At 36.5% G+C, this 72,089-nt stretch overlaps 4 protein-coding genes across 4 annotated transcripts; 2 read left to right on the forward strand and 2 right to left on the reverse strand.

The window, feature by feature from the left end:
• Window positions 1-5,330: 5,330 nt before the first annotated feature.
• LOC144450749 (angio-associated migratory cell protein-like) lies at window positions 5,331-16,973 on the reverse strand. Its single transcript, XM_078141452.1, has 12 exons — window positions 16,882-16,973; window positions 15,957-16,101; window positions 12,725-12,856; window positions 12,215-12,334; window positions 11,558-11,697; window positions 10,298-10,442; window positions 9,557-9,640; window positions 8,721-8,836; window positions 8,232-8,311; window positions 7,401-7,491; window positions 6,786-6,940; window positions 5,331-6,375 (listed from the first exon to the last, which is right to left on the reverse strand). The coding sequence occupies exons 2-12, from the start codon at window positions 16,051-16,053 to the stop codon at window positions 6,300-6,302; spliced, it is 1,236 nt and encodes a 411-aa protein (XP_077997578.1). The 5' UTR covers window positions 16,054-16,101; window positions 16,882-16,973; the 3' UTR covers window positions 5,331-6,299.
• Window positions 16,974-17,035: 62 nt separating this feature from the next.
• Window positions 17,036-20,343, forward strand: LOC144450829 (uncharacterized). The gene is made up of 2 exons (XM_078141568.1): window positions 17,036-17,365; window positions 19,793-20,343. Exons 1-2 carry the CDS (start codon window positions 17,325-17,327, stop codon window positions 19,962-19,964), a joined length of 213 nt encoding a protein of 70 aa, XP_077997694.1. The 5' UTR covers window positions 17,036-17,324; the 3' UTR covers window positions 19,965-20,343.
• Window positions 20,344-21,086: 743 nt separating this feature from the next.
• LOC144450441 (rab3 GTPase-activating protein catalytic subunit-like) lies at window positions 21,087-47,314 on the forward strand. The gene is made up of 21 exons (XM_078141042.1): window positions 21,087-21,107; window positions 25,657-25,709; window positions 26,877-27,091; window positions 28,292-28,370; window positions 29,421-29,540; window positions 30,362-30,527; window positions 32,041-32,140; window positions 33,018-33,168; window positions 34,106-34,179; window positions 34,733-34,827; window positions 35,072-35,233; window positions 35,757-35,873; window positions 36,993-37,165; window positions 38,354-38,408; window positions 39,076-39,582; window positions 40,792-40,929; window positions 41,143-41,295; window positions 42,113-42,308; window positions 43,388-43,488; window positions 43,966-44,184; window positions 44,983-47,314. The coding sequence occupies exons 1-21, from the start codon at window positions 21,087-21,089 to the stop codon at window positions 45,223-45,225; spliced, it is 3,138 nt and encodes a 1,045-aa protein (XP_077997168.1). The 3' UTR covers window positions 45,226-47,314.
• Window positions 22,845-25,287, reverse strand: LOC144450930 (pre-miRNA 5'-monophosphate methyltransferase-like). Its single transcript, XM_078141690.1, has 2 exons — window positions 25,099-25,287; window positions 22,845-23,420 (listed from the first exon to the last, which is right to left on the reverse strand). The coding sequence occupies exons 1-2, from the start codon at window positions 25,285-25,287 to the stop codon at window positions 22,845-22,847; spliced, it is 765 nt and encodes a 254-aa protein (XP_077997816.1).
• Window positions 47,315-72,089: the final 24,775 nt, after the last annotated feature.

Genomic DNA, 72,089 nt, shown 5'->3' on the forward strand with positions numbered 1-72,089 from the left:
GATAAACTTAAGTTATAGTGGCCTTAACTTATTCTCCACAAGAAACTTTTATGGCATTAGATTTCAGTATTTAATCAGTTTCATTTCTGACGATGCAAAAGAAGATTAACTTTATGTTTTATTTTATCTGTCAGGCGCAATCCTCATATGTAAGGTTGATGGCACGACGCTTAGATGAATTGTACATCAAGTGAACACGATCAAACTCTTTAACTGGGATTTGGTCAAACCTGTAAGATATATAGTTTTACGACAAATGTTTCTACTTCTTACAGTAACTCTGAAATTGCATTTGTTCTGAAGCATCCATACTGTCATTATGTTCCCACACAAATAAAGCAGAAATGTGTAACTTCTATGACTTCATACGTAATATCAACGATACGCCCACTGGCAGGAATTAACAGATATCTTTAAAGCTTTTGTTTTGAATTGTTTTCTTTGTGTAGACGACATTGATTATCTAGATCTAAGTTTGATTCAGTTTGTGTTTGCTTTGTTTTCATTTAAATTGATTTGCTTTGTCTTGTTTGGCAGGATGGACTAAGCCTTTCAGGTTACTTACGTCTGGCTTAGACCTTTCTCAGCATTGACCGAGAGTGGCTTGTTCTGGTCATGGTTCATTTATTTTGTTAATATGATATTGATTTAAGTAACCATTTATAGGATAACTGTAGATATTTATCATCATCATCATCATCATCATCATCATCATCATCATCATCATCATCATCATCATCATCATCATCTCCTCCACCACCACCACCACCACCACCACCACCACCGCCTTCTTCTCTTCTACGTCGTCGTCGTCGTCGTTGTCATTATTATTCTGATTACCGTGACGTAATACTGTAAAAACATACCTCCAAATCATATGAAATGGTCTATGTTTACTGCCGGAGTTGAAATATGAGTTTTTCAACAGACTCGTGGATTCAAAAACTTCTCCAATAGTCATAGTCTGTTTACTGATATTCGAATGTACACCATTATCACGAATTATATATACAAGTAATTTGTTCATTTATACCTTAGAGAAAAATAGATTTCGGATAGTCAATCAATATCAATCGTACCTATGCAATCATTTGATAATGGCTTCGTACCTTCTTATACCTAGGTCAATGCTTGCATTTATATTTATATTGACTTGACCATGAACCTGGTTGTTTGATGACCTTTTGACCCCTAATGTGTGTCACAGGTTAAATTTAAATACAAAATACACCTCTGTTAAATCGCCTTCAAATACATTGCTTCAAGTTTGTATAGTACACACACACATGTACACACACACACACACACACATATATATATATATATATATAATTGTGTGTGTGTGTGTGTGTGTGTGTGTGTGAAGAAGTAAACATGACTATTTTTTAACTAGGAATATTTGCATGTGTATGTCAAACAATATTCATGTTCACATGGTGTTACAAAAATGATACACCTTGGAGAAGAGTTCTGAAATAATATTAATGAGCATCTATTTGTTCGGACACCATTACTCATCCCACTGTATTTAATCTTACTAGTCGTCTTAGTAAAACCGTGTGACCATGAAAGTAAGTAATTAGGAATGTTATGTCCTCCTTTTGTTCCCGATTTTGATGGTGAAACGTTTGGCGGGAATATCTCATGTGACAAAGAAGAAATGAGATTATCGAAAGACATGCTTCGACATTTTCGTTGTGGTTCATCTTAATTCAACAAATTTGTAATAGTAGAAATAAAATTACGATTTCAGCTGATTCAGTTTCTTATAAACTGTTATAGTCATTGTTCTGTTCCGTCGTGTACATCGTAAAGGGAGTGAGTGAACTTTCTAGGCTTAGTCAGAATCAGAGGCCGAAAGGGCAAACATGTGTTCATGGCAGAAACGATTAACCAGATCCGTAATATGAAACCACAATGACACACGCTTTCATATTTCTAAAACACGAGACCCTTGGGATTCTGTCTCAGAGAAACATTAATATATTCATTGAATGTATCAATTTTTATGACGTAATGCATCTCGAGATCATTTCATGGCGCCATTCTGTTACTAGTGGGCGACCTCCATGGCCGTCTTTGACCCCTTCCGTCTCGCTCATAGTTTGAAATCAGACATTTACTTTGAATGAATGTGATGACATGTTAAATGTTGTTCTTAGTCATTGACAGGTGTAATCCAAAGAAAGAGTCTTCGTCTTATCAAATTAAGCAGGTTGTAAGAAGCCGGCATGTTCGTTATTGATAGTGTGATGTCACAAGTGTCTTTCTGTTCGTTGCTTCCTATCTTGGTGATTGCCTTTTCATTGAAGCGAAATAATTTACTGTGCCGGATTAGTTTGAAATGTCGCCTTTGTTATATCGAGAGAGAGAGAGAGAGAGAGAGAGAGAGAGAGAGAGAGAGAGAGAGAGAGAGAGAGAGAGAGAGAGAGAGAGAGAGAGAGAGAGAGAGAGAGAGAGAGAGAGAGAGAGGGGGGGGGGGCGGAACTTGACTGAAAGAGGGGAGAGACAGGAGAGGAATATCATACACATTACATTATATGTATGTGTGTATGTATGTATGTATGTATGTATGTATGTATGTATGTATGTACATGTATGTATGCATGTATGTATGTATGTATGTATGTATGTATGTATGTATGTGTGTGTATGACCTACACTAGCTTTTTAAAAGTAGTCTCTGTGTATGCATATGTAAATGCACGTATGCTTGTAACTTTAGTTGTTTATATCCCCACATTTATTGCATCAGAGGTATTTGGCTAAAGCAATTACTGTAGTTTTTCTTTAAAAAACAAACAAACAAACAAACAAACAAACAAACAAACACACACATATACATACATACATACATACATACATACATACATACATACATACATACATACATAGTAAATAGTATCAAACTCGTAGAATAGAGTGCTCGATGCTTGGGTAAGCAGGGCGGGAATAATCAAAGTAGGTTGGTTGGAACTTGAGGTGCTTGGTTGTCATACATACATACATACATACATACATACATACATACATACACGGGATAAACAAAAAATTTAAAAAAAACTACTGAAATAACATATTTTCACTTTTAAATTGGATAATTTGATAAGGGACTGTGGACCAAGGTGAATTTCGTACGTTAAACGAATATTTTTGTTTTGTGGCTTGAGAGCTCGGAGAAGGCTTTTTATCGTGCATATTGTATACGTCATCTCGTTCATTTACAAGAGATGTCTGCACCTGCTCGCGTTGAAACGGCAACACGATAATCCCTGCATTTCAATAGAAGTACCATGCCAGAACTTAAATGTTAAATTATTGACTGTCGTGCGATTATATTTAGCGTCAAATACAGACAGAAATCATGGTAAAGTCTCCAGGTAATAGTTTAATCTCTGTAATAGGCAGCTGTGCACCAAGTCAATGGGTTTCTTTGAATACGTACATGACATGACATCTCATCTCTATGACCACGACGATGATCTTGATGATGAAAATGATATGACATTGTGACCTTTGTCTTGCCCTACTTCAAGTGTCACATTGATGGATTGACCTTGTTCTGAAGAAGGCAGTACACAGGATCTTAATACAATGTAAACTCTATTTGATGGGGGGGGGGGGGGTTCTTGACATTTTACGTGCAATCGTTTATTATGTCAGTGTGGGGTGAGTATAGATAGCTACAACGGAATGCAATGTATATAATAATTCAATCCAATGACGACACGTTTACATCAGGTGCATTTACACCCGTGGTCTTGCTTTAACACAAACATGGTATATCAATTTTCATAACTGCTATTTTTTGTGCCTGGAGTTGCCATTCAAAACTGAATAATGAACTCGAGACCACTGAGCTGTTATGTATGCGTGTTTCATTCTTGAGTATGAAGAAAGTTTTATAGCATTATACTATCAGGGAGACGATAACTCCCTTCAAAGACGTTATATTGTCTCTGTACAACTTGAATCACTTTAGGTTCATTTTTATTAGCAGTATAATTACTTTTTTATATTATTTTGAATAAATAAATCCAAATTGGAATGAAAGCTGTCATACTGAAAAGGGTAATTACATTACAAAAAAAGTTATAACTGTTCATTTACATGCTATTTAGTCGATCTAGAGATGTGAATTGTGAAATACTGCACACGCACACACGCACACACACGCACGCGCACACACACACACACACACACGCGCGCGCGCGCGCGTCATACAGACACAGACACAGACACAGACAGACATTTCAGCATGCCTATAGCACTAATGAACCCTAGATCGGTTGTACTAATAAAAAGGCAAATTGACATCTAACAACTTGCTAACATTGATGCCCAAGTTATTCACGTATACCTTTTAATAGTACATAAAAGTTTATAATTATCATATCATTATAGAAAAAGAGAGTTTATAATACAACCATATTCCATTTATCGGAGAGATAAAACATTTCACTGTTTGACGTCGACCACTAGGAGTGCTGTTCACGAGCCTTTTTAGGGTTGGAAGTATTATAAATGGCCAGAATACTTGGGTATCGTAGCCTGGGGACACTAAGCTACCACTCATTTCCGTGTTTCTGTATTTTTGTTATTGACTACAAATAATCAAAACATGCCACCACAACAGTACTTCTAATCATTAATGTCTCATTCTCGCAAGCCAAATCTGACACAGACACAGACATAGACATAGACACAGACATAGACACAGACACAGACATAGACACAGACACAGGCACAGACATAGACACAGGCACAGACACAGACATAGACACAGACATAGACACAGACACAAACCATGTTAGCAGGTGCTGTAATAGAGGCTGCGGTTTACTTGTAACGGTGAGACCTCTCTCCTCAACACCTGTGATATTACGGGTATTCCCTTTAAGAGCCACCTTTTTTAGTATACATAATTTGTTCACGGCTTTGTGCATTGCCATATGATCAGCAGCCATCATGACCACAATTCAGCCTTCACTTTGCCAAATCTGAGGTGCCTTCTTGCGATCCTTACGTTTTGGATTTGCTGAAAGGCCGGAGTGTAAGATACGTCATGTCGCTCTGCCCTCACCGGCCTGCTCTATCCGTGTTTGACCAATGTGTGAGGGCGCCCCATCACAGCATACCTTGCAGACTAATTATAGCAGGGCTACAATATAAATACTTTTTCCATAGTTCAAACTAGGATTTTGAAGTGCCTTTCCATCGTGTGTAATTTCCACAGTATGAAAATCACAATAAATATTCTAAAACAATTTGTATAAGTTGACCCAATGTAGTTAATTTCACACAAATACATTTTTATTATAAATGTTATTACTGAGAACCAATTGCTGTTTATTTCATAAAGGAAAGTAAAAGATGAAACTATGTTTGATACTATATTGTTCATTAATACAGTGCAACAAACTCAATGTGTTAAAAGTCGCTCTCAAGGAACTAGCTGGAAAGTAAAATTTGACAGAATTTTACAAAGAGGTACTTATCAAAGTTTGCTGTACTAAATAATTCGTGCTACATGATTATGTTGACATGAAAAGATTTTCAAAATATTATGTTTGTTCTATAACTATTGTTGGAAAATGTTGGAAAAAGGCAAGCAACGGACATTGATGTAGTGACATTCACAGTAGGGTGGTGTCTCTGATTTCTCCCATGACAGCATATCACCTCATTGGTGTATCTTTATTACAGGGTGGTCACATAATGGCGATCTACTCTAATCTAATCTAATCAAAAATCATTCATAGTGTGCCAGACTCTAGAATCAAAGTACTGTTCAATGGCGCTAACAAAGGACATGGTCAATACACACAAAATGATTTTTTAAACATTTGTGTCATTAAAAGTGTTTAGATTTTATGATTTCTGTACGTCTAATGGCAAAGAATTCCATAGTCTACGCATACAGTTTGAAAATGTGTGACTACCACATGTATTGGTCTTGGAAGTAGGAGATTCTTTTTAGCTGAATGAAGAGACTGCATCTGTGTCAGAATTTGTTAATACTATGATCCACTTGTGTACTTGACCACGTTGAGCACCAATCGTTTTAGCCTGCGTCTATCTTAGTAGCCAATACCTTGCTTTCCACAGCAATAAACAAGAGTTATCAGCAAACAACAATATTCAAGAGTCCATGCTTTCTGAATTTCCTGTGTATCATCAATGCCACATTGACTGTCATGATTCGCGAATACAATCTTCCATGTCATGATTATGTATTGGGTACATCACTGTTCACCTGTGTTGATAGTGTATTGAGTAGTATGTTTATACACCTGTATTCACCTGTCTGGTTGACTGACAGCAAACACCCTTGCAGTTTTGTCACCTGAAGCTGTTACTATTGTATTTCCATCCCTAGGAAGTGAAAAAGATAAAAGTTATCACTTTCCAATATTCAGAAAAAATTGTGCAACATATTACGTTATGTATTTATGTTAAAAAAATTAAAATATTCACAGTATACCTAGAACTTAATTACCAATCTACTTACCCACCCACTCATTCATGGTATTCACTCAGTCAGTCACTATTACTCAGTCAGTCAGTAAGTTACACACTCACTCACTCTCTCAGTACGCCACTTATTCACTCAGTCAGTCACTCAGTTACTCGGTCAGTATTTCAGTTACTCAGTCACTCACTCAGTCAGTCATCCACTTACTAAGTCACTCACTCACCCATCCACCCACACCACAAACCATACTATGAGTCACTCAACTAACTACATATGAAAGTTGTAAGTTATTGTACAATTCTTAACTTACCTTGTGACTGCCATATCTAATATTTCTCCCATGTGGCCGATCCATTTAGACATAACCTGTCCAGATCTGCCATCCCATAGTCTAACCACACCATCTAAACATGCTGTATATATCAATGGATTGTTGTGATCCCATTGTAGTCTCACAATGCCTGCCTGAAAAAATTTCAAAAATATGAGTCACAATGCATATGAAAACTGACATATGTTAACTAATGACTTATTGTTATACCACAGCTTTCAATGTCCCCAGGAATTTCTGATATCATGGTGATATATTTTACACACTGTATTCAATTGTCAATATACATTTTGTTGTTGCATGCATGTATGCATGGGCATGTGTGTACCTGTGTGTGTGTGTGTGTGTGTGTGTGTGTGTGTGTGTGCATGTGTGTGATTGTGTGATTGTGTGTGTATAGAGTGTAATTTCAATCTCTAACAAAAGTAATTTTAATGTTCTTATCATTCTTGACAGAATTGGTTGATAAGTGTATCGGAAGCAGAATCCATATTGTGATGAAGACAAAGAGATTGTAGGCACATTACTTAAATAAAATTCTGTAATTAGTTATTAACATGTTTGTTTACGGCAATGTGGTTTAGGTAAACTTACATCATGTTTGCACTGGTTTCTTTTTATTTGTGTTGGAACATCCCATACTCCCACTACTCCATTCAGTGATCCCACTGCTGCTAGTGGCAAACTGTAAGAATGTACAAATTGTTATAACATGACACAAATTGCAATCCAAAGAAACTGTAAAAAGGGATAAACTGTGTCAATTCTAAACTGTGGTCACTATTGTTGGTACCTTCAGTTACCAATACAGAAACCGATATTTTCAGCTATGGTAGACACAAACTAACACTATTGTTGTTCTATATGGTAGATTACACAAGTGAGTGATAGTGGACCTGGTGCTCTTGCTGTGCAGCTTGTAATCAAGATTGTAAACATTGGAATTTGGAAGTCTCCAAAACTGTACACTGTCAGATACATGTATTGGAAGTCATCACAGAAGCCACCCTATTGTGAATACAATTAAACTAACATCCATTCAGTAGGTTCTCTCAATATGCCACAACAATAGTTTTAGTATGTGAATATCTCTGTTAGCTAAACGCCTGGTTTCTGCTGTCATGTATGCAAGCATAACACTGGTTGTTGATGTTTGGGTAAACAACAGCAATTTTATTTGGGCTGTATGTAAAACCTAAAATCTACCAGACTTCCATTGGTATTATACTAACCAAATTGAGGTTCAAAGTATGTAAATGTACACACTCTTGAGCAGATTACACCCTCTGTTATCCAAGTTCCCAAATCTTAGCAAACACACTGAACAATATATGGATATGGTTATTACCGAGTCTCTGAAGTCCATTTGCAATATATTTGGTTTTTGGGTACCCCCTATTGAAAGAAAATGAAAGGAAACTTTACCTTTTACAAAAACCAACAGCTTCCACTGAGTTAGATTCTTCTTCACTAGCTGGGGGGCCTGCACCAAATGTGGTGATAACCTGCAAGAAGACAGGGGAGGTGGTAGTTGTTAGAAGAGCATGAAATGGTGTATAACCTCCAAGAGGACATGGGGGAGGTGGTGGTTGTTAGAAAGGCAGGAAAGGGTAGAGAAAATATACAACCCCATTCAATAATTGTTTATTTTGCATTTGAAGTCTGAGTGTGTGTAAAAAAATAGTGTCTCATGAGTGAAACACCAAGGCCTCTTCATTTATTTATCAGTTTTTTGTTCTTCAACAAATGGTGTCTAATTAGTATGCTGTATTATTTTTTTGATATTATGGTGTTCTATGTCTGTATTACATCAAGAGTTTGATCCAAAATCTAGCTTCAGTTTTAAGGCATATAGTCCCTACTTTAAAAAACTGTTCAATTTTGAATTAAAGAATCCGGAGACAGGTGCCTTACCTTTCCCGTGTTGCAATTGAGTATTTTGGCAGTGCTGTCTGTAGATCCAGAAATGACCAGAGCACCATCCCCATGGCAATCTAGCGATGTGATGCCACCACCATGCCCTGTATGACCTGAAAAAAACAACAAAATTTTTGTAATCTTACAGGAAGTCTTCTAATAAAACAAAACTCTTTAGTATTCACTACCATAAAACTGACATGCATTGTGCATGTATGGCTTGTAACACAAAGAGAGACACAATTCAATTCTAGACTGAAAATACCAGAGAAATAACACACAACAGGATCTTTTACCCAATCACATTGGATAGTGATACTTTGTATATATTGCTGTTCTTTTACAGTGCAGTAGAAACAGACTTCTGCAGAAAAAATACACATAGACTTGATGATTTGAATGGGTTCAGTTGTTTACTTTCCAACATCTTAACTTGTTTGCTTAGAACTACACCCCCCACTCTATAACTGCATTTGAAGTTGTTTTTAAGTGTGTAAAAAATGATGCGTTTCATGAATGAAACACCAAGACATCTCCATTTCTCCTGTAACACATCAATATACACTGTAATTTGTTTTCTTCAGAGTGAGGTCAAACTCGATTAGTTGTTTTGTCAACTATTTTTGTCCTCATTTCCACGTCTGCTCATTGACAAAATAATATCTATTTTGTTTTTCACTCAATTTTTATAGTTTCAGTTCTATGATTTTTAATCTAGTGGAAATAAAGTATTATTATTATTAACATCCATCGACAGATTAAAGTCACAATGAAAGTTTTAGTTTGTTTTATGTCATTGCTTGTTGAAAGTGATCTCGCTGAGTAATACTTACCAGAAAATGTTTGCACTGCCTTTGTTTCTTTCAGATCCCATATCTTGATAGAACCGTCTTCATAACCCACACAGCACCTTTTACCTGAACAGGATTAGAACCATTACAATAAATATATGAATTGATAAACTGTTACAAATAGTAATGAATAATTTAAGGAGGAAAGTTGGAAGATTTGAGGACCTTCTGTATGTGTGAGGATGTGTGAAAAGTTCTATACTGAACTTTGTACAAATACTGTTAAATGCTACACATTCAAGAGATTTAACTTTCGAAGAGAAATTGGCTGTTTTTCCTGGACCTATTTTTCACTGATTAAGTAAGGTATGCATGATGGTATGTATTAATAGAATAGAATAGAACAGAACAGAATAGAATCTTTATTGTATCTGTTAAGAAAACTACCAGTACATTTCTTTATTGGATTTTCTGCATCGTGTTTGGTGCTAAAACAAACTAGTAAATATATTTATAAACTAGTGTAATAATAGTTAACAAAAATAACAAAATAAGGTTTATACGAAAGTGTAACCTTTCGGTTGGATAAATGTAATGTATACTATCTTTTAGCTCTGTATAATGTCTATGAATAAAATGTATTATAATTTATAAATGGACATTATTCATTTTAGTGGAAAACCACATCAATGAAAATAGTGAAAATAAATTCAAAGTGACAATTTAGTATTCCCAGCACTCCCAAGTTATCTCTATTCAGACACACTGCTGTGACTGACTTACCATCTGGCATCAGTTTTCCGATTGTTGTCTGACATTTTGGACCTTGCATAGTCTTGCATTCTCCACTTGGAATCTTCCACATCCATACATCCCCATCAGATGTACCTGCTAAAATAACATGTGCGCCATGATGCCATGATAACCACTACAAAAGAATTGGGATAAAAAAAATGGTTAGACCAATAAATAGCATGAGTTACAATTATGATGAATCTTAGGAAAATCTTCAAATAAAACCTCTGTAATCACATGTAAATGCCATAAATGCTACAAACCCTTTTGTCACTTGTATTTTAAATCAACCCACTTTAATTTGTGCAGCAAATAAATGTAAGTCTCAATCATATGATGGCCACAAAAGCATGATAGTACATACTATTACATATATTCCTGAGATTACTTGCACTGGTGTGTGTGCATACTAGTGGTATTTTCACTGCAGTGTAATACCAAAAAACACTATTGCACACCTGATATGTAAATGAGGATGTCTTTCGCTACACACAAAATCATGTGATCCGCTGTATGATTTTTATGATTTTTATGGAAATTTGCCTTTTCAGATAAACACATGAAATAATATTAATAGCAGAACTTCTTGCCATGTGAGTTCCAGTGTGGGTACTCAGGGGTATTTCCATTCATGCTTGCAGTGTTTCCTCTGCACTTTCACTCACCACGTTCATGAAAGTATGGGAGCTGAAAACACTGCAAACACTCATACAAATACCCCAAGTATGCCACACTTACACTCACGTGTCATGAGGTTCTGTCGTATTATGACTTGTGATCTCCTAATTCTCGGTTTGTTTTGTTATTCAAAGACAAATAAAATATTCAAATATCACTCTAGACTTATTTATTAAAATAAATTTTGATATGACTTATAAGGAGATGTATGAGTCTTTTATGAAAATAAGATGGTATTTAATAAAGTGGCCATAGGGATGAGGATTGCATATTTATTTTTTATTTATAAAACAATTTTATTTGGCTTCCTAATTGAAAAATCGATGTGAAACAACATATGCAAAGTTTTTGTTTGTAAATTGCATACACGTACAATAACAAACTTTTTATATTTGAGCTTTTTGCAATGTACTGAGTTACAAACACTGACTTGGTCAATTTGGCTTCACATTGATTTTTCAATTGGAAGCAATAATGAAATTGTCCTATAAATAAAAAATAAAAAATAAATACCCAATCCTCGTCCCTATGGCAACCTTAAGGTTGTGTGTAAATTAACTGAGTTTTTACCTCCAAATCAGAACATTCAAATGACCAGATCTCCTGTCTGCTTGCTATATTCCATACTTTGATGACACCACCCATATCACCCGTGGCAACCATACTGGAATCATGGGAGAAACCAACACATGTCACTGAATCTTTGTGACCTGCAAACAGAATAAATTGTCATAAACTCTAACAGACATAAACACACACACTTGCGTGTAAAAACTGACTACAGACATGCACAAACTGACTATAGACATGCACAAACTGACTGCAATTCAGTACATAAAAATTGATTACAGATACATGTATGCACATAAAACCTGACTAGACATGCATATACAATCTGACTACAGCCCTGCCCATACAATCTGACTACAGCCCTGAACATACAGTCTACACACATGCAAATGCATATTGACAACAGACATGCAGATGAAAACTGACTACAGCCCTGCCCATACAATCTAACGGCAGCCCTGCACATGTAAGCTGGCTACAGCCCTGCCCATATAAACTGACTACAGCCATGCACCTATAAATTGACTACAGCCTTGTCCCTACAAACTGACAACAGCCATGCAAATTGATGAATGAATAGCCATTCAAATATTACTGCCTTCAGCTAAGCTCAAAGTAAAGTGACATCTCTACAAAGAAACTATGTAATATACATACCTGTGCATTCAAACAGTTTTTCTCCTGTGGTAAGATCCCATACAAAGGCCCTGTCATCTTCTCCTCCTGTGACCACTAATGAACCAGTCTGAGGGTCAACATCACATGAAAACAAAGATGCTACAAAGTAACAACATCACATGACAACAATTAAGATATTAAGCAAGTATAATTTTGCATCTCAATTTGTTGGTAACATCGTTTTTCTTTACTGTGCTCCATTAGCCTGTTTATGGCGCTGACAGTATATAACATTCAACCTCTCGTAAACAATGTTTAATTGTAAACAGGCTAGTGCCCAGTAAAAGGCTATTACATAATCCTGTGATGTGTGAGTACCAGCATTTCATGTAGGGTCCCCATATGACAAATGTAAGTCATACAATAGTAGCTGAAGGTTGACTGAATTAGCCAAAATATATCAGGTAAATTATTTACGTTATGAGTTCGGAACTATTGCGAAAAAGCTGATGAGTCTCTTTGGATCTAAATACACATAGTTTTGTATACCGGAATGTCCTTTGAAGCAGATTTCAGCATCATCATGTAAGTCCTCGGATTCAGCCATTGCTACATCTTCATCTTGGTCTCCATCATGTTCAAGATCAATGTCACCAAGGTCATCAGCTACATCATCAAGGTCTGTCATGATAGAAAAGTAAAATGCTAATTGTACATACATACATACATACATACATACATACATACATACATACACACATACACACATACACACATACATACATGTACATACATACATACATACATACATACATACATACACACATACATACATACATACATACATACATACATACATACATACACACATACATACATACACACATACACACATACATACATACATACATACATACATACATACATACACTGAACATGTATTTATCAGTGACTTACATTGATACAAGTTCATGCATACTAAGGGTCTCTACAAAGCAATGCACTACCGTAACCATCATTGCATACCTTTATGCAAATGAGTGCATAATAGTTCCTTGTGCATAAAATCACATGACTGCACACTATGCAATAATTTAACAGAGCCATGTGAAACTTGGAGTGCTGAAGTGGATACTCCAGTCAATTTGTTGTGTCTTCATCTAGTTACACTTGTTATGGATAATGCTTGTATGTGAAAGTCAGTGAATACCATAAACATTGGTACAAATACCCTGAGTACACCACACTTGCACTGTGATCATACTTTCATGAGTGAAGCAAGAGGAGCAGAATGTATGAACTTCAGATCAACTCACTGTACCCGAAGACCGATAGGGAGTACTCGTGGGAGCACATGTCGCATGATTTAATGTTGGCAACTGATGTCACAACAAGTCTAGGCCAATTGTTTTCGGCAAATACAGATTGGATTTCATAAGTAGGACAACTTTAAATACAATGTACATCATCAAACCGCTTTAGCCGTTCATATGTTGAAAGAATATGGATAGAAAATCTGTGAAAAATCTATTTTGAACACGAGAAATCGCATGTAAGTACAGTGAGGTCATACCAGAAGTACCATACTTAGACTGACTCTTGTAGTTTTGACTTGTGATTGTGAAGTTAGTTTGCCTTTCAATTTAGGTAAATTCTATTATAACATCATTCAAAGGTCTTTCACATAGAATTTTGTTTGGATTCAATAATTGTTGTTGTGTACACATTGTCAGATCAAGTACCAATTTTTTATATCCCAACTGTGGCTAATGATGTAAAAAATATTTTTGCCAGGGTTGAGTTTGATTCGCCAATGTGAATGTGGCAAATAGGCAATGTGAACACAGTACATGTATTACTGGCCACCTACTCAACATCTTAAAGTGTACATGCAAAGGTACATACTTTTTTTCGTAATTATGTTTATTTTGCCATAAAAATAAAGGAAATCGGGTTTGTAATAGTACAATATAATTCTAACACGAGAAATTGCGCGAAAAATGAGGCACTCTTGGCTCAGCCACAGAGCACCTTCAGGTAAGTACCTCTCATTTGCATATGGATAGGACAGGATTTGGAACTTTATTACGTCACTTCGGGAACACAAACGCATTCGTCAGTGTATCTTTACATGTAAAGCCATTATGGTCGAACCAGAAGGTCAACTTCAAAACCCGTTTTCGCCAGAACCCGACATTGAATATTAATCAGATTCCTCAAGCGTAGAGCAATACACTCCAGCATTAACATCTGATGGTGTGATTTAGCCAAATTCATTCGAACCGACCGCTAGCAGTAACGATAGTTCCTCTGGTAGTGAATGAGTATGTCCTAGTGAAGCCGTGTTGTTTACATACAGTGAATGCTGTTATCAGCTCCTTTGTTGACATAATTATTCAATGGGTGGAAAACAGCTCCTGCAGACAATGTAATCGAAACGAAAATTATGTAATATTTCCATACCCATCAAACATACAGAGAATGATAATGGCTTCAAGAGTTCCCCATAATATTCTCTCAAGTTGTTCAAATGTAGCATGTGTTGTAACAGTACATTCAATCTATGACCATTCAAAATCTTCATGAAAGTAGACCCACAAATTCGTTTGAGCAGAACGTTTTGTTGGATAACCGTCCCTCTTGAAAGCTATGTGTACACGTACGTACTTTATTTCATTTTTTACTGCGTTCATTACCATCCACACAGTGACATGAAGTGGTTTCATCTTCTTTCAAAGCACGGCCCATGTTCACAGAAGCTGGCCGTACTGTGGTGTATTGTCTCCGACCATTTTTGTTTGAGTTTTTTATGGATAGACATGTCTTACGTTGTGGAAGTTATTTGACCTGGGAGCGTGAAGCTTACAGTGCTGACTGTACAATGTACTTTGCTGTGTCCATCCACTTTTGACATGTGATTGGCATGACACAGTAATTGTTCATGTAGACAAAACAATGGAAACAAAAATAGCAACATTATAATGAGCGTTGCGTCTTTTTACTTTGATATGATTCCGACGATGTATGTGATGTATCACAATGAAAACGATCGACTCCCAGCAACATGGAAATCAAAACATACAATCGGACTACGCATTGTTTAAAAACAAATGCTATCGTAATGAAAATATTTTATAAAGCTAACTTGCTTTCTTTAAAACATCATTTCAAATTATTTTATTTGTCTTCCTTTTTTCGCTTTGATCATGGCTACACCGGTGGCGTGGAGAACCCCGGCCCCGGTAACATTTACCGACTTTCACTGTATGGTGTCACTGTCCAGTTTTTACGTGATTTCAACTGCCTTCACCCATTATTACCTACTCAATTATATCACTCGGAAATGTGTGTAGGGTGATGTTTCACTGCGGGTGCTGCCGACAAAACACCAAGGAACCATTGTTGTCGGAAGACTAAACTGGTACACCACAATATGTACAGTTACAGATAATACTATATGGCAAGCGTAATTAGTAATTCATAAGTAAACATTACACAAAGGCTTAGAAGGCTTTTGTAACACGTGGGACCTCGACACCTTTCGTGAGCTGGTTGCGGTGCCGAAGTTAGTCGAAGCACAGGGGATTAAGGGGGCAAGTATTTTTGCGACTTTCTTGCCAATGCGCGCAATATTTAGAGGTATGAATGCAATTTCATTTATTTTTATGGCAAAATAAACATAATTACGAAAAAAAGTATGTACCTTTGCATGTACCTTTAATCACATACATTACTACATTTCACTCTAGTACAACTATTACTACAAAATCTTGACACTCACGTCCTTCAGCATCATTGTCATCCAATTCTATAATTTCTTCTACTTCGTCTTCATGAATACCTTCATCTTCAAAGTCTGAGATGTTGTTCTCATCCATTTTGGAATCTTCCAAAGTTAAATAAACACTTTGTCTACACAAAAAGTTCTACACAAAAGGAAGAAAGTGAATATTTATTTTTCATGAATTTACAGAGATACAATTTGGATGACATTTACTTTGTATCTTAAATGAGGCAAACTGGGGTTGGCTTAGCTGCAATAGAGTCAGTTTTGATTTTGAGGTGCTTTTTTCCCCTGATTTTGAGTTTTTTTCATTCCATTGTTTAAACCACAGACAAGAATATTCTTGTCTGTGTTTAAACGCAAAACAAACGTCAGAATTCCTGCAGGGCAAACTCTAATAGACAAGATCACGCTGCAAAACGTGAGCGAGATGTCAGCATACTACTCGTTTCAAAATGCTTTTGACAATTTTCACAGTATTGGGGTACTTCTGAACATTTCTTGGCTCTTGAAGGCTCCTCCCCGGCCCCCACCACCACCACCACCACCACCACCACCACCACCACCTTCGTCATCATCATCATCATCATCATCATCAACCTCACCATCACCATCATTACATTGTATCATCATCAATATTATCTGCATGTTCCTATCATATCTGACCACATCCCTAATGCTGTACAGTTGGTTTGACATTACAACACGAGTAGAAACAAAACAAACCAAAGAATGATAACGTAAACATGTGTACAACCTGATCGATCGACACGTAGCCGTCGACGACACATAACGTAATTATTAATATGTACATATTGAACTGGGAAAGGTCAATAATTTGCTCCATTAAAAAAATTTCTATCTTATATCAGTGGAAACATTAACTTTGGTATGGAGAAATATATCATTGATGTTTACTGACCTGAGTTCAGTTGCGAAATGCTTTGAAATGCTACAATATGCAAGTCACTTTTGCGGTGAATCACGCTTTGTATTTTCACGTGGGCGCTGCCATATTGAAAGCTACCTGGAATTGTGGGAGTTTTTCCTTCCTGTTTCAACCCTGGTCGTTGTCGAAAACTCTAGAATACAACGGGAAAGGGATAATTTGTGTCTTCAGTGGTCGAGATCGAGGTAAGGTTGAAATACCAAAACTATGTGGAAATGAAACTAAATTCCTGGTGTATGTGTGAAGTCACGTAAAACTCTGAGAAAAGAAACAACAAACATATTTGCTTTTATTGAGGCCACACCAAGGTCAATGAACGCAGACCATCACATGCACACGGAGTATGCAGGCACGATTGTGGTCCTCATGCTAGTCAGAACAGAGTTTTCGAGTTTGATACGTCGAGTCGAAATAAAATGGCAACGCTAAACAAAACTACCAAGATAGCAATCGGCTGGTAAGTGGCGGAGATACTTTACGTTGTGAAATAATTGTAGTGGGCACGCACGGTGTTGTATAAAACCTTCATGATTGATCATGATGATGATTTAGTAATTTACGTAAAATTCAAGCATGGAAGTACACTGTGTTATACTTCTATGATCATACGTCACGGTCTACAAACATTTGTCAGGCCACACTTACAGTAGAATACGCATCTCCAGCCTGGGCTCCATGGTTGAAGAAAGACACACAAAATGTAGCTTCCCTTGAGAAAGTTCAAAGACGTGTAACTGAGATAATAACATAATGTCATGGCAAAACATACACTGAAATAGTGAAAGCTTGATATGCTTGCACTTACAACACTGGAAACTCGGAGCATCAGAGAGGACGTGATTGAGGTCTATAAAATATTGAACAGAACAACAGTGACAGTTACCATGACAATGAGTCTGTAGACAGCATCAAGAGGACACGATGATAAACCTCAAAAAATATCCACAAAACTAGACAGACACAAATATTCATTTCTTGTTCACATTATAAATGAATGGAACACTTAGTCAAACCATGGATGTATTAGTCTCACTAATACATCCATGGTCGAACCATGTAATCATGTCAAAAGACACAAATGACTTTAAGAATAACAATGATCTGCATTTTGCACGACAAACAGGATCTGAGGGACTTCATTATCCATAGATATTTCATCCCTTAATCAACAGAACTGAACTGATTTACAAGTACATGTAGACCTCCAATTTCATACACTGTCCTGAAAGTGAATTGTAGTCTACATGTAGTGCTATTTGTGGCATCAAATCTCAAGGGTAGCATCTAGACTAAAAGTGAAAAGACACTTTTTGTACTTACTCAGTGTTTTATTTAAAGGTAATTCAAAATGCTCACATTCACTATCGCTAATTTGCTAGACGACATGTTTGTGAAATGCATTCTGGTTTTCAAACTTTTCAAAAGCGTCTGCAAACACCTTAAAATGACCCTTTTTCAGTCACTTCCCTTCGGATTTACTTCGAGAGTTTTCGGGTATTTCCGGTCCCACCTAGACCACAGGATTTTATGACGTCATAAAGAGACATGGATAGCACGTAGCCAATGGCGAGCGTAGTCACTAGGTGAACAAAACTCAACAGCATTGTGAAAAAATACATTGCTAGTGGTTGTAACAGACATCAGTAAACAAAAACTACACTCTACATGTCTTATTAACCAACATTTACCGATATTTACTCACACTTTCTGACTAATTGGCAGTGTCTGTGGGTATAAATGCTAAAATATGATCTCCCCATATTATGGCAAAATAAATCAAAAACGGCTAGACTAGATATATATAAACACTTGTAATGTCGCGTGTTTCACATTCATTGACTTTTATTTATCTGATTTTTTTATTATTTGCCGACAAGAAGCATTACGATACCGTGGTGACGTTTGACGGCATCCCCGGGCCAAGGACGGCATTTTAGCCCAATCGTACTCGCGTCGCCTTTTGAACAGTGCATTTAACAACAAAGTAAACATATTTCATCTCGAATAAATATACTAGCTATTAGAATACCAATGGGAAACTTCAAGAAGGCGTATCGGGACATGTGCCACAATATATTTGTTGGTCCCATAATACACTAATTGATTCGATTTGCTCCGAGCATATGGAAGTACGCTCCGAGTCATTTTATACGTTTAACTGTCGCGCAAAGAATTGCCCATACTGGGATAATAAAGATCTATTGTATTGTATTGTATTGTATTGTACTCTAGTCACTTGTGAGCAGTGTGCCCTCTAAGCCAATTTGACGCACCACTGATGCACAAATCTACTACTAGCCTGACATACCAAAATTTGATACTCCCCTATCTCTTTCTATGTGGTGACAGATTTTATATTTTGACTCACAACAATAAAATTTGGCTATCATTAGAGGGTGCACACTGCTTGTGAGCTAAAATACTATTTAAAAATGGTCATAATAGGAATATATATTTAATACAAAATAATGTGGTTATTAGGTATTTACAAATATTCAAAAAAAATACCATCATTGATGAATGCTCCAAAAAAAACGACAGTATTTTTAATTCCTTGAATAGAATATTAGCTCACAAGTGACTGTGTGTTATATTGACTTTGCAAAATATTTAAATTCACTGCATATACATATATCTCATGATGTTTATATAAATTTACTAACCTGGTCAGAAAAATTGCAGAAATACTTAATTTGGTTATTTTTGAGTGAGTGAACAACATCATATCAATTTGAGATGTGCAACAGAAATTGGTGAATTATTGAATGACCGAGAAAACAAATTTGAAAGTGTCTTTGCTCAGCTTGGTGATCCTTCATTGGTCAATGTTGTACAAGTCAGATAGGCTACTTACTTTTGTTTGTTTGCATATTTTAATTTGTAGGGGAATGGCCATCACGGCTGCAGTTGTGTCATTTGCATTCGCCAAGAAACAAGTGGATAAGCAGAGAGTTGAATCAATGAAGAGTCGGAGAAGAATGCGAGATTCTAACATTGGAGATTATCAACCTGAGAGGTTTAGGAAAGACGTGTATGATTACACCAAAAAGACGTAATAATTTCAACTGTGTTTTAATGCAAAATTGTGTGAAACATTTGATGAATGCATCTGTGTTGGGGATCCATGTGAAAGCTGTACACATTGTTGTCTTTACAAGTCTGTTGAAATACAAATGGCTCGAGTATAGCAGATTCACAGGAAACACCTGTGTTTGCAGACAGTTAAAAATTTTGTGTGTATTACACAAGGACATCGAGAGGAAGAATCCAGGTGCCGGGGGATAGAATACCATAAGGATACAGGACATTGATGGCTTAATGCGAATTTACTGACAAGTTTTTAGTCATAAATAAATGAATTCATTGTACTTTCCCCAGCGTTATAATTTATGAAAATGCTGTTGAAGTTCAAATAAATGAGACAACATTTTTGTGTAGATGTAAATGAATATTAATAAAAATTTATCGTTCACAAACATGTTTCCAATCAATTATTATTGGTACAACCTGACTAGACTGTCTTGGTACAGCCATGATAAGACTGGCCTGGTACAACCATGATAAGACTGGCCTGGTACAGCAATGATAAGACTGGCCTGGTACAGCCATGATAAGACTGGCCTGGTACAGCCATGACAAGACTTTCCTGGTACAGCCCTTATACATGTACAGCACTGACAAGACTCTCCTGTACAGCCCTGTATGAAAGACTCTCCTGATCCTATTATAACCCTAATATGGTACGGCCTTCCTGGTGTAGCCCTGACAAGACTTGTCTTCATAGATCTTCAATGAGGCTGTCCTTGTACAGTTCTGACAAGATAGTCCGGATATTTTAATGTCAAAATAAAGATGTATATGTACATGTACAAGTTTTTCTTGATACAGTTCCATTCACATGTTGTATTCAAAATGCACACCAAATTGTTTTCACAATATCGTTATACCCTGCATGTATGACAGTGGCACACTCTACAACACAAATCTCCTTGTCAAGTTGTATCAATACCCAACCCCCCCCCCCCCTCCACATACAATGTACACAAATACGGTACACACACACAGCTAACCACTTAGAAAAAAATGTTTTTTTTATTTCTATTTAAAAACACACACAGCTAAACACTTAGAAAAAAATGTTGTTTTTTTTATTTCTATTTAAAAACAATTTTACATTCATGAGTGCACTCTCAAATCAAGTTTTCTGGTAGATGATCCTCTTTTGCTCATGTTCATGCATACAGTTAGATGTTAATCCCCAATATTTTTCGTCGTTCAGTCATGGAAAATACGGATGACCTAAGCAGTGTGTGAAATTAATGCCGGTCTGTCAGTCCGAGATCAACAGATTACCGTTCAGACCATCAGTTTTTCAGAATTACAACAACTTGTCAGTCCTTACGAGTCTGACCAATTCGAATTTGGAGTAAATAACATTTATTCAAAGATATATCCAATTTCATGTACATGAATCTGATCTTGTGTTTCCTATTTTACTCTCATCCAAGTCAAATTAACCTGTTAAGCGACAGAGCTAGCTTACTTCATGTGTTGCTGTCAATGTCGATATGTCTACATGTACATATGACTTAGCATACATCATTTACTTTATGAAATTATGTTAGCAAACACATGGTTGGTTGAATTTCTCTAATTATTTGTGTCTTGACTAATTAGAACGTCTAAGAAATTCAGACTCATTTTACGCATTCAGCGCATGTGTCTTTTTCCGCCATACAATAATCACTGTTGTAAAGTTTAATGTTCGAAGTGTAGGAAACTTTTAATGTGTTTGAGACAGTTCCATGTTGTATTTATAAGTATGTGGCGATATCTAGAAGGTGGCAATGAGCTTCCAAAGACGAAACAGACACAGTAAGCAAGTCGTTCATTGAAAGAAGACGAAACCACTTCGTGTTACTGTGTGGATAGAAATTGAAATAAAGTGAATACATAGTTTTTAAGGGGGATATTTATCTGACAAACTTTCTGCTATGATGAAGAGTTGGAAAAGTATATCAGCTGTTCACACAGACGATGAATCTGACTTTGGATTATGTGATTCAGAATTTAGTGAATTGTACTATGAGGAAGGAGAGGACTGTGATCTCTTTGAAATTGCAGCTAATGTAGATTTAATGATTTATTCACCCATATTATCTACAATCTATGGATCTGTATTTTTATGGAATGAATACATTCAGTGAATAACCGAACAGATTATGTGAGAATGAATGTTCATAGTCTCTGGGTTCATAGTTACAAATGAAAATCTCTACTCACAGAATCAAAAAATTACTTGGTTGCGAATCCAAAATTTGCTTCCAAGTTATTGTTTGACTCTGAGTGGAAATTTTCAATTGTAAGAACAGATTGATGAAATAAAAGTGGATAGTAAACAATTCGTTGTACTATCTTTTACTTTAGTTTACAAAAGATATGTTGTATCATATTAAAGTTCAAAATCATTTGATCTGTAAGTGGGGGTGGGGGGTGGGGGGTTTGATGTAGATACAGGTCGTGAATGTGAACTGCATTGAGTATGGCCCAGCAGTTTTCCACAAGGATAAGCAGCTTTTGCTACATGTTGGTCCTTATGACCAGTAGTCATTTTACCTTAATTTCACACACTGGACCTAAGGAAGCTTTGTCGCTACGAGACAAAACGCTAAGATCACGAGTATTTTCTGGCTGAATGAAGAAAAATATTGGAGAATAACAATTATATCACTGTCAACATTAAATATCAAAGAACAATTGGGGAAAATAATGACAATTTTGAATGTTTTGACTCATATTTCGAACACAGCAGAGCCAGTGTCGTAGACACTCATTGTCATGGCATGGACGCAAGTTGTCGTGACGTAGAACAACCAGAGTATACATGTCTATACATGTATTCCATATTTATGGCTTATGCATGTTATAATTGCTCATTATTTCTTCTTTTTGTAGAGTAAGAGTTTCCTCTCCCAATCTGTTTCTCCAAAACAGTCAAGGAGCTCCATATCACATTTATCAGAAAGGAATTTATCAATGTATTCAACAACGTTACTACGTACAGTCAGAGATTTGAAATGTGGAAAATACTCATCTCCAAGTTTTAACTTGGCAACTCTCCTAACAGCTGATCTGTAACATTTCCAAGGTTGTGGTTCAATAACAAGATACTCTGTCCACTTGCTCACCCTTGTTAGAAACTCTTCTAAACCGCTATCCCCGTTTTGTAAATGTATCCACATTGTTATTGAAAAGCAGAAAATGATGTTAAATTGTTCCATGTTTTGCTGCGACAAGTAGTCACTGAACAAGCTTTCACACATCTCCTTGTTCATAACATCCAAGGTTTTGAAATTGATGTTGTCAGGGTGAGGGTTTGACTCATTTGCTCTTTGTATCAGTGAGTCATCTATGTCACAGCCAAGAAAGTGGAAATCTTTCCTTTCCTTTCCATCTGTACTATGCTGGTTCTTGCTGTCTTTGAGGTAGTTATACAATCCAACTGTTAAATCCTAAAAAAGTATATAATGTACATTAGTAGATTACCTCCAGATGTATTGCTTTTGGTATTGTTGCTACTCTCCTCAAAAACAAACACTGAAAACAATAAATCCAGAGCTATTGTTCCAAGAAATGTTGCAGTAAAACGCTAGAAAATCCATTTTAACCATTTTGATAGTCTAGTTCCATGTGTTTATACTGTCCGTCATGGAACTAGACTACTAGACTACCATTTTGACATGCAGCAAAAACATTTTTGAAAATGGAATTCATAGATCTGTAAAAATTGATGGCTTTGCTTTATCAACTGGTACACCCTCCCTATACATTATTTTCTGAAGTTATTTGGCGTTGGGGGCGCTGTTCCATAAATTACACAAGTCACTTGTACGCAAGTAGTAATAGTATTACAGAGCCCAAGAATAAAAATACCGCCAATGGCGTTGTAGCACAACTGTACAGTTTCTAAAAATGTTTATCCATATGGTAGTCCATGCTAACAATAAGTGGTCATTTGTTGAATGGCTACCCAGTTGCCTATCCAACCATGTTGCTATCTTTACGATACATGCTATCATTTGGCTGTTGCTATGGGCGTGGTCATGTTGTTAGATATATTTGCATACATTTTAGTATGTTTTCGGTCACTTGTGTATGAATTCCTGATATTATCTTTTCAATATACGTGATTATTTGGCTGTTGCTATGGGCGTGGTCATGGTTGCTAGGGTATTTACATACATTTTTTGAATGTTTACTCATTTGCCTACCAGATGATGTTGTCATTTGACCAAAATATACTGCCATTTGGTCGTTGCTAAGGGCGTAGTCATGGTTGCTAGGGCAAATTTTGTCAAAATGTTTTGATGAAAATCTGCAGAATAACACTTTCAGAAACATCTCACCAAGTTTCAGACTCAGTGACCAAATAGTTTTTGAGATATAAATTTTTGACCAAAAATGAACATTTTTACACCTAATTTGCATATCACTCATGGACTCACTGTATGCTTAATATCTCTTCATCCATACATCCCTAGATACATTCTCATTAAATTTCAGCCCCATCTGCTCAGTACTTTTGGAATTATAGATTTTTAACCAAAAAGACACATTTTTAGCCCTAATTTGCATATCACTGATGGAATCATCATGTCATGAACAAATCTTACTTTACACCCCCTTCAGAATGTTCCCACCAAATTTTGCACCAATCTGCCCAGTAGTTTCTGAGTTTAAGTTTTTTGACCAAAAATCACATTTTTTTACCCAAATCACAGACCTGTGATGCGATCATTTTGATTTGAACAATTTCCCAACTAGACACCCAAGGTAATGGACCCACCAAATATCATGGCAATCGGTTCAGCAGTTTTTGACTTTAAGTTGTTTACACACACACACACACACATCCACACACACACACACACACACACAGACAGACAGAGAGACGCCGGGCGATCCCTATAGCACTACTGAACAAGTTCAGTTGTGCTAAAAAGTGTGGTATTTTTCTAACGATTCGATTTTTGATGATTTTGTTATACATTGTTAAAACTGAGTCTGGTTATGATAAATGATACAGGATGTCGAAATATGTGTTGATTTGGCCTGTAAAAGTCGTTTGTAAATATTATAATGTAAATACACATGATTGAGGTGGCGATCAAACAAAGCAAAGGTGCGTACCCCACAATTACACCCAATGTCGAGTGCTAGCATCGGCAGTGACTCGTTTTGGTTGGTTATCTCTTTAACCAACTTATCCTGCATGAGTTTGATCCTATTTTCCACTGGATTGAATGAATAATAATTGATAAAATTCCCAAATGGTGCTGCTCCGGGATGGAAACTCTTCTTCTCCATGGCCGCGGCCATCTTTAAATGTTTAGTGGTTCGGTTTTACAACCCTCTAGATAAGAAAGTTGTAATTTTAGGTGTTATCCACGTATTAGACGTTCTACTGAAGCACTATTGTGCTACTTTATACAAAGACAAGAAAGTTGACGATCTTTTAAGGACACAACGTGCAAAGATGACAATTTATTTATGAAAAGATAAACAATTAATTATGGAGTAAATATGTACGAGCAAACGAAAGATGACATCATCACAAAATGGCGGACGACGGAGAGGTTTGTTGATAAAATTAGTGATATATGCATTCATTTACTGTGTATATACTAGTACTTACCCCATAAAATAAAATAAAAACAATATCTTCATTGTTTAAATTTAAATTTTCAGGAATCGGAAGTCTTTGAAATAACCGATTTTACAACGGCGTCGGAATGGGAAAGGTATGTACGTGTCAACTTCTGTTTACCTTTTTCCATCCCTGGGCTCAAAATTTAGCACATACATGTATAGTCCTGCTTGCATACGTAGGAATTCGGGACTCGATTCTGAGAATTGTCAAGTCAGTAATACAGACTCGTGCACCGTCATGGAAGCAGGACTAATACATGTACTATTACTACTATGGACATAGCGTTCTCACCATCGTATCTAGAAAATTAAATGTGTACGGTCGAAGTCTATTAGACCAGTGACAATCGATGCAAAATGTTAGGGCAAACAGCTCACTTATCTAAACATTTGAGCCATTTATGCGATTTGTATAAATTATAATTTTGTGAACATCTCACCATGAACTAGTCCTGCTTGCATGCGGAGTAATCCGGGACTCGATTCTGACAGTGTTTAGAGTCAAGTCAGTAATATAGACTCGTGCACCGTCATGTAAGCAGGACTAACCATGAACTTGATGAAATTAGGATAATATAACTTAATTCCTTGTATTAAAGTTAAAAAATATTTCATTTATGCCCAGTCAGTGTGTGATTTTATGCAGCAGGTTTTAAAGTTCTTTGGGGTGTCATCATTTAAATCTATTCTTTCATCATTTTATTACCAGAAGTTTGTGAATTCTTTGGAATCTGTACAGTCCTTTGTACATTGTACATTGTACATGTACATGGTCTTCTGTTTGTATAAATGTTGTGATTGTACAAACTTGTTTGATATAAATGAATTTGTTTTTAATGTCAGTTGTACATTCTTTTGATGATTTATTTTTAATAGAACTGATATATTTTTGATGTTGGATGTTGGTTTGACACTAGTGTTTGGCACATACATACAGGCTGTACATGTATTTAAAAAAAAATTATTGTTAGCATGTCGCTTATGTGTTGGATATATGTATATTCTTTATGTCTTGTTGTAGTCTTTTGTTATTTTATTTTTATTAATGTGCAGTTATGACTTGCCTGTGATGTACATGTAGTGTAATAAATAAATTAAAAAATATATATATTATACATGTACATGTATACTAAGTATACATTAAACAGTATACACAAATTATACTGCCAGGCATGTGCACACAAGCTCAGTTTTGTATTAACTGGAACTACTGTTGTTTCTTTTATTTAAATCTGTGGACAACCTTTTTTTCTTTTCAGGTTCATTGCCAGAATTGAGGAAGTAATACACGACTGGAAATTAACATCAGTCAAGCGACGTCCACCAATCAAAAAAGGAGAATTCACCACTGGAATATGGGATGAAAAATGTGAAAGTGTACGATTTGCCAATTATACATTTACTATCACTGAGTTTAAACTCATACAGGAAGATAATGAAAAAGAAGAGGAAACACAAGAAGAGGATTTGGAAGGTGATTAATTTGAGATGGTAATACTGTTTGTTTTACAAATGTTATCATTGTTTGTATTAGAAATTACTGTGAAAAGAATGTCATTTTCAGTGCTGGACTATTAAAATTAGCTTTGAACTGAAGTGCCAAAAAAATCTTCTCCTTATCACATACATGTAAATTCTCATATACAATGTACAGTAACTTCTGCATGTATATTTAACCACAGCACACAGAAGGATGCAATCCATAAGGAAAATGAAAAATTCCTCAAGTCATCTGTTTACATTGTATATTTTGTAACAGCATTTATTGGGGATATTGTATATTAAGTCACAGGGAGCAGCAAGCATGTTACTGATTGATTGATTGATTGATTGATCAGTCAGTTACATGCTCCCTGCTCCCTGTGTGTATTTGTTGGTGTAAACTGAATCCTACTGCTACAACATGTATGGCTATGTATATCTCTGATCAAATTTATGTTAAAGTGGAGTAGTGTGATAGTGGAAAAGACTTCTTGGTGGTATCTTCAAAACCAGTTTTTATAGTCCATTAGGACCACCACTGATGTAATGATGGTCTGATCACAGCTATCTCTAATCATCAATGGTAATGGTTGTATATATATATAGCATCATTACTGGAAAAATGGTGATATCTTCAAGTTGGTGTTTCATTTGCAAGAGGCAATATTTGTTACACACACAGAGACATCTTCAAATGCAAAAAGAAACCATGATAGATGTGCTGTACACAGTGTGGATGTACATGTAGAAGCAGACAACTTGACATGTTGATTTATATGTAGGAAAGCATGAGGAAAGTAAACAATTGAAGCCATTAAAATCACCACATCTATGTGTAATTTTTAAAGAGAATCCTGGTTCTACTGCACCATAACAGAATAGCAATGCTTATAAATTTTCGATGTGATTTGGTACAAGGATCCTGGTGTGTGTTGCGTCTCTGTTATCGTTTGTCTAGAGTTTAGTTGTATCTAAAATGATAAACTTTAAAGTTCTCTTGTGAGTCACCAAAAAGTAAGGAATAATACTAGAGCATCAAAATTGTGGTGTGTGGCAAGAAATTGCTTTGTGTCAGTGGTGCATCAAATTGGCATAGAGGGCGCTTTGCTGATCCACTCTCAGTTTCTTCAGCTGGCAACTGAACTTCAGACAGATCATCAAAGTTTGATTGTTCTTTGTGTGTTTCATATAGATGCTATACCTGAAGGAATAGAAGAGATGGTGTCAATGGAGAATGACTTCCCACCAAGAGCTCATTGCTTATGTCGATGGTAAGATTGTATGATGAATTTAGTTTTCAAACTTACATGTATAGAATTGATGTACATTGTGTTAAATGGAAAAAGTGTGATTAGTTTTGTGTAATATGTGTCAGTGAGTAATCCAGCCTTCAGTTTTCTAAGATAGGTGTAAACTAAATCTATTTTTCTTCAATGTGGTCGATTACATAAGTGGGTGATAGCGGTTCCTCTGTTGGTTCCTCTGTTGTGTGACGACTATAATCACCCTGTGATCAAGATAGTGTAAACATAATTGGAAGTCACAAAATAGTACACTGCAAGTTCATGGAACTCTGTGAACTCTGTGAAGCCTTCTTACTGAGGCTATTGTTAAATATATGTCCATTCCATAGCTTATCACTTTTGTATCAACATTGTTGCAACAGTAGTTTGAGTTTGTGACTATCTTAGAAAACTGAAGGCTCATTTACGAGAGTAATACATACACAATATACATATACATATAGACATACTGATAACACAGATAAACAAACAGACCCAAGCACATGGATTGTTGGTGGACAAGTGGTTAAAACCACTATCTCACTATCTCTTACCTCTCATGGCTGGAGTTTGAGCCCTAGGCTGGGCTTTATTTAATTTGCCATGCAGTAAGAAAGCAGTGTGTCATTCAGTTTGATTCTACTAAATAATACGGGTATTCCCTGGGCACTCTAGTATTGCAACCCATGAGGGATGGCCTTCACTTGACTTCTTGGAAGACAAACACTTGGGGGGGGATGTAACAGTACTGTTATGATTTATATACTTTCATTATTAGTGTACAATCACCAATACAGGTATGATTTTGTTTGGAAATCCAGGACAATGTGACAAACTTGAATTGATATTGCCCAATACTCTTTTTAATATCACTGTTATTATCGTTATTCACAATTTTACATTTTACAATTAGTACGTTACCCACTACTGCCCAAAAGAAAACCATGAAAGTGTCTCAGATAAAATGGACATGATTTGAATTGTAACGTTTTACATGTTTTATAATATGTTATTGTGTATTTTTTGTGTTCTTTGTAGGTTTGGTTTACGGCATTTTACAGTGTTGACGCCAGCTGCTAACAGTGATGCAGTCATTAGTGAAAGTCGAATCAAGCTTCTTCTGAGTTCTATCTCAATTGCCATCAACAATACATCATGGTAAGTCATGTTAACAATACATTATGGTAAGTCATGTCAACAGTACATCATGGTAAGTCATGTCAACAATACATTATGGTAAGTCATGTCAACAATACATCATGGTAAGTCATGTCAACAGTACATTATGGTAAGTCATGTCGACAGTACATTATGGTAAGTCATGTCAACAATGCATCATGGTAAGTCATGTCAACAATACATCATGGTAAGTCATGTCAACAATACATTATGGTAAGTCATGTCAACAGTACATCATGGTAAGTCATGTCAACAAAACATGGAAAGTTATGTCAACAATACATCATGGTAAGTCACTGTATGGTAAGTCATGTCAACAATACATCATGGTAAGTCATGTCAACAATACAACATGGTAAGTCATAAATCTGAAAATCCTAATTGGTAGAAAGCAGTTAGGTGTCTTTATTTACCTCTGTTTCCATCATGTTGTGTTGTTTGTTCTTGTTCTGGGTGATTACCACCTTCCCACGTGCGCAATAACTCGGAACAAAACAAACAACGCAACATGATGGAAATAGAGGTAAATGAAGACATCTAGCCACTTTCACCACATCAGATTTTAATCAGATTGGGTAAGTCATATAACAGGATACAGTACACAGTCCTACATGTATATACTGCAGTATGATGTCATTTTATATGATTAATTGTGCTCTTTGAACCATAAGCTTTTTTTTGTATTCACTGTCTTGCAAGCTCTGCTTTTGACACATTTTTAGTGAATCACTGAATGTTTCAGTCCTACATTTAGATATTGGTATTACTAAAATGATTTTACTTGTTGTTGATTATTTCAGTCAAATTCCAATGTTTGTTCAAGTACAGCAGAAATGGCGACGTATGTATTTAGGACAGTGTGAAGGACCAGGTGTTAGGACCTGTTTTGATATGGTACATCTCAAGAAAATTCCTTACCAATTTAACCATCTAGCTGGACTTCTTGGTGTTTTCAAGTCCAAAATAGTAAGTGTCAGCTTTTATAACAGCATGTCAAGTGATTGACTCCATGTACATGTAAACGTCACCTAAAGAAACAAAGAAGCTCTCAAAATATCTAATAGTAATTGTTTCTGGTCAGGACATGCTGTGTGAAATTTTTTTTTTTTTAATTCTCAACAAACCTGTCACTCAGTCTACTATTTATGACAGTTACTGTTCTTTTTATTTAGTACTTTGGAGCAACTGTGTATGTGGGGCAGATGTCATTTGCTTGTTAGTCCCCACGGACGAAGTCCGGAACGGGGACTTATGGATTGGGTTCCGTCTGTCCGTCCGTCCGTCCGTCCGTCCGTCCGCAGCTGTTTCTTGGAGATGCCTGGACCGATTTTTTTCAAACTTGGTACAGGGGCAACATGCTATGGCATACATATGCACGTCAATTTGTTTTATGATACGATCCAATATGGCCGCCTAGCAACCATTTTGTTTGCGAATTTTCCCTGTCTAAAGCCATAACTCAGACATGCTTTAACAGATCTCATTCAAAGTTGGCATTAGGACAGTGTTCTATGACATACATGTGCATATTCATTGTTGTCATGATACGATCCAATATGGCCGCCTAGCAGCCATTTTGTTTGTGAATTTTCATGTCCAAAGCCATAACTCAGACATGCTTGAACAGATCTCATTCAAAGTTGGTATTAGGACAGTGTTCTATGACATACATGTGCATATCCATTTTCATTGTGATACGATCCAATATGGCTGCCTGGTAGCCATTTTGTTTGCGAATTTTCATGCGCAAAGCCATAACTCAGACATGCTTGAACAGATCTCATTCAAAGTTGGTATTACTATTAGGACAGTGTTCTATGACATACATGTGTATATCCATTTTCGTCGTGATACGATCCAATATGGCTGCCTGCCAGCCATTTTGTTTGTGAATTTTCCATGTCCAAAGCCATAACTCAGACTCCATTTTCATTGTGATATGATCCCCCATACCCACCCAATCCTTTATTGTTGGAGGCATATTCCATGTCCAACAAGCACACACAACATATCTAAATCTGTTTGTTTTAGGTTCACAAATGTTGTTGCTTGATCACAGTAGTGATAATTCCTTAAAACCCAATTATAGCGGGGACTATGTCATTCTCAATGACTTGTACATGAATGGCTCTGCACTGTCTGCATTTGTTTCACTGAAGTAGGTTATTTTTGTGTCTCCCCCCCCCCCCCCCCCCCCCCCCACATCTGCAAACTGCATGGGCTGGACAAACACGAACCAAAAAAGACTGACGTGAGTGTATTTACTTGATATGGCATGCGTGCTGACCAGAAACAATTTTTTTTTAGCCTAAAAGTGTGTTAAATATTCATACAAGTTGTCACACATTATTCATGTACATGTATTTGTCAGATCTCAAATACTTCAGTAAGTCTAAAATATGTAGTCTTAGTAAATATACATGTAGTCATTTTCTACAATCTCTCTTTCTTTCAAACCAATGTATATATTTTATTACAGGCCAGTCCTATCTCCCCTCTACCACCCGTATCTGTGTCTGTTCGATTCACCTATGTATTACAAGATTGGACTAGCTATGCCTGGCCACAGTTACCACCAGGTAAGTCAAAATATGTACATGTATATTATAAATTGAGTCTATGTCTTCTGTTGATAATCAGTGTAGAAATCAGATCACTAGTAAAGGTCAATGTCAGATTAAGATGAACATTTTGGTGGTAGGAAACAGTTATCTTAAAGTTTGTCCTGAGCATAGGAATGATTCTACATGTACATGTATGTAATCTTTATGGTGTTATTGGAGCTAACCTTAGAACCTAGGATTGAATCCATGGCCTGTACATGTACATGTAGTTTCAGGCCAAATTTAATGTTGGACTTGGATTAAAATTTGGATGTAGAAAACAGTTGTTGCATAGATGTAGAAAAAAGTTGGTCCTGAACAAAAGAATTTATTGCAACCCGTGAATAAAACCTGATGGATTTGCTTGTTTGTGGTAAGCTGTAATGAGACAAGGGTCATGCAAAGATATATATAATATAATTAATGTCAGTAATTTATGAAAGTGTAAACACCACAGGAGCTTGGATCCTTTGATTTTGTTTGCTGATAAAACACTATTATGAATATTCATGACCACTGAGTGCTTATTCCCTTCAGTGTAAAACATCTCATGAATATTCATTGTTCAATCATGAATATGTTTCTGTATTTCTGCTAACACCCATGATGCAATAGCCCACAACAGAGATACCCTATTAAGGCACAAAATCAACTCGATGTTTTCTCTGAAATTGCAAATAATTGTAGGTGATGTAAATTATCAAATAACTCTCCAGGACCCATACTTTATGAAAATGTCTCTATTTCCAGGAGTGGTGTTTCCTTTTAAAAAAAGAACCATGTTTTTTAAGCAGTAACCTTTCTAAAATTCTAGCATGATTAATTTCTTTCCTTCTTTCTTTCATTCATTCAGATTTTGATGGCCCATCAGGAAGTGAAGTAGGTTATTCTGGCTTTGGAAAACTACCATTTGGTGCTGTGGAAGACCCAGTCAGTGAACTACATCTAGCTACAACATGGCCATCACTTGCTGAAGATATGATAGTTGATAATGATGTCTATACGTAAGTATTTAATATTATGTAAGGTTCTCCCCAGATCCAAATTAGTGATGTTCAGTCATTAATATTCATGAGTACTGAAATGTTTTATCAACAGATGTTAGTTGCATGTTACTGTCCAGTGCATAATATACAGAAAGAATAGAATTGATTAGAAGTAGTATGGCGTCATGATGGTTGAATGGTTAGAGTGGCTGGCTTGTAATCTGTACATTGCTGGTTGTGGAGTCATGATGGTTGAATGGTTAGAGTGGCTGGCATTGAAACTGTACATTGCTGGTTGTGTAGTCATGATGGTTGAATGGTTAGAGTGGCTGGCTTGTAATCTGTACATTGCTGGTTGTGTAGTCATGATGGTTGAATGGTTAGAGTGGTTGGCTTGTAATCTGTACATTGCTGGTTGTGGAGTCATGATGGTTGAATGGTTAGAGTGGTTGGCTTGTAATCTGTACATTGCTGGTTGTGTAGTCATGATGGTTGAATGGCCAGAGTGGTTGGCTTGTAATCTGTACATTGCTGGTTGTGTAGTCATGATGGTTGAATGGTTAGAGTGGTTGGCTTGTAATCTGTACATTGCTGGTTGTGGAGTCATGATGGTTGAATGGTTAGAGTGGTTGGCTTGTAATCTGTACATTGCTGGTTGTGTAGTCATGATGGTTGAATGGTTAGAGTGGTTGGCTTGTAATCTTTACATTGCTGGTTGTGGAGTTATGATGGTTGAATGGTTAGAGTGGCTGGCTTGTAATCTGTACAGTTATGGTTGTGGAGTCTTGATGGTTGAATGGGGCTTGAATTGGGATCTGCAAGTTATTGGTTTGGTCCTAGCTGCTGTAGCTTGATTCTGAATCTGAGGGATAAAGAATTGCTATTTTTCATCTTCTACTATACCATCTATTAAGTATTCTTTCTATTTTTTGGTATGGTTTGTTTATCATGACAGGGACCTTGATCCACTTCAAGCCCCACAATGGTCTGTTAGAATACGAATGATGGAAGATCCGCAATGTTTACTGGGTAAGTACACGTAGCCACACAATTACTGACTTGAAAAGCCACACTCCACAGTATCCGATAATTCTGGCATTCATTTTTTCAATTTGTTTTTGTCCATTAACTTTTCTTTAAAAGAGAAGAAAATTACAAAATCTCTCAAAAGAAGATACATCTCTGTCCTGGCAGATAAACCAGGATTTATTATAAATTGAAAACATTGCAATCACAATGGTGTGATATACACAGCTATCTATAGTATCAATTCCAATCACAAAAAGATAATTCAATTCTAGTGTTGTTTACATTGTTGATGAAATTCAATGATTACCCTTTGCCAGAAATTATCAAGTCGTCTACAATCCCCAAACATGTGCTTAGTGTGTTAGAAGTGCTGTAGTACAAGTATATGTCTGTCTTAGCATGCTGCAAGGCTGTCTCATCACCATTTTGTTTTTCATTTGTAAAGATTTATAGAGCGACAACAACTAAGGAAAAAAATGCTATTATGTTGTACAATATCAAATGAATGATATTTTCTTGCAATATCAAATGAATGATATTTTTCTTTTACTAGGTGAATATTTGTCAGATTATGCTCAGTTATGTAAAAGAAGTGAATCAACTGAACAGTTACTGGGAAGACATGCTTTCCAAGATGACTCAGGTAAAGTGTAATACTCATTATACCATGCAAGAGATATGTCATGACAACTCGTGTCTACGTCACTGGTTCTGCTGTGTTCAAAATATGAGTCAAAATGTTCAAAATTACCATTAGTTTTCCCAATTTTACTTTGATCTTACTGGCGCTGGTATAATTTTAACTTTAGTTCAAGTTTGGCTAATATCCTACACTCTTGCTATCAGAGATGCATTTTTACATATATTTTTTTAAAAATCTTGTGATACAGAGACTGCAGACATCAGCCAAGCTCTGCAAAGACTTACTGAACCAGTACCAATGCACATTCCAACACTGTCTTCTGTCGTAACGAGGGCCAGAACACGAATACATCATAGAAAACAGGAAGAGGAAGCCCCAATTCATGCTGATTTACTCAATGAACTTTTACAGGTATTTGACCTTTGAACTTCAAACTTTGACCTTGTGATATTGAATTTATTGAGTTTCATCCTATCATTTTTATAAAAACAATAGAGTAGATTTACATAACAACAAATTCTTTTGTTATGGAAATTTCTCATGATAGCAGCATTATTTTTAGGAAATGTAATCCCAAATTGCCCAGCAGTACATTTCTTCCAAGTCATGAAAAATTGGCTTACAAGCCCATTCTGTGTATTTATGATATATCAGTCACTTGAGACATGCAAAACTGTCGCAAAGGAAGCTGTATCATTCAGCATGCAATGCTGGAAGTAAATAAATGTATTGTGCAGAATGCACTGCTCTGCTCTGAGACCCAGTGCAGCTGATTTGAGATTACGTTTTCCTGACTGGCGTCTACATTGTAGGTGGTCATGTAGCAAAGCCCTCAACAGTGAGAGTCTGGGTAACCGAAACTAAATTTCTGCCAAATGATGTCATGACAAAACAAAGCTATCAAAATAAAATAATATTACATACTTTGTTTCAGTTTTTATTTCCTGATGCTGGCTTACTGCCAAATGATGCAATGACAGAACCAAATAATCAATATGAAGAGAGAAGAGATTCAAGCAGCGCAGAGAGTCATAATTCACCAGACACTTCGGTAAGTATTCATTTTACTTACAAGATATGTTGTCTCCTCTTGCAAAGGATCATACCATTTCTAAGTTTAATTTGATGGTGTTTAGGATTACAATTACAGACAAATCACCTATGAAGGTTGTTCACTTTCACATGTTGCTCCCAAACTTTGAACTCTTTGCTTCCAGCTTCAAGTTTTGTTTGTTTCAAATCAAAACTGAAAACCTATTTTGTATACCTATGGTATACTGTGATCGCTCAGCCCTACTGAACAAAACATCATTCTAGAGATTGGTGCTGAATAAGGTTGATTGATTGATTGATTTATTGATTGATTTATTGATCAAGATTTATTGATTGATTTATTGATCAATAACACCCAATTAAGCAATTCTGATATGTGCTGCAATCATTTGTTATGTTCAGTTTATACAACTCATGATAAAACACAGACTGTGTTTTCTTGCTTGTAGTAAGCAGGAATTAGACAAGTTTTATGCAAAGACATACAATGTAATTACAATATCATCATGCAGTAACTTATCAAAGCATAAACACCACAGGAGCTTGGGATCCATAACCTTGTTCACTGAATCAGATGTGAATGTGACATGGTGTAACCATCAAGTATGACTGTTAGTGTTATATTATAACTTACACAGATGTCAGCAAACTGATAAAGCCTTGCCTTGCCTGAACCTACATCATAGATCATAGACACCCCTTGTTGTTTTTGTCATCAGTTGTATTGTTGTTTTTACCTTATTTTGTTACTACGTGAATTCTTTCCTTAGCTGACTTCGTTCTAGCAAAATGCACCTGTGTTATTATGTGGTGTATTAGTTTTAAAAGTAATGCAAAGTGTTAAATTTAGCCTTTAACAGTTGTCATCGGGTTATGTGCTTACAATTATTTTACTTTCATGTTGTCAAACAATAGTCATTTGAAATGTCACTGACTATGGTTATGTTTATGGACCTTATTGCATTATATTATAAGTTTTGTACCCTTAGTTATGAATTTCAAAGTGCACGGTTTCAATAACTTTAATATGTAAGTGAATGTTGATACTTACATTCATAAACATTGTCAAGTATTAAAACAAAACAGACATGAATACATTTAACTGGTGTATTTACAGGAACTGCGTCGACAATTCAAATCAGCACCAGAGGGCAGTCTAACATACCTTTTAGCCATCTGTATGTGTGTAGTTAACCATACTTATGGTGGAGTAAAAGCAGCAGCCCATCTTTGGCAAGAATTTGTTCTAGAAATGAGATTCCGATGGGAGAACAATTACACCATACCAGGGTAAGTAATTAGATGACATCCCCTACTATTCAGATTTAGTGGTTTCTTCCTATTGTTTTCTGTAGGCTGGGTTAAACCATGTTGGCCATGTAGAATTGATTGGTTTGAAATTCATGATATAATTTCAATAGCTTACATCGTTGAGATGACAGCAGCAAATACACTTATTTCAAATCTCACCTCACTGTATGCATGTGAAGCCCATACTGATTGGCCAGATGTTTGAATCTGTACTTTTCCACACTTCTGGTAAATGTTATTGCAATGGCTTCACATGCATACACAGTCATTCACACTAGTATTTCCATTTTGGAGCCAAGGATAGATTTATATGAAGCACATCTCAAACTGACCAATTTCGCTGGTCCTGTTTTAATGGACTTTTTGCTTGTTGGACTTAACGCTATTTTTAAAAAGTATCTGTACATGTACCTGTAAGTAGCTATATTAATTTATGTGTTGACAAAATATACAATCAATGATAAGCAAGCAGTGACAAGGGGACTTGTTAAACAGGGAAAGTAAACACAACATGATGGAAATAGAGAGACTTGTAATTCCATTTCATGGATTGATATGAACAGTTTTATGTCCTCTTTACATGTACATGAAAGGCCAAGGGATATTTGTTTGTGAATGTTAACTATTATGTAAAGAGGCCATACAACAGTTCTTATGAAATAACAGAATGTAATATTTGTCTCTGTACTTCCAACATACTGTGCCAAGATTTACTAATCCAATTCATTTGTTTACTTTCCATATTTGTAGCAAGTTCTGTTTGTCAATGCTTGCCTGTCATTGGTTGTAGTTACCAGTTTACCAAAAATGTTCATCAGCTTGGTAGATCAAATAACTTACACAGGTTATGATGTACATTCAAGCCGTTTATACTGCCACCTAGTGGTCAGCTGTAACTATGGAATTTGTTATTCTGATGAGGATCCCTGACTAAGACAGAATGAAAGCACAATGCTAAAATTTCTTGAAATGCTTGTTCATTATAATTTGTGTAAGTCATTATTTACCAGTTGATACCTGCTAAAGATATGTCACGTCTTTATATCAAAAACACTTTGAAGTTAATTTCAAAGGGAGAGCTGAATGATAGTGTAGTCAGAATCTTGATAAGGAGAACATAGCAGTTGCTGTATTTGATTCTTTTTTGTTCTTGACAAAATCTCATAGGTTAGAGCCTGGTGCCCCAAATCTAGGAGCCTGTTTGCTTCACCAAAAACTACAGGTAAGTTCTGTATGTGAGGTATGACTTAAGCAACTAAATATTACACTATCAAAAATGAACTTGGACTTCCATCAATATTTACCATAGTCTAATTCCTATATGATGCATTATGGTTACTACCACCATATCCACTCACTTATAGGGAAAGTCCTTATTCTTAGGACAAAAATCTGTTCTGCCCCGACCGTGTTCATATAAACATGATGACATTATCACATCCCCACATGATTTTAGTTTCAGACTGGAGAGGTGGAGTTCAGTTAATGAACAATTGTCTAAAGGAACTAACCAATTGCAACTGCCAGTCAATTTGTGATGGATTACTACTGACACGTGTTGTTTTTACCCTTCACCAAGCAGGGGTAGCACAAATGTTTGTGTTAGAATATATACGTGTTAGATTATATGTGAGTGTAGATGATGGTAGTAATTGTGAAAAGCTAAGAAATAAGAAGAGAGTTGTTAAAATGTGATGCAATGTTTGATATAGCAGGATTACCAGGCTGCTCTCCTAGAAGAAAGCTGAGAGGCATGTTTTAAATAGCGCCTCCTAGTGGCAAAACTGTAAGAATCTTTTCTTTTTTTTTCATATTACTTGAATATGCCTGTTGAAGCCAACAAACCAACACCAAGCAATCGTGATAAAGTATTTCTTCTCCATTTTCAGATGTTAAACTGTTGTATAGAGAGGAAAATAGCCAGGGAGGGAACACCTAGTATCTCTCAGTCATCTAGTGCTGTATCATTTACAAATACACAACAGAACAATTCATTGCAAAATGATGGTGTCTTGCCGACAAGTACATCCCAGTCTAGCATGTCAAGCAATCCTGGACAACGATCTAGTGTGCCTAGCAACCAAGACGAGGATGACAATGATGACGAGGATGATGAATTCTTTGAGTGTGAGGACATGACAGAAATTGATGACAATCAAGATAACAACCCTAGAGGTGCTGAATGCAATTCTGATGATGACATGGAGGTGGAGGAAAAGGACACTAAAGAGAGCTCAGAAAAGGAACAGAAAGAAAAATCGGAAAAGTCAAGTCCGGAAGAAAATGCTGATGAATTTACAGACTCTGTGGTTTTCCAGCCAGATGGCAGACTTCGACAGTGTGGAGATTTAAAACTACTGAATAATGAAGATCTGTTATATATACCCATCACACAGGTTGGTTGGATGATAGTTCACATTTCGATTGTTAAAATCTATAGTGATGTTCTCAGTGTTTTTGCTAACATTTTGAAACCTTGGTAATAGAAAGAGGGAAATACAGTAAAACTGATATAGTTTCCTTATTTTATACCATAATTGTGATGGGAAACTCTGGTAAAATGACAAGGGGAACTTAGGTAGATTTTAACCTACGTAATACTGCCCTTAACAAAACACTGTTTGGGAACCCTGGTAAAATGACAGGGGGAACTTAGGTAGATTTTACCTACTTAAGTACATACTGCCCTTAACAAAAATACTGGTAGAACAGTGTTTTTGCTAAGGTTTGGGAACCCCGGTAACAGAAAGGGGGAAAGAGGTAAAACTGGTAGTGCTTCCCATGCAATGTATCATAGTTTAGGTGGGGAACCCCGGTAAAATGATGTGGGAACCCCGGTAGATTTTACCTACTTACCGCCCTTAAATAAAACACTGTAGAGAACCCTGGTAAAATGACTGAGGGAACTCTCAGACTGGTAGATTTTACCTGCTTCATACTGTTAAAAGCCACTGCACTTGGTGAGTTTGATCACTATCACTTCATCCCAATTTCAACTCGTCCCAATTTTATCTCATGCCACTGTAACCTTTCTCAATGTGGACTTGTCACACCCACTGCAATATTCTAACATGGTTATAAAGTACACTAGCATTCAATTGCAATTGGTCCAAAACAGTGGTCTATGCTCAGAGCTCTTGTATGCTGATGAAGACCAACTGATGAACATATTCCAGGGAGTGATAGTTTGTGGTGCATTCTGCTGCTTTTAAACATGTAAAATGTATACTTTGTCAGTTTAAGTCAAGTCAACTTCAACAAAATCCACAATTTAAAAATTATAGTAGGGTTCTATATTTAGGAAGAATGGTTTGTATGCACAAATTGAAATTGGGAGGAGTTGAAATTTGAATGAAGTGAACGGACCATCGAATCAACTTTTTCTATACATTTTCTGTACAATCTTCCCTCAGTACTGCTAGTACATGTACATGTAAGTTGGTAAGGAAAACCTTATGTATCAAGGCTATCAAATGTAAACCATTTTTGAATCCAGTATAGCCACTGAATACTGTGTTAATTTTACAGGAAGATTGTCAATTCCTTTAAAAACATAATGATGAACCCCATTTTGGGCATTTATTCTTTTTGCATTATATTCATAGGATCCTGCACCAATGACAGAGGACCAGTTAGAAGAACATGCTGCAGTGTTGGCAGAATTAGGCACTAGTGAGGAGGGAGCTGTACTTCGGGCAAAAATGCAGAGTGCATGTCTAAGATCAGATATGCATGCTTTTAAGGTAATCCAGGAATCTTTTATTAATCCAACTCAAATTCATAAATTTAAATACGGTTGCCATCGTCATGTGCAGTGCCTAAGTACCCTAATGTTAAAGGAAGAGGAAACCACAGAGTACCTCGGTAAAAATGCTACAATGAATTAAAGGGTCAAATTTGTCATTATCCTTCCTACAAACAAACCTAGCCAATCATTATAATTTTCTTTATTCCAGGCTGCCAATCCAACTGGTGTGTTAGCCGATTTTGTAAGGTGGTACTCTCCAAGAGATTGGGTAGAAGATGAAGACAGTACTATGGAAGATATGGAGACTGATGATACAGGTCAAAGGTCATCAGGTAAAGGAAAACTTAGTGCCAGGATGATGGTGAGTTGATTACAGTGTTTACTCCAAGTTTTGTCTCATACTAAACTGTTAACCCTTAAGATGATGGTCACGTGTGATGGTGTCGAGTGACCATGTGTGTAGGGCGTTGGTTCAGGATGAACCAGCAGTCTAGTCAGTGCATTCTTCGTAGACGGACGCTTTTTTATTCTGTATCCGTTCCAGTTGTAATTTTTTACTCTATTACGTAGATCTATGAAAAATCGAATGTGGTCCGACATTCTCCACCCGGTACAAGTCGCAAGGCCACGGACACAGGTTTCCAGAGAATAATTTTTTACCTTAATATACTATGTTTTTTACCTCTGTTTTTTCCTGGGCGGCGTTTGTACAGGTCGGGGGTTTCTTTATGTGTTTTTGGCATCCTAACGGTATGCTATTATTAACCACAAGACTATCAACTTTATGTATTTGTATCACTAGCTTTATGCACATAGGTTGTTACCATAGCAACTGTTGTTTAGCAGTTTGGAAAGACTTTACTCTTTCCTTGTAATCGAACCTTGTTTGTAATTGTTTTGTCGAATAAATGCCACTCCGTCTATGGGGCACCTGGCTCTATGTATGTATGTATGTATATATGTATGTATGTATGTATGTACATGTATGTATAGTCAAGCGTGTCTGGGCAGTACATTATGCATGCATAACCTTCCTTGGGCATTCCAATTCAACTGACAGCTACATGGGCATTGTCCAATCAGGAGGTCAAGGGAAAAACTGCAAAGAGAACATGTATTAGCCAAGTGTATCTAAAATTTGAGTCATGTGAGTGTAATTTGAATTCCTATCAATTCAGATTCCTGGCAACATGTGGCAAGAGGTGTGGAGCCAAGCCAGACCAGTGCCAGCAAGAAGACAGAAAAGATTATTTGATGATACCAAAGAAGCTGAAAAAGTATTGCATTTCTTGGCATCTTTGAAACCAGCTGATGTTGCCTTACATTTAATGCCAGTCTTAGTTCATGCTGCCATTCTAAGAATACAACAAATAGGTATGGAGATATATCAAATAAAGTTTACTCAGTTTCTTTCCTTTGAGGAACTTTAACTTGCTTCAAACATTAAGTCACCTCAGACATCATTAAGTCACCTCAAACACATTCTAAATGTACTAATCTTGTCATATAGACCACAAGAACATAAACCTTTCTCTGGTTCAAGAAATTCCAAGCAACGTTTGTTAGTCCCCGCGGACGAAGTCCGGAACGGGGACTTATGGATTGGGTTCCGTCTGTCCGTGCGTCCGTGCGTGCGTCCGTCCGCAGCTGTTTCTTGGAGATGCCTGGACCGATTTTTTCCAAACTTGTTACAGGGGCAACATACTATGGCATACATATGCACGTCAATTTGTTTTATGATACGATCCAATATGGCCGTCTAGCAACCATTTTGTTTGCGAATTTTCCCTGTCTAGAGCCATAACTCAGACATGCTTGAACAGATCTCATTCAAAGTTGGTATTAGGACAGTGTTCTATGACATACATGTGCATATTCATTGTTGTCATGATATGATCCAATATGGCCGCCTAGCAGCCATTTTGTTTGTGAATTTTCATGTCCAAAGCCATAACTCAGACGTGCTTGAACAGATCTCATTCAAAGTTGGTATTAGGACAGTGTTCTATGACATACACGTGCATATCCATTTTCATTGTGATACGATCCAATATAGCTGCCTGGTAGCCATTTTGTTTGTGAATTTTCATGTCCAAAGCCATAACTCAGACATGCTTGAACAGATCTCATTCAAAGTTGGTATTAGGACAGTGTTCTATGACATACATGTGTATATCCATTTCCGCCGTGATACGATCCAATATGGCTGCCTGCCAGCCATTTTGTTTGTGAATTTTCAATGTCCAAAGCCATAACTCAGACATGCTTAAACAGATCTCATTCAAAGTTGGTATTAGGACAGTGTTCTATGACATACATGTGCATATCCATTTTCGTTGTGATACAATCCAATATGGCTGCCTGCCAGCCATTTTGTTTGTGAATTTTCAATGTCCATCATCATGACTCCACAATTACTATATTGTATTAATACTAGTGTATGATCTTTTCAGAAATAGATGGTCTGCCATCATTAACAACTCTACTGAAGCAAGTAACTCAAAGAGCTTCCAAACTGACCAAGACAGGGTGCAGAGAAATAAAGAAATATGAAGTAAGTCATATATTGAACATAACATTGTTTTAAACAATGTTTATAGAATGATGTACATCAAATAACGAAATATTACAAATAATAGAAATTTGTTTTGTCAGTCAAAATGAAGGAAGCTTGTTTTTTTTGTGTATCACCACATAGTTATGGATTAGGAAACACCAAATTTGGTATGTCACAAGAAATTGCATTGTGTTACTGGCATGTCATATATGATGTAGGTTTAGAGGGACACTGGAGATTAGCATGATAGACTATATGGCAAGATATAATATGACATATTATGCAATCAAATTGCATGTACCAAAGCAAGCACATTAATTTTTGGGGTTTGCTATAAGTGAAAGAAACTCACCATAAGACTTTATTAATTTGTTATAAATGAGGAAAGAAAAGTTAATTTGTTGTAATGATATATTAATAACTGTAACAGTAATTCTGTTAAATTTTACTCGTCTCTCTTTCATCTCTTGCCAGGATGTCATTAAACAGATTGGTTTAGCTGAAATAGTAATTGCCAGGGCACAGTCACTGAGAGCTAAATTTGGTCAACAGTTATTAGAAGAAGAAGAAAAGCAGTCAGAGTTAGAGAAATTTGTTTCTAGTTTATTAGAACAACCTGAAGTTTCTATACTAGGTGCTGGTAGAGGTCCAGCTGGAACTATTGTACATAGACTGTTTGCTGCTGCACAAAGGGTAAGCGTTATACACCAGCTGCTATGCATTGATGATATACATTACTGCCTTCAATGGTGCCCTAATTTGCCTTGCCACAGAGTTTGTATATTCATATGTTTGTCACTTTTGAAGGACCTATTCTGAGACATGGCTTTCGAGGTGGTGATAATGATTAATTGTTAAATAGAATACACTGGCACAATTCGGAAATATATTCCATATAATTATGATTAATCAATGCCCCTAATAGCTAGTAGCGTATATATATTATATGAATAACACAGTATCAAGCAAGATACACAGGAGCAGTAGCACTGCATTTCATGCTGTTGGATCATCAACAGCATGAAACTGTATAATGTTTCCTGTGTGTCTTGCCTGATACTGTGTTATTTATACCACTCTACCTACATATGTACTGAGCACTGTTTACTCCAGCATAAACATTTTACATATACTGAGTTTTTAATTATTATTATGCAAATTTAGTAGTTGTATGTCAGCCATCTGACCAATGTCAAAGTATGGTTATCTCCCAGTGTTTCCAGTACTACAAACCACAAATGATTGTTTTTGATAAAGTTTAGGAACTCAAGTTACCAGAGAACAGTAAATGTGGTAAAACTTGCATAGGTAACCATATTTAATTTACCTTCTACCATAATTTCAATCGGAAATCCCTGTAATCCCGTATTTTACTGACTTCCTACTAAAAAGACCCCACATCAAATATGATACATACATGTATATCCAGTGATATACATGAATAGAAATTTATGTTATATTTAGCTATTTATTCTTTCTCTCTAACCACAGTCAGCAAATATGTTACCGAGTGAGGAGGAATTACTCGGAGAAGAGGAAAACAACGGAAGTCAACAACAGTCAGTGAGTGTACCTGATTTCCCTAGACCTGCCGGAAGAGAATTTATCTTAAGGACAATTGTGCCGAGACCTGCACCTTACTCTCGAGCTTTACCGCAAAGAATGTTTTGTATTCTAATGAATAAGGAATTTCGACTAGCTGGTGCTTTTACAGAGGATACTACATTTTTCTAACCCATCAGTCAGCCTGCCTTTGCCTCTCTGCTCTTCCGTATACATGTATGTCTCAGACAAATTTGTTTGACTTTCTTAAAAAGGAATTGAATTTTTATAATCTTAAATTGCCTTTGCAAAGCTGCTGAGCAATGCAAATGGGCTGCGCAAACGTGTATTTATATTCTTAGCCAGATTATTGCAGGAGATGCAATTCAGCAAGCAATAAGTACACTATACTGTCAAGTCTGAAAATAAATTTCAGAGCAACTGTATGAGTATTTTTATTGCCATGAAGACTATATGAGAAGCTGTTGGTTTAATGTGGAAGTTCAATCTTAGATTAGATGTACATTTTTGTACTTGATTCAAATAAAGAACTGACACATACTGCCATAGATTGTGGTAGTTGGTGAATATGTAAATTAAATCTTTAAAGTACTTGACTGAATGCATTTTTGGAGATGAGCTATGCAGTCAGTTCAAATTACTTTAAGGTATCATAGAAAACAGCTTTGGTCAACAGAAATCGAATAGCAGGTTGAGATGTTCATTCAAGTGTGCAAGCCATGCAGATTCATATCTAGCACAGTGCTCATGGATTACAATGTGCTCAGAGCCATGGGCTAATAACCAGTGTGACACACTATCTGACAAAAGTGGTGTGGCTATAAAGTACACTGAAACCAAATTTCTCATATTTTATGTACCAAAATAAGTTTGTAGCACAGTATGTAAACTAGTTGTTGTGGTAAACTTATTGTGTGCCAAAATACATACACTCACAGAAGTTTGATACCACTCTGGAAAGCAAGCTATAAGCAAACTAAGATAGACACAAACTAAAACTAGTGTTATTCAATATGGTAGATTATAGAAGTGGATAATAGATTTGCCTTTGTTATGTGGATATAATCACCCTGTAATCAAGATAGTGTAAACACTGAAAGTCCCTAAAAATGTATACCGCAAGGTTATGAAGTAATCAGAAATACCACCCTACTGTGGGTTTATTTATACCAATGTCTATTCACTGGCTTATATCGACATGTCGCAACAATTATAGTTTAAGTTTTGGTCTATCTTAGTTAGCTGAAAGCTCAGTTTCTCTTGGTTATTTATCACTATTAGAACTACTACCGGTACAGTGGCAAAATGAGGTTTTGGTTTACTAACTTAGACACAAACTATAATTATTGTTCGATTTGGTAGATTACAAAGTGGGTAATAACAGTGCTAATGCAATCATCCTATAGTCAAGATAATGTGTGGCCACTAGAAAAACTAGCTATCAGAAACACCACTCAACTGAGAATATGACTAGAGCAACATCCATTCAATAGTTTTAGAGTGTCTAAATTAAGCAGCCAAAACCTTGACTGCCACTGTCAAATATTACAACACTATCAGTAAGAAGAAACTTAATATGAGCTTTTATAACTACACATCGTTATTTTGCATGGTTGTGTTGTCAGCTTAAGGAAGTATTCCGAGTAAATGTGAGTAATTGTTGATCTTTATTCTCACCGAAATAAATCATGTATAAAACATACCTTTCTTAATTATTTGAAATTTTCATAACTTTTGCATATGCTACATATACATGTATATTCTCTTGGGAATTTATTTGAAAATTACTTCAGGAGCTGCTGACTCACATAGAATGAGTTTCTGGAACCAATTTCTCTGAATATCAACGAATGTAATCTCTCCAAAGTTTGCAACAAGTTCCAGGTTCATGTGAAATAATGAAAGACATTTGGGGTTCACCATCTTGTTTTCAAGGAAATCATCAAATTGAATCTTTTCCTTTCCTAAAGAGTTAAACACAGTGTATGGTCGCCATATTGGATTCTAAAATGACTAAATTTTGACATCATTTTCATCTCTATTAGAACAACTTTAATGGTGACCCCAAATTTTTATTTTTATTTTAACAAAATGTGTTCGAGTCTTTTTGAACAAAATAAATCTAACAGCAAAGTGTATGATTGTTATTTGCGAGGTCTCACTGAGTTAAATCACAACCCTTCTAAGTGACCAATTATTTGTTACCTTGGTCTGTGAAAAGATTACTGACTGAGAAGTCTTTTAAAATAAAACTAATATTTAAATGTATATTTCTAACTTGTATTTCTCATCTTTCATGATTATAGAAGTATTTAATGATTAGAAAAGGTGCTGCCTTAATTTATTTTGCCAATTAAAGTGGTGTATGTGTATAGATCATGCCAGATATGGCTTGCATATAATTTTGATATGGACATACTTTACAGACACATCATGTGTGTGAACTCTTGGGCTGTGCGCACGCATGCAAACACACACACACACACACACACACACACACACCTTATAGGAATCCCCTTTGAACTGAAGTGTCTGGTGTTGTTACTTACCGGTATTGTGACACCTTATAAAATGGGACAGTTGTTTAGAAAGAGTTAGAGTTTCACGATGCTTTAAGTATAACCAAACATAAAAAATATCGTCGTCTTTATCTCAATAAGATTATTCCATTTGGTCAAATTGGGTCTTGATGCCTATTTCAAAGGTCGTGTGGTCATTTTATATATGTTGCTACTATCATATTTTGTACTGACCGCACTGTGACTTGAGTTGAATGAAATAAGTGATCGTATGTGGTTATATTTTGTATCTGCAAGATCGTGAACTGCACTTGACCTGATAGTGACCAGTACACGGAACATCATAGCAAGTGGACGATCAGACGTCCGGACAGCTTGTTTTGCTTGTCTGAGCAATCATGTACAAAAAGCGGAAAGCAGCGCAAAAATGCTTAATTTCAAGTGAAAACATTCCAAACAATCGGATTTAAAGTTTTGTAAATCACATGTAGATAGTAACACTGTTGTATACTGACTGTTAGCAGTAGTTGGTATGGAACTAGTATGTATTTTCTTATGATTTCAACTTGCCACTACACCAACTACATGTACGTATACAGATAATATTTACTTCTAATTAACATATACAATGTCTTTTTATAAGTAACTGACTAGTTTTAGTGATAAATATCTTTGGTTATCCTTTATGAAAAAAGTTCTCAATTATAGCTAGTGAAGGTTCAATGTTGACTCAGCATCCAGAGCCTATATTTTGATTTCAACCTAGCTCTTTTAATAGATCATATAGTATTCGGCATTTTGTTTCATAATTTGGGACCAATAAATTGAATTTCAAATTGGCCTAACATGTTGCTATGTTTTGGGATATGAAGATATCTTCTCAATTTACAAAGACATTTAAATTGTTACGAAGATATACAAACTGTATCTATTACGTGCATTGTATATACAGTTGTTCTTTTAAAGAAATTGTTGGATGAAATCGTCGGAGAGCCAGTCGTAATGCTTCATTGAACTCCATGATGCTTGATATTATAACGCAACTTTGCAACTTTTATGTGCCACGCAAGTATCAACCAACAATACATCAGAACTGACTGAAACTTTGATCTGGTCTATCTGTCGTCTGCTGACAGTGCTGTCAAATTTGGCGCTAAAAAGTGAAATTAACATGATGATGATTAAAGTCAATAAAGATAAACCTAACAGCACATAGAAAGCTTGATATAATACTCATACAGTAACACACCAAATTACTTACCGATAGTTGTTTCTCCACATTGTATTCTCGTCATCAACTGTTGATCGTGTCAACTCCAAATAAAGGCTGTGAGGTTGTATGTCAGCATTACCAGTTGTTGAGAGGTGAACGCTAATCGCGCTAGGCCTAGGCCTATCTGTGTGTGGGGTTGGCGGCTGCCATATTGCTTTTAGGACTTCTGACTTTCAGCGAATCAGCTTGCTTCCCCTGTTTCGAACACCAATCTCGCAACCTGATTCGCTCGTCGAAATGGATTTGGAGAGAGGTCTTGGCGGCGACGCTCTCAGGATAGGGAAGTTGTGAGTCCCATGTACGACGTGCTCCATATATTTGTCGACCAATAGAATGGTTTTTATCACAGTTTGCCAGCTTTGTTTAAATATAACTTGAAAAACGAATGAGCTCTTCATAATAGTATGAAGTCTGACGAACAGAAAAAAGGTTTGAAATCACTTTTCTGTTGGGGTAAAGGATACAATCGTACAAACACACACGTATGTTCAAAAGGAAGAAATGCGCTGTAGGGTTTTCAACATTTGAATATATGATATATCTGTTTTAAAATATTAACATAAATCGTTAATATAAGGTAAATATAGACCAGATGTAAACTGAATTCCTCCCGTAAGGATACACTAGTCTTCGTTTTGTTAAAGAGTGTGTACCTTAGTTTGTATTTAAGCAATACAGATCTAAATATAACCAAGTGCCAAAAGGTCAATTGAAGTGAAACTAACAAGGTAAAGTTAATATGAACAATTAGTCGACATCTATATTACATTTTAAGATACAAATGTATGTGTTGTAATTTTGTTTTTAGTTTAAATGTTTGGTTTTGTTAGTGTTGTTCGTAGTATGTTTTGTGGGGCCTTGTTACAAAATGTTGGGTCAGTATACATGAGGAAACTCACCATGTCGACTTTAAATTGTGGTTAGTGACTTGCCAATTGTGTGCAAGTGTGCGTGCGTAGCGACAGAAACAATTACATTGTAGGAGAGTGGAAAACTTCTGGGAGGTCAACCCAAGGTTAACCCGTTTTGTTAGGGGGTAGGTTAGGTGTGCTTGGTTAAGGCCCGGCTCTGGTCAGGACCTAAGTTTTTAATAGACATTCATTATGTAGGGGTATTAAATATGCAATGACAAATATTAAATCGCTTTGTCATCCAAGTATTGGGTTATTAGTCTAAGGGTGACCTTTTTTCTTTTTTTCTTCTCATCTCCAGTGGAATAATCATGCGGGGCGGGCGGGCGAAATAAAAAAAAAGGGGGCAAGGATAAAAAAATATGTATTTTTTTAGTTCTATTCTCTGTCTTTTCTGTCCTGTCAGTCTCTCTACAACTTCTTTTCTCTTCTCTTTATTGAATTACTTGTTACAGGTATCTTTCCTTCATTTTAGTAAGGTTGACAAGTCCGTAGAACAACTTTGTAAGAAGATGAATACTTATCATCCTGATGGGTGTATATCTGTAGCCATGAACTATTGTATGATTTTATCAGGAGTACTAATACATTCGTCCTATTATTCAAAGTGGCATTGACATCGCTAACAATTTTTTCAAGTTATCCAATTTGAACTTTAGTGTGTAACTTTTTGAAACACTTGCGTGATTGTCATCAGTGTGCTAGAGGAAATTTCATTTATATAAATCATTACTTCTATGAAACATTTTTCTTCAGTATGAACTTGTCAAAATAATCCACCAGATAACATTTCTAGAACTCAGAACTCCTTTGGGATTTACTGTTTAAAAGTAATTAAAAGTAATACTAGAGAGGTTTAGATACACGTTAGAACGCCGTACGTGTACGGGAGCAATATCGTGCAGGCGTACACGTAATGACGCGTTCAAAGCTGTGTTTAGTTACGCGTTCAGAGGGCAAACTTGAAAGACAGTGGAATGTGCACGCGCGCGTTGGCATCTTCTGTCCTGAAGGCCATACACACGACTTTATATGTTGGTATTTGTCGGTATTTTTGCAATTTTACCCGCACCTACCCAAACGTATGTGTGTATGTATGTATGTATGTATGTATGTACTATGTATGTGTGTGTGTGTGTGTGTGCGTGCGTGCGTGCGTGCGTGCGTGCGTATGTATGTATGTATGTATGTATGTATGTATGTATGTGTGTATGTATGTATGTATCTCTCGCTCTGTACATACATACATACATACATACATACATACATACATACATACATACATACATACATACATACTTGTACTCCGGCGTGGGCGTTAAATTTCGATTGACAGTTACAAATGAGGCAATTGACTTATCAGGGAAAAGCGTGAAGACCGGTGTATCAGCAGAGTAGCAAATTTATAAAATGTCGGTGGCGGGAGTGTATTTTCTGTGTATGAGATCCAATTAATGGCATCCAGGGAAGAGTGATTAGACGCAGACAATCATAACAAAAACATGATCCCTAACTCTGACTGAACAGATAAGACTTCCGTTCACAAGTTGAACACTATTTTCGTAATAATAAACATTACCTCAGAGTGTATTTAGAAGGTGAATAAAATACACGTACTACAACTTGTACTTGCAAGGTGGACGGTATAATGGCAGGGAGAAAGCGACGGTTTGCTGTTATGACAGCTGAGGACATATAATAGTTCAGAAACTGACGGCAATTGTACTGAAAAATACACAGAAATACACAGAAAAAATACTAGCTCATCATGCAAAGTTTGGAATAGTTGGGCCGAGGAGAGTAATGAAGAAGGAATGGACAAAAAAGTCAAAATAATTGTGGCCGGTATTGCATTGTAGATTGAATGGTGTATTTTACTACAACTTGCAAGAGGTAGAATATGGGAAGCCGTTCAGGCCAAAAATATTTTTTTATTTTTGCTATAGTATTTTATATTTTTCGTACTTACAAACTAATTTTAACAGTTTATGTACTTTTATTTCATGTTCACATTATTTTAATTGAAATAAGTTTTCATTTATTTGAGAATATTGTTTTATTTTTCGTCAAACCAGAATTATTTTAAGGATTATAAATAATTGAAAGTCAAAATATATTTTTGTTAAAGTTATTTTATTTCATTTTTTAAATCTAAAAAAAAAAATTCAACTTTTTTTTTTTCTTCCCAACTTTTTTTTTTTTGGCCGAGTCTGCTGACCAGCGCCTGTCACGAGTACGAAGTGCTCGTGACAGGCATGTCCTTCGACATCCATTACGACGTGTTTCGGCGTCAAATACACCTTCTCATTACATTCGAAATTGGTCGCTCAAACATCATCAGATCTCAAAACTGTTAATTTACGTGTGATAGTATCTGTTTTTTCCAACAACCGCGACTTCAGCCGCGTACACACATGTGTACACCGTCACGTTAAGGTTATCGACCGCATGTATGATGTATTACATGATTTTACGTAGCGTAGGACAAGATCCATGTGCAAAGGGTAAAGGTAGTTAATCTAAAACAACTTAAGTTTGTTGCATCAATAACAATTACATTCATTATTGTGAAACTGACCAGAATTGAAATAAGATGGTACACTATACTGTGAGCGTGAGCAAAACAGTTTTAGGAACAAAAACGTGAGGAAAAGCGAACGCGTATTTCCAATGGGTCGGTCAGTCAGGTACTACTTCTTGTACGAGCGCACATATTGACGTCGACCTGCTGTATTACATATCAACCTAAACCAGCTTTTATCGCCTTGTTATAATTGTTGTTGTTGTTGTTGTTGTTATTGTTGTTGTTGTTGTTATTATTATTATTATTATTATTATTATTGTTGTTGTTGTTGTTGTTGTTGTTGTTGTTGTTGTTGTTGTTGTTGTTGTAGTAGTAAAGATTCAGTTTACTTCATCGTACATTGTAGTATACATTCTCTCGGTGTTCTGAGTACACATGCATATATCATGAAAAGTTGAGAACACGTCTACGTATGTAATACAGCAGGTCGACGTCAACATGTGCGCTCGTACTAGAAGTACCTGACTGACCCATTGGAAATACCTTTACCCGTTGCACATGGATCGTACGCGGCTGAAGTCGCGGTTGTTGGAAAAAACAGATACTATCACACGTCAATTAACAGTTTTGAGATCTGATATAATGTTTGAGCGATCAATTTCGAAGGTAATAAGAACGTGATGTCAAAGGTCACGCCTCGTACTCGTGACAGGCGCCTGGTACGAGCACGACGTGCTCTGCACCGGCGCCTGTCAGCAGACTCGGCCAAAAAAAAAAAAGTTGGGAAGAAAAAAAAAAGTTGAAATTTTTTTTTTTAATAATTTAAAAAATAAAATAAAAAACTTTAACAAAAAATATATTTTGACTTTCAATTATATATAATCCTTAAAAAAATTCTGGTTTGACGAAAAGTAAAACAATATTCTCAAATAAATGAAAACTTATTTCAATTAAAATAATGTGAACATGGAATAAAAGTACATAAACTCTTAAAATTAGTTTGTAAGTACGAAAAATATAAAATACTACAGCTGAAATAAAAAAATATTTTTGGCCTGAACGGCTTCCCATAGTAGAAGGTACTATTATTGCTTCGCAATACACGACATTTCAAAAGTTTGAATCGTGTATTTCATTTGCACGTAATCAATATGCTGTTTCTTAATGCTAGTCATGTTTGATAGACACAGATACACAATTTCGCTGAATTGTATTTTTGATGTCAGTAGCCATGTTTTGTTTTATCAGTGGTGATTAAATTTCATATCACTAGTTGCATACACATGAAGGATGTGATTGTATTGAGTAGTTTGTAGTATGAATGTCCTGCATAATAATATCAAGCAAATACACAGTGGTATGAAATACACTGTCCATTGGGATGTAATTGCTATTTTCGTCGTGCAACATAGCGATATACATGTCTGACATTGAATGTTGACACAGGCGTGTATCCAGTTTTTTGACACGTGTCAGCTTCGATTGGAAGTCACGTTGGCGTCAGGGTGTCTTGTCGAAAATCAAAACATAACCAATGGGTGTATGAAGTTCTTCCTGGGAAGAATATGACACCATCGAATTATTAGCCGGGGTACAAGATAAATGCCATCCGGGCAATACACGCCTCCTACGTCGGCGTGTATTTACCCGGACGGCATTTATTACTTGTATACACACACACACACACACACACACACATACATACATACATGCATACATACATACACACATACACACACACATACATACATACATACATACATACATTTCTTCTACGGGAAGATAGCATCATCTGAGTATCCTTCAATTTCATGTCTGACACTTTATAACTTATTGCTTGGTTACACTGCCACCAGGCTTTAATACCTCACAAATAGAGAGGTGTACAAAGGCAAAAGTGATTACACATGAATTGTTGTTGCAACTGAGAGACAAAGTCAGCCCTGCTTGACCTCGCACTAAAAAACATAGATAAAAAAAACCTTCCTAGGGGAAAATATAGCTGTGGGAAAGCGTAGGCCCTACTTTTAACGGTTTAAACCTGACTAAGTAAACACCCATAAAACATCTGCATGATGTGTTGCTCTGTACCTCAAACGTAACTGTGAAAAAAGGAGACTTGCCTAAAATGCACACACACACAAAGCATCAATAAACAAAAGTCGATGGTCGTTCCTTGGTGACAGAGCTTAGACTGTACTAAATCCAACTTTACTTTACAGCTCTCTACAAGAGCGTCCTCAACATGCCACAAGAACATATTACTTTCTGTCTATACGTTGTTCATCTAGAAATTACATTTTTTTTCTATAAACTTTGTGATGTAATAGACACATTGTATTCTGGCAAACCAGAGTTGTGTATTTCTTCCGCGACACTGCGAATGACGATAAACGAAACAACCTCTTGGCGGCGTCTTGTCTTGGACAGTACTGTATCAACTAATCATCCGTAATTATAATGCTCTAACTTTACGTGCTGAATAATTCTAAAAGTTCTCTTTGAACACTTTCTATCTGTGATCTGTAGTCTCAGTGTACGGTACGCGGTGATGGGGCACCCTCACACATCGGTGAGGGCGGAACGACACTGTGTATCCTTGGTACAGTCTATGATTTGTTTTTTTAGTTAAACTTCCTTACCATAAAGCACCACTGACACTGAAAAGAGCATATGACAATTTGAATTTTTTTTTTACTAACAAAAGTGACAAAACTAATGTATTCGTTCTTTTGTTACATACTCACACAGAAAACAACTGAACCGAGTAATTTTCACTCAGTTCTTTAGTTCCTAAAGTTTATTTATTGTTGGGTACTTATGAATAGTAAAATAAAATCCCATCCGTAATTGTAATTCTCTAACTTTACGTGCTGAATAACTCCAAAAGCTCTCTTGTGAACACTTTCTATGTGTGATCTGTAGTCTCAGTGTACGGTGGTGACGGGGCGCCCTCACATATCGGTGAGGGCAGAACAACACGTATCTTATAGTCTATGATCTTTGTGTTTCAGTTAAACTTCCTTGCCATACAATACATGCATATATATTCTAAGGCTGAATGAACTGAAGACACATAAATACATTTTAGACCGTATGCAGTTGCACCAAATCTACACAAATAAAATATGTAATCTCTGTGACTCACAGGGTGGTTTTGCTAACCACAGGAGCTGGCGCTGTTTACTAACTAAGTTCACCACTAGTGTTGGGTGTCGTAGAGTTGAACGGTATAAGTATGGATAGTTCAGACGTTACACTCTAGCACTCACACTCTCATACTCTCGTACGGGATCGTTCAGGTCCAAGTCGGGAATTAGTCACAACTGAGAAGATATTTCGGCTTGCCAGAATCACCTACCCGAGTCCATTTCTCGTGAGCTCCTCTCCTGATTCTGGATGTTTTATTCTCATCTTAAGTATACTTCGAATACAATGGAACTTACACAACAACTAAATATAGAAAATCACGCCATAAGATCACGCCATCATAAAAGTTATTATATACTTTTCTCTAACCAATCATGTGAATTTCAGTTACATCATGTTTGCCCAGCTTCGTCATCGCCAGTCTATTTCTGACCTATGGCCTACAATGCCGAAAAGTAGAATTTATTCCCATAATTCCGAAATACGATATTTTGGATCGTAACACCACCCCCCGTTTTCCTAAAGGAGCGACCCGCGACTTGAGAACTGGAGAAACATGACGAGTGGCATAGCCAAAACTTTCTTGTAAATTTGTTTTTGTGTTTTTCTTTTTATAACAACTAAGTAACACCGTTGCATAGATACAATATGTAATCGGTAATCAGGTAAAATCGTCTCAAGGAATGTTAAATACAGAGTATATAAATATATATGAGATAAATACATGTATACATAGAATAGATTACAATGTAAACCAATTATGAAATCAAATAGGCGATTAAAATAGCATAGTAACCTTGATATATATCTTGAATAAACATGAAAGTAAACATAGCACTTGATGTAGTCTAATATAAATATTGAATATGGAATATAGTAATTGATAGTAATTGACAGTAGTGATCAGTCCTGTAAATATATGAAAAAAATATCAAGAGAATAAAATGTCACGAACAAAAAAATCCGAAAAGACGACAGCATAAGTCGTAAAACATGATAAAAGTCCAAATGTTCGTCTCAAAACGTGCATTCAATACCCGTAAAATAAAAGTAAATACACAATCAAATGAAAATAATTGTAAATCATATATGCAACGGATTGTTCTACAAAAGTACAGTAAAATATAGCATTCCTGCAATTAGAATGCAAGTCAAGTCCGTAGTCAAAATCGTAGTCAAAATTCAAAATGAAATCCAAAATTTAATGTCAGCGAAACAAGACCTAAAATAATGACCATGAGGGAGTATCGTCTTCAGGGGATGCCGCAACACTAGCAACAATAGCAGGGCGAATAAGGGGCGTGTCGGGGATGTCTGAATGAACATCGGCCACCACCACGCTGCTACTTGTATTCATAGCAAGCAAACTATCTTCGCAGAGCGGCTCTATAATAATTTCGCGCATATCTAAACAATCGCTATCAGCCTGTGTACCAAAGTCAGTTTGACACCCCTTAGAATTAGTCAAGAACAAAAGTTTCGCGTCTATAGGTACTTTAACTGGACAAAAACATTTCTTCCAAAATCTAAAACATTTAAAGCTACACTTATAACACAATACGACAATAAGTCCCAGTCCAACTACCGCAATAGCATTAAGTAAGATCTCGCTGGTTCCGCCGCTAACAACAGTGCCGGCTTCTGTCGTCAACACGGAGCCAACTGAATCCCACGGTATATTTTGTGCACGTATAGGACTGGCACTCAGAATCGCAAGAGTTATAGAAAGCTGTCTAACCCTAAAAAATAAGTATATCACAGCTGAAATGGTTATAACGTTGAAGATGACACCAACATATCCTGGTATATCGAACCAATCAAACCAAGAATCACCCTTAACTAAGGTACTATCCACATAATTACTAAATTCATCCATGGGAGTTAAGTATATATCGGAATGGTTTCTCAATACCTGTGAAACCCTATTCAAATCCAATTTTAATCTATTATCCCTGAACAAAGACTTATTCCAACTTTCTGTGAACAACTTAACTTGAGGTAGTTGCATAGTTAGAGTGTCATTGAAAGTATAGTCAAACAGTGCCGTGTCAAATTCCTTGTTATACAACGTTGATAAAACAGGAACATTCAAAATATGTTCATAAGTAATCGTCTTATTAGGCTGGCAATTAGCATCTAATGACTCAAAATAATAATAAGTGGACATTAAAATGTGCGAGCTACTGTTATAGGGCTTGGTGAAAACAAATATAAATCCCTTAAACTAACTTAAAATAAGTGAAAGATCCCGAAGCCGCATAAACTATTAAGTAGAGCGTTGTTTACCTGTAATTATAACCGGATTATCGCGTAAAGATTTAATCGCTATTTTCATTGCTAATAGTAAACAAGGTTGGTATGTCAACTACAGGGTCATTGTCAACACTTTGCGTATTAACAACGTCACCTTTATTACTACTGGATTCCTGCACTATCTTATCAGTAGAAGGTACCTGGACACATTGTGTATTTGAGGCCGCTGGAGCCGTTTCAACAGAAGTTACATCAGAATTATGAATTCCGTCATCATAAACCCTACGTGATAATGAGTCTGCATGGGGAATTTTGCAGCCCGATCTGTGCACGATGTCAAAATCGAAACCCTGAATTCTGAGTACCCATCGCGCTAAACGCCCCGAAGGTTCCGTAGTCTTAATCAAATAGGGAAGGTTAGCATGATCTGTAATAACCGTAAAATGAACAGAATGCAAATATTGTTCACACTGCGAAAGAGCGTGAATCAAAGCTAGAAATTCCCTTTCCGTAACTGTATAATTCTGTTGTGGTTTCGACAGCGCCCTGCCACCATAGCATATAGGTTTTTCCACACCCTCCTGAATTTGAGCTAACACATAACCTACACTAAAACTACTCGCGTCCGTATAGAGAATAAATTCCTCATTAAACCGTGGATGCGCTAGTACAGGAGGTGAGATTAACGCCGTCTTTAGTGTATCAAATGCTATTTCACAATCACGTGACCAAACAAAGTCGACGCCTTTCCTTAATAGACCATGCAATGGATGCGCAATCTTAGCAAAATCCTTAATAAACTTTCTATAGAAATTAGCCAAACCCAGAAATGACTTTAATTCTGTAACCGATTTTGGTGTGGGGAAATTCTTGACAGCTTCCAATTTAGAAGGATCTGCCATGACCCCGTGTTCGTTGACCCGGTGACCTAGAAATTTGACCTCGCGCCTACCAAAAACGCACTTCCGTGGTCCTAACTTTAAATTGGCTTCGCGTAAACGTGTAAGAACTTCATCAATATGAATTAAATGATCTTCAAATGTTGCTGAGAATGCTAAAATATCGTCCATGTAGGCGCAGCATGAGTCGTTTAGCAAATTTATTAAAACGAACTGTATTGTGTTTTGAAAACTTGCCGAACTATTCATCATTCCCATAGGTAACACCTTGAAAGCAAACTTACCGTAATGAGAGACAAAGGAAGTCTTATGTACATCGTCAGGGTGTATAGCTATTTGCCAAAATCCCGAACTAAGGTCTAGGGTCGAAAAATACTTTGGACATTTACTCCCAATGATATCTAAAGTATCTTTTATCCCAGGAAGAGGGAAAGCAATGGGTTCTGTAATAGAATTTATCATCCTATAATCTATAACCATACGAAATTCACCATTTGGTTTACGTACTAGTAAAACCGGAGAACTGTAAGGAGAAGCTGAGGGAACTACCAAACCTTGGTCTAACAACTTGTCAATTTGTCGTTTAATTTCCTCACGCTTATCTGGAGAAGCTTTATATGGAGGGCGAGATACTGTCTTACTACCTGGTTTTAAATTGATTCTGTGCTTAATTATATCACAATATCCCAAGGTGTTAGTGTCATCAACGAACGCATCCTTATTTTTCCATAATACCTGTTGTAATTGCAATACCTGATCTGAGGTTAAAGTAGAATCTTCAAAATCAAATGCCTTTAAAAACTCCTGTTTACTTAACCTATTTGGACGTACAACTGGCCCGTTGCGACTAACATTAGTATCAAAAGTATGGATATCAGTACCATCTGGCAAAATTCTGAAATTACCTAAACGGGTACCCCTCCTCAATTTTACAGGCGTATCCCTACAATTCACTAGTCTAACTGGAACGCGCCCATTCTGCACAGCACCTAAAACTCTCGCAGTAGCAATACCAATGTGAGCAAGCGACATTGTGTTTGTAGTATGACCTACTATACCGTTAGGGTAATCTCCACGAACACGCGCCGATATAACACACTCTGAACGAGCAGGTATAGAATATGTCTTAGACGCGCGTATAAGGGACGATGGACGTAAAGTAACTTTGCGCTTCATAAAATCAATAATAGCTCCATTTCTACGTAAGAAATCATGGCCTATAATTAAATCCTGCTTCAATTCTTTGAGGACATAGACTTGCATAGTAATCGCACGATTAGTAAAGAAAACAGGAATTCTAAGACATCCTAAAATAGGCAAAGTACGCCCATCTGGCAAAGTAACTATCTTATAATTTGATTTGAAAAGCTTACACTTTCTTAACTTACGAATATCATTTAACAAAGACTCTGAAATTATTGATACATCGGAACCTGTATCTATAAGTGCTGATACTTTACGATCAAATATACGCACATTAATTAAATTATCATTTACAATCATTGACTCTGGCAAATTAACACAATTGAGATTTAAAGATACTCCGTTGCGAGATTTCTCATCTGACTGCTTATACAATTTTCGTCTCGCAACGTTTACCCGTTTTTTGGAAAAGCATATCGTGCACCATTTCTATCACAAAATTTGGCCACATGGCCTATCTCCCCGCAATTGTAACACCCACGATCAGGATTTGCATAACAATTAGGACTTGAATGCCCTGGCTTATTACAAAATTTACAAATCTGCTTAGCCGTATTAACTTGTCGACCGCCATAACGTGGAGTTACTACTGGCGGTCTATTTACGTTAGAATAATTATAGCTCTGTCCTACCCGTGACCGTGGTCCAGCGTTTGCGTAGGGTTCTTGTCGTATTTGAACAGGCGCTGCTGGTACAGGGAGGGGCGTCACCGCCGCTGTTGATAGCTTCTCATGTAGAACTTCATTCTGTTTTAGCAAAGAGTCGAAGGCTTGTTGTAAAACCTCTGTAGACGTGTCGGAAGTACGACCAGTTTTCAGTACTTTGACATCATCGTCGAACCGTTCCACCACTTCTGCTGTTCGGGCGAAAGCCACGGCCTCCTGGAAATTGACCGGATCTCTGTTGACTACCGTACTACGTATAGACGGTATTAACCCCTGTAAAAATAAACTAAAAAGCTCGTTATCATTTCTGTTATAACGATAGCACATATCCCTTAAACGTGAGGCATATTTTTCGATTGTTTCTTTGTCCATTTGCTTAATTGTTCTTAGCTCTTGATCTATACGCCACTGTGGTGCTCTGTTCTGGAATCGTCCGATGAAAGCTGCACGCATGTTCTCCCAGTTGTTCGCCAGGTCGTCAGGCAAGGACGTGTACCATCTCTCTGCTTCACCAGACATAAGCAGACTAAAAATATTCAGACGTTGAATATTGTCAAACTGCTTAAGGACGACATATGCATCAAATTTACGCAACCATCTGGTTGGTATTTCATCTTCCTTCCCATAAAATTGAGGTGGTATGATATCGTTACCCACCGTCATATTCTGCATTCTGTTGACAATGCGTTGTAGCTCTTGGTGAACCAGCCGTGCGTCTTGCCGCTGGCCTTGGTTGACCTCTGCTCCATTGTGTTCTGGCTGTGGAGCTTCTTGCTGGATATTCGGGTCTGCTTCTGCCATTACTGTAGGTGGCCGTTGACAAGGATGTAAATGTCGGTTTCTTCTCAGTCTTCTACCAGAACGTAATAACATTAAGTGGACCTGTTGGATTTTCCACCAGTGTTGGGTGTCGTAGAGTTGAACGGTATAAGTATGGATAGTTCAGACGTTACACTCTAGCACTCACACTCTCATACTCTCGTACGGGATCGTTCAGGTCCAAGTCGGGAATTAGTCACAACTGAGAAGATATTTCGGCTTGCCAGAATCACCTACCCGAGTCCATTTCTCGTGAGCTCCTCTCCTGATTCTGGATGTTTTATTCTCATCTTAAGTATACTTCGAATACAATGGAACTTACACAACAACTAAATATAGAAAATCACGCCATAAGATCACGCCATCATAAAAGTTATTATATACTTTTCTCTAACCAATCATGTGAATTTCAGTTACATCATGTTTGCCCAGCTTCGTCATCGCCAGTCTATTTCTGACCTATGGCCTACGTAAAGAGATAATGATATATGCAGCTGAAAGAAAGAAAACTAGCCAGGGAAAGAAGAAAAACAGTTTTATATCACCACAAAAAATTAATCATTCAAAGGATCAATCAGGCAACCGAATAATAAATTAATCAAGAAATCTATCGATCGATCAATCAATCAATCAATCAATCAATCAATCAATCAATCAATCAATCAATCAATCAATCAATCAATCAATCACATGCTCGCTGAACTCTGTGGTGTGGCTTAGACCACTATAAGGAAATAAGAGGTGAATAATGGACGAGATGTCTTTATTTAGTCAATAAGGAGAGAATTATATACAGCTGAAAGTGAGAAAAGTAGCAAGGGAAAGAAGAATTTTTTTTATATCACTACAAAAATCAATGCGTCAATAGATCAACATCACGCACAAAATAAGTTTTATTTCACCAAAAATTTCAATCATTCAATCGAATCATTCACCCAAATAATAAATCAATCAATAAATCGATTGATCGATCAATCAATTCCATGCTCACTGCACCCTGTGGTGTGCTTATGATAGAATTTAACTTTGATATTTTGATCTCCTGGGAAGTGTGAGAGATTAGGCTGTGGTGTTATTTCTCTGGAAAACTTCGAACTTTCGTGTTCTTTTAACATCGAGCTGATACATGATTTTAAAAATGCATTCTATCAACCACCATTGTGAAATTACTAAAAACTATATCACTCGGTGTAGACATGCAGATAGGAAGGACTTTCTGCCTTCATGATGGAGGTAGCTACCTTCCGGATTTTTCATGAAGGCGCGACATTGCACAAATATCCATCATCCATCTAATATTAGACTCTAGCTTAAATGCAACACAATTTTTGAACGAATTTAATCCCGATGAAAAGTACTGTGTACCTGCAAAGTCTAATATTAAATATAGTGATATGAGAGGCAGAGAGTCGGAGATAAAGACAAAGGCAGTGACAGACAGACAGACAGAAAGAAAGACAGACAGACAACCAGACACACACGCGTGCGAGTGCGCGCGCACACACACACACTCTACCCAACACACACCCTGACAAACACGTCACCTGCAAGTCGCTTTTAAGGTGGAAGAAATTCAAAAGAAACTAAAATCCACCCATAGCACATGATATATGCCACAGACGCAACCTCATACAGACAGACACAGACACAGACAGACAGACACATACACACACACACAGAGAGGGACAAAGACAGGCAGGGACAGAGAGACAGATAGACAGACAGACAGACAGACAGACAGACAGACAGACAGACAGAGACACATAGAGGCACAGAGATAGCTAAGAATGTCATGTTTGAAGATACCAAGACGTAATTTATATTCATACAATAAAACAAAGACAATTGCAGTCAAACAATAGTTATAATGATCTCAAAATGAAATGTATAGAATCATTTTACGGAAGACATCTATCCAATGGCCTTCATTATAATTTTATGGTATTCTGATCATCAAGTTGAACAGTGACATGTTGAAGTTCCCGATCACCATCATCACTTAAGATGGAGAAGGTTTGAATCTGTTGGTAAGACGGAATAGTATTGCATAAACATATATGTATATATTTATTGTTGGAGAATTTTGAATTCTGTACAAATAATTTGCCAATGAATCTTTATCTATTCATTTGAAAGTACTTCAGTACAGTGTGGAAAAATGCTATATAATAATTAGCATCATCATCATCATCATCATCATCATCATCATCATCATCATCATCATCATCATCATCATCATCATCCATGACTGAAGCTACTGTGTTGTATCTTAGACGAAGTGAAATTATTGCTAATATAGTAATAAAACTATAACGTCAATCTCCCATTCATTTTTTCCAACATCTCGAGAGGTACTCCAACAAGATAAATTGTCATAGAATGTTTCAGTATCTACATATGAGGTATGGGATAAATAGCAACAGCTACGGATACATTCAAATTCGAATTGTTTGATCATATGATATAATACGATATAATAGTTACCTAAGCATTCGTTGATTCATTCTTGGTTGTTTCGATGCCGGCTTCGGTGTTGTTATTTCCCGAAATAAGGAGTGGATCGTCGTCGCCACTTACTGAAGCACGAGTTGGTTTGGCGTCGTCATTTTCTGAAAAAACTATAACATGATATGATATGACAATATAATAAACAATGTTAAAGATCATTAGTAAGTTAGACTAAACGTTATTTAAATAGAACATTCTCAGACTAATACAACGTTAACATTGGTAGTGTTGTAAAAAGGTGAAATTCGAAAAAAGAGATATTTGCATAAATAACATTCTTTACTGAGCAACACTGACACTTGAGTCAATTTTACAGGCACAGTGATAATTACCACCACTCTTGTTACACGTCACACATCCAGTATTCGTATTCGTACAAGGGCTGTGTGGAATAGCTATTATACAAAAGTTTTACATTATTTTAAATAGTGTAGACTGGATATACATCATATAGGAAATAAAAGTGCCAATGGCGTTGTAGCACAACTGTTGAGAGTAAAATTTAATTTTCTATCATGATTGTGTTCTTGTTGCTAGACATATTTGCACACATATTTTTTGAAGATTTATTGTAATGCCTACCCAATCTGATTAAAATCTGATTTGGTGAGAGCGGTTAGATGTCTTTATTTACCTTTATTTCCAACATGTTGTGTCATTTGTTTTGTTCCATGTGATAGCCGCCTTCCCGTCCCGGAACAAGACGAACGGCACAAAACGATGGAAATAGAGATAATAAAGACATCTAGCCGCTCTCACCACATAAGATTTTAATCAGATTGATGCCTACCCATTCATGGTGTTATATATGCAATGTAAACTATCGTTAACGTTAATACTGTTTTTATGAGCATAGTCTTGTTACTAGCCGCATCTGCATACATTTTTTGAACGTATGTCACTGGTGATATATTGGCATTATATGTCATCACAAACATAATTCAGCGACATTACCCTTAAAATAGGAAGTCTACCTTGTCACAATTAGAAAGAACAGAAGGATGCCTACGAAACTTACCGGATATTCCAATGGAAAATCGTTTCGAGGAAATCTTGTCTTGTGTTGTTGAGTTACGATGCAAACTCGGAGAGCTCTAAGTCTACTTGATCGATCACAGACTTTTTATTTCATTGTGTTGCTTGTATAAGTTTTCTTCAAAACAGTAACGCGAAAACACTGCATGGTTTCCCCTGCTTTAGCTTGAAGAACATAAATCTTCAGTATAGGTAAATACTACTATATCTTGTTAGTTATTGTAAATTTTATTTGTTGATTTGCTAAGTACGAACATGTTTTGAAGTAGTTTTCCATTCAGATATCATGTGGTTAAAATGTACTATAAAGTAATAAATCAGAACGTTAAACTGTAAAACACAGCAAAAAATTAAATAGAATATTTGCAAAGAAATAAAAACACGTCTGTTCGGTTGTTTATTTTTCCAATAAACTGCACATTGAAGTTGGTAAATTCTAAATTCAAACACCCAGGGATCATTCACAATTATAGTTTGTAGTTAATATTTACTTGAACAACCATATGGAAATAATGCCTTGTTAGCCAATTGGACCAGTAAGAAATCGGCTTTTTCCTACCTCCATTTTGATTTTCAACGCGAAATAGAATTTTTAAAACTACAAATAAAATTGAACCTTTACTCACACTATTTAAAACTATTCTATAAAATTTACAAATAGAAATATTATCTAATTTGAGGGCCCAAAGTGGATCGTTGCACTGATAGGACGCAGAGGTACCTCACACCCCCCCCCCCCCATTTTAATTTGTACAAATTTAATATTTCTGTTCGATTCAAGTTGAAGAGAATGGAATCTGAAGCTTGTGTGTTCGAGCTCCACCGAAGAGGGCGACCTGAAACACCATACGTATCACAGGCATGTTTTATGAAACAGTTGTGTTCTTTGTTCTTTGTTCGTAGTTTTAATTATTTTTTTTGTTTGCTTTTCTTTGTTTGGGGTCTATTCAAAAACGTCGGAGTGTATTAGACGGTGGTGGTGGGTTAGGCATTGGATAAGTAGTTGGCTATCAGTCAATGTGCTGGACCTCTCCCGGGGACAGCTGGATCATTTGACAATTGGTATGCCTTTAACGGTGGTGGTGACTCTCTATAGCAGTACTTATATCTGTCCCATTTGTCCTATCAAGATTTTCCCGAATAAGGGAGCCTTCGGAAATTACAGAAGGGAGGGGATCAAGCCTGGTCTGTTGTACAAGATGTGACCTTCCCTGATTCCATTGTGCTAAAAATGCACCTCCATCAGCTTTCTTTCTCTAAAAAATAATCCTCCTCTTTTCAAATATTTCAAAAACATGGATTCACCATGGTTTCACAGCTTCCCTATCACGTCCGGTGGTAAGGGTTAACCATTTGATTTCGGGGGAGGGAGCTGGATGAATTGGAACTACCACAATTTTTTTTCAACCACCATGACAGCAATAATTTTCCAAGTAGGGGTACAGCAATTTTCTTTTAAATATATTCTTTATAAATTTGACTTTTCACCGCATCAAGTCGAGTCATGTTACTTTTTATTTTTGAAATTAAATTTCCTCATAACAGGATCCCGGAGACATTCATGATTCTTTAATATTCCCAAAGTGGCCAGTAAAAATAGAAAGTAGACAGTTAAGGTTGAATAGAAGTTTGAGGGAGCCAAGTGGACATTTTTGAAATTCAAGGATTCAAAGAGTACTTCTGGTGTTATTTTATCATATCAAGGTAGTAATAATACAGGGTGAAATTTGAATCAAAATACATGGGTGCAGTGTAGGGGTGGGTACCCCTAGAAAGTTATGAAATTGAAGAACTAAAAGAATGCTTTGTGGTGCTATTTAATATATCAAGGTGTCAACAATACCAGTTTAACTTTGAATCAAAATACAAGAGAGCATGGGGGTGCGTACGAGGTTCACCCCCTCCCTCTTTTGAATTTTTGAAATTTAAGGACTAAGAGAGTGCTATCTGGTGTTATTCAGAAAACTAACACCAAGAAAAATCCTCAAAGTATATTGTTGTATGCCATACCATTTAAAATCATTGTATCATTATGAAAAATTACAGGATTCATTAAAGGTACTAGGTCGGGTCAGTATTCTTAGTAATTTGATTTGATGGTAGAGATTCAGTTTGCTTCAGCATTTGCCAAAGTATAAAACTGCCTATGGCGGTGGCACCAGAAACACATGTACCAGGGAATTTGACATTTATAGCATTTCTGCACTTGCAGCACAATAACATTTTTTTACGCTCATACCATGGAAACTATTTTTTTATCTCTCTAAAATCCTCCAGTGAAAGATTACACTTGTGCTCAATAGAGAAACTGACTGTCAGTAGGTAGTTTTAGTACAGCTTGAGACTTAGAGCTACAGTCGATAGAAGATCGCTGTATGCATTATATTCTTTCACAGTGCAGCAAAAACAGGCCTTTAATGAAATCATTACAGTGTCACATGGGCTCGAAAATTTTAATGGCTACAATTGTTTATATTGCTGATAATCAACATTTCAACTTGACTACTTCTACATCCTCACTATGCACGGCACCTACGTCATTGTTTATTTTGCATTAGCAGTTGTCTGAGGGTGTGTAATAAACGTCATGTCACATGAGTGAGTGAAACACCAAGCCTACGATTTTAGCTGTAAAAATCAACATTGACAATGTTTCTATGCAACAAGCATTCCAGTAAGTTTTCCTTTATATGTGAAATGGTCGCTTTAGTCAAGCAAAGTCTATTCTAGTCACAAACGGGGTACAAGAGATTTAGATGGAATATACCGTAAGTGCCGTAAACAGGATACTTTTCGACAGAAGTAGCAGACGATTATCAACATGTGATGCATTAGTAGGGGGTCAACCTCTTTTCGAAATTGGCGGGGGGGGGGGGGCATCCTGTTTTGAAATTTTGGGTAGGGGATGCCATTGTGTTTTGGATTTGGATGAAAGAAAAGAATCCACGAATCTACAGTGGCATGACCTTGTCTGAACTTTAGTATTTTTTCCTGTCCCTATTTTAAAATATTACTTCACCTGGAGTGTGGCTCAAACTTAACTTTACATATACATATGCAATGTATTACCTACCACACTAGTTACAGTACATATGTCACGTATCTCTGAAACTGGATGTGTAATCTATATAATTCTCTATTATAACCACTTTGTAGGATATAACATTATCTTTAACTGTAATTATTGTATTTCGGCGATTTTTGATAAAAACTGAAAAATCAAGGTGACCTTGAAAACCCCAAGAAATCTCTCACCCCCCGGGGTCACTAATACATAGCCAACAATCAGATGCTCTAACCTTTTTACTGTCATAGTAAGCCCGTTCCCATCTAAAGTCTGAACCTGTTTCGATTCGAATATTGTCTTTTAAAGATGTGAAATGTTTGCCAAGATAGTCTACTATAATATTGCCTTAAAAGTCCAAATCTCCCCGACCAATGATACTACCATTAAGTGTACCGACCTTTAGTATAATGATGCCATTTAACTTTTAACATATTTCAACCCTGTGTAAGTTATACAGAATACTTTCTGATATGGTGGTGCTGTTTTGTAAAGTTTGGAGATTATTGCTTGAAAGGCTTTGAATATCCTAAAAATGGCTTTTATGAGAGCCTTCTAGGGAGAGACCACGAGGATTCCCCCCCCCCAAAAAAGGTGGACATATCCCTTTCCCAAGCTCTTCCCTACATTTTACTGTGAAGATACTATCAAAATTTATTTCACAAATATTCCAACCCTGGGCAGTTGCTTTATATTGGTGCTGTCTTGTAAAGCTTGGCAATTACTAATAGTCTCAAAATTCACTTTTAAGAGTAAAAACCTCCAAGGCTTCTAAAAGGAGATGACAGTGCTATCATGGGATCTTATCAAGTATTTGCAAGATGGTCAGGCAGTACAGTCCACATTGAGTCACGGTCAAAAAATGGCTGTCATGTGAATATGATATACAGGGGGGGGGGGGGTAATCATGATTTAGAATTAAGTGTTAGGGGGCAGCCTCTTTTCGGTTTTACATAAAAGGGAGTCCAATTTTACATAGAGGCTGGGGGGGGGGGGCAGAGGGCCGATGGAAAAATCCACTGTTTTCAACCGAGGTCTTTCACACACATTTAATTCACCTCTTCTTGTAAACCAATAGTCGCATTTCCGGTTCCAAGAAGCATCAGGTCGCGTATGTTGTTACAGTTATAATAGTCTTGTTTTGTCTATATTACCTTTGAAATAACATTTTCATTAGGAAATTATGGAAACAAATGTTGACATCTTTGATTATGAATGATTTTGTTCTGGCTAAATGCCATCAATGACAGACAGTGATTTTACAGGTGAACCCAGGGTACAGTCAGGTGACAACCATCCCCCTGAGTAGCATGTGCAAACCCCTCAGTACATACACAACACATCGCATTGTATGGAGAGATGTGCAATGCATCTTGGAACTGGTAACATGCATGTCTGTGACTATGACACAAACATCCTGCCACATCCTGAACGAGGGGTGGTCTTAAAGAAGAGCCGCCAGCGGCGAGTCTGGGTAACCGAGACGAGCTCTCACTCTGCAAATCTAGTGCGCCCTCTTGTGGTTGACTACCTGAGAAATGGAGAAATGGCTGGAACTTCAGTAACCCAAATATGGCGTATTGACATAAAAATACTTGTAATATAATGCTGCTGATACCATCTAACATATATATTGCATACATGTGTGGCAAATTCTGGCTAAAGGTCCTGTGGACTTCAGAGATTCTGTATTTTCAAAGTATGTGTACCTTCCCCCCCCCCAACCCACTGTCTATAGTGAAATTTACAATCGTGCTTCATTTAGCTGTTGATTATATTTGAATATATATATATAGTACCGCTATATAATTTAACCCAGTGAATGTTTCACTTTCATATTGCATCACTTGCCTGAAGGGCACACCATGTGCACCATTTATTTTTTGGTTCACCAATTACCTTAGTCTTTAAGGTACGCCATGACGAGGCGCCCTCACACGTGTGAGTAGGCCGATGAGGGCGGAAAATCACAACATATCTTACAGTCTACGTTTACCTTAATGCACATCATTTACATTCATATGTACATCATTTACTTTAATACATGCATCATTTGCCTTGGGTGTCATTTGTTTACATGGCACATCATGCGTCTTGTGTATGATTTGATACTAGGTTATCAGCTATCTGGTGTCATTTATTTTTATGATGCACCATGCATGTGTAACTTATTTTCAATTTTTCATCATTTGCCTTTGTGTGGGCATCGTTTATATTCATAGTGCATTAATTGCTTTATGTGTGTTATTTATTTTCATATACGAATCACTTGCCCTTATGTGTGTATTATTTGTTCTCACAGATGCTTAATTTACATTTATAAGTCACTTACGTTAGCATGTATAAAACAGTTATTTTGCATTCATCATCGTCGCAAATCGAATGTAGAAGAATAACAAAAAGTAAGTAACTTATAGATGACACTTACCACTCTTAGCCATTAGGTGTAGATGATGTATGCTTGATATCTTGTAGATATAATAGACATTGCCTTGAATGACAGCCACAAAAGGCAGATGATAGTACTTTCAGTTGATCAGTATATGTATAGATAACTTACGGTATAATTTATTTAAATTCTCATCCTTCAAGACCAAATAGGAATTTACTGTGAACACTGTAAACAGCTGCAGGTTATGATATGGCAAGTCTGGCAAAAAGGTCCCCTGAACGTTAGACTATTTCTAACAGTCTAACGTTCATATTATCTAGTCAATGCTAGGGGTGTCATCGCTGCCAAGCAATTCTTTGTAGCCTTTTTTGAGTTGCCATAACATATCCAAGGGGACACATTTTTACACACACACACACACCCATTCACACTCACACTCACACACACACACACACACACACTCACTCACACTCACACTCACTCACACTCACACTCACACTCACACTCACACTCACACACACACACACACACACACACACACACACACACACACACACTCTGCTTGACTGCGATTAATGTCAAGGGCACTCTCAATCATACAAACATATAGTTTGTATGTTTGGTGTTAAAATAGCTTGAATATGATACATGGCGAAGATGACGAATGCAGACGGAAACGCGGCGATGACAAATACGGACGGAGATGTACGCGGTGAAAATATAAACGGTGGCGAAACTGCGAAATTTGTGTCTGTGGATGTTATGTATGAGAGAAAGGCCATAGAGAGGCAAGTGAAAATACTACCGACCAACCGACAAACCGGTCACCAACTTAACCTAGCCTGAGGACAACCAAAAATGAGAAGAAAGAGAAAAAGATGAAATGTTTGTGTATATGTAATACCGACAGCGAAAAAGGACCGAGATGCGAGGTAGTTGACGATGAAGACGAAATTATTTTTAATTTGGAGGTTGGGAAAGAGAAAGGGGAAGGGATATAGAAACTAGTCACTCATTCATTCATTCATTCATTCATACAATCATATTTAAAAAAGAAAAACAATTTTATCAAATTTTAATAATCACCTTCTTGGGTCTTCGAATTCATCTTGGGTCCATCCTAAAGTGAATTAATAAAAGTATTTATTGAAACAACATCCATTCGAATTGTAATATTTACTAAATCCTTAAACAAAATTGCTAACATCTAATATTCCATTGTGTAATGTGGTTCATATAATGCATGAGCATCATTCTACATCATGGCACTGTGAAATTATTTCACAAGTTTGTATGTCATTCATTCTCCAGTGTTCGAGATATGAGTCAAAACACTCAAAATTGCTATTACTTTACTAAGCTCTAAAAACATATTACTGTTGATAATATCATAATTGAATATATAAAACAATAGACAATATATTTACATATTGAATGATTGTAATATCTACACTAAAAATTGCAATTACTTAATCTGACCTTTTAGAAAAATTACTTCAATACAATGTTTATTTTACTCTAATTTTAGCCTGAAAATACTTGTGAACTAAGCTTGTCATGTGATTAGTATTCAGAAGGCCACCCTCTCCCCCTTAGATTGTACTTGTATTTATCATTGATGACAGGAGAAAAATATTGACCATAACACATTGATGAAATTATGTCGACTAATTTTAAAATTCAGAATGTTGACTCACATCTGTGGCATTCGCAGTCGTTGTCACATCCATCCAGCTCCAGTCTTCGTACCATCTTCCGTGGCCTTGTAATCCATTCCTTCAGTGAGTAAATAAAAGATAATTTATTTATTTATTGAATGA

Source organism: Glandiceps talaboti, chromosome 20, assembly GCF_964340395.1.
Source record: "Glandiceps talaboti chromosome 20, keGlaTala1.1, whole genome shotgun sequence".
NCBI classification, from domain to species: Eukaryota; Metazoa; Hemichordata; class Enteropneusta; family Spengelidae; genus Glandiceps; species Glandiceps talaboti.

Coding starts and splice junctions, on each gene's coding strand:
- LOC144450749 (XM_078141452.1), bottom strand. CDS start 16,053: ATGGATGAGAACAACATCTCAGACTTTGAAGATGAAGGTATTCATGAA. Junction 8,312..8,720: donor TCAATTGCAACACGGGAAAG/GTAAGGCACCTG, acceptor GTCTTCTTGCAG/GTTATCACCACATTTGGTGC. Junction 6,941..7,400: donor GAAACCAGTGCAAACATGAT/GTAAGTTTACCT, acceptor AAATTTTTTCAG/GCAGGCATTGTGAGACTACA.
- LOC144450829 (XM_078141568.1), top strand. CDS start 17,325: ATGGCAACGCTAAACAAAACTACCAAGATAGCAATCGGCTG. Junction 17,366..19,792: donor ACCAAGATAGCAATCGGCTG/GTAAGTGGCGGA, acceptor TTTAATTTGTAG/GGGAATGGCCATCACGGCTG.
- LOC144450441 (XM_078141042.1), top strand. CDS start 21,087: ATGAGTGCACTCTCAAATCAA. Junction 35,874..36,992: donor ATAATTCACCAGACACTTCG/GTAAGTATTCAT, acceptor GTGTATTTACAG/GAACTGCGTCGACAATTCAA. Junction 42,309..43,387: donor TCTAAGAATACAACAAATAG/GTATGGAGATAT, acceptor TGATCTTTTCAG/AAATAGATGGTCTGCCATCA.
- LOC144450930 (XM_078141690.1), bottom strand. CDS start 25,287: ATGGCCGCGGCCATGGAGAAGAAGAGTTTCCATCCCGGAGCAGCACCA. Junction 23,421..25,098: donor ACATTGGGTGTAATTGTGGG/GTACGCACCTTT, acceptor ATACTTTTTTAG/GATTTAACAGTTGGATTGTA.